Source organism: Xyrauchen texanus, chromosome 4 (genome assembly GCF_025860055.1).
Source record: "Xyrauchen texanus isolate HMW12.3.18 chromosome 4, RBS_HiC_50CHRs, whole genome shotgun sequence".
In the NCBI taxonomy this organism is placed as follows: Eukaryota; Metazoa; Chordata; class Actinopteri; order Cypriniformes; family Catostomidae; genus Xyrauchen; species Xyrauchen texanus.
The window spans coordinates 25,973,261-26,045,349 of NC_068279.1; the positions used below are offsets into that span (position 1 = coordinate 25,973,261).

Sequence of the window (72,089 nt, forward strand, 5' to 3'; positions counted from 1 at the left end):
CAATAATGTTCTCAGAAATTTGCCCCCTTACTCGTTGCTCATTGTACAGCCCGTCAAATGTTTATATCCCCCAGGATAAAATAGATGTTTTTGGTCAACCATACTATATACATCAGAAATATGGTTAAACATATTTTGACACAGCATAATGCTGGCCACAACAAAATAGCAGAAAAAGAAGACACATATCTTTATAGAGATGAGACAGAAGTATGGATTTTTCTTCTCCACAGTCCAGCTACCATCTGACTGCAGACTCTTTAAAACTTTAATGTGCAGAGTGTTTGTGTGCAAGTGTTGAGTGGCCAGGGACAAATACACTGCGGCATTATGAAATATTTGTGACGAGAACGTCACTCCATGAGACAGCTTGTTGTGTTTAAAATAACAGCACAGTTTGGGTTTGTGTGTGCTGTGTATTTGTGTGTATTCAGGATAGAAAATATGTCATGTAGCACAAGTACATTGGACAGAAACGAACTTCTGCAATTGTCTGTCTATACACACACACACACACACACACACACACACACACACACACCTTAAGTTCACATTCTCTTGCACAGACAGAAGGCAGGAAAGAAAGAGAACAGCAGCTTCCATAGGAAAAAAAACTTTATTTATCCTTTTAAAATGCTTTCTGAGGGCTGAGACTCGGCTTTAGTGTCATATATCGAGGAACTCTGAGGACACAGTGTGTATTCTACAAAAAAACGCTGTTGCCAGGGGCGGCATCAGCACTGCCAACACATACATCAAAAATGAACTCGATAATACTGAAATCTTAGTAAAAGAAAATTATAACAATAATAATGTAGTTCACTGAATAATTTTAATTTATAAAAACAAACAAACAAACAAAAAAACAGCAACAGCAGGAGGAAACATTACACTGCAAAAGCTTTTTCTGTGAACATTTTTCACAGCACTGCACTGACTTGACCCCTTTTAAGAACAAGTACATTTTGCGAAAGACTGGATGAACTGTGTGAGATGTGGATGGATCTAGGCCAGGGAAAGGTTTTCTCATTAGATTTGTCTCTCTCATAATATTGTGATAATCCTTAAAGGGTCAAAAGTCGCCACCAATCTGCCTCTATGCCTGAGGGGGAGTGTGTGTGTGTGAATGCTTGGGTTTTAAATACATTCTCCTCAAATAATTCAACCTCAGTGAGATGTCAAAAAGCTACTTTCCTCAGTTCTGCTGTCGAATGGCTGCGAGAACTTTGCACACAACATCACAGGTGTCTGACTGAAGAATTCGACTGGAATAGAGAGGACTTACTATCTTACAGCTGTTAAGTGTGCTACAAAGCACTGCTGTCTTCAACACAGAGTTAGTTACTGCATAAGATCAAAGTACTGCAGCACTGTGCTGTAAAACCGTAGGAACAGCAATTCACAGCTGATGCTGTGTTAATTAAATTGTGAGGAAAAACTGCTGTTATTGTCAAAACTGGGGTAAACATTGTACCTATATTGTATTTTGGTTACATAACATTCCAAATGGAACATTAACACATGAGAGCCGATTTGTGAGGCCATTCCTGCTTTGCATTTCTATGGGTAAAACAAAGGCATGAATTTTTTGAAAAGTGCTCTTCTTTTTTAATAAAACAGAGAGCCGATCTACTGTAAAAACCTGCTTAGGTGAACACACAATGTGAAATATTCAGTTTAGATGCACTGGCTGTTGCTGGTTTAGTTATGTTCATGAAGGCTGGTGCTTGTATTGCATATGACTGTGTTAATTGTATATGTATGTTGTGTGTCTCTGCCGCTCAGTGTGTGTGTGTGTGTGTGTGTGTGTGTGTGTGTGTGTGTGTGTGTATCTCTTGAGTAATAACACTTCTCATGAACCATGGCATGAAATATTTGACCTGGTTCTATCACAGCATTCTTAAAAATAAAACAAAACAAAACTAAACAAAAATACCAGCATCCCCTTGTGCAATAGGGAGGATAAAGTGTGTGTCTCTGTACGTGTGTGTATGTGAAAGAAGTTAATTGTTCTTTTTGCTGCTTTAGGCTGACCTTTTAAAACCCGTTCAACAGGGACTTAAAAGTCTCCTTAATCAAAAACCAACGAAAGGGGGGATAAGGGGGATAAGGGAGAAAAGCATGAAACAGGAAACATTTTACATACAAAATGTCTTTTCTCCCCAAAAAAGACTCTATTTACAAAAGTTTTTGCATTTTCAAAAATCCTAATTGTATTTTTCTATAACAGGGTCTATAATAAAAAAAAAAAATCCCCAACATACATTATATTTACATAATCTCGGGCCTTAGAAACTAAAATAAGATAGGAAACAAAAACAAACAACAGCAACAAGCCTAAATGGAATAATTATTTTTAAAACATCTACAGTATTACACGAGAAAGCTACAAAGAAACATTGGCTTTCTCTGATTGGCTGTTGTGGAGGCCAGATGCAAATGCTGCTAATTTAAAATTAGCAAAGGCGTAAACACACCTGCCACCACTGTTTCCTGTTTACCGTTTAACGTGCAGTCTGTATAAAAATAGATCTAGCACTAGATTTTCTATGACGATATGGTGGACTTTTTCCGCTCGCTGATTCATGTTTTTTTTTTAATAGTTGTGTTTATATGCTAATATGGAATATGTATGTGCATTTCTGAGAGCAAAAGGAACAGAGGTGAAGGCATAATATCACATTTTGTATGTTTATGGATTTTTGGCTTCTGTGTGGGACTCTACATACACGCAATCATACTGTTAGAGTCCACGTCTTCATCCAGACCATGAGTCATGAATTATATGCAAAAAAAAAAAAAAAACACAAGTTAGTTGACTAAATTATGTAAAGACATGCATCAACATGTTTTGTGGCTGAAAAAGAGGTCATAGGCTTGTGGTGTAGAGGCAAATTCCTAACAATGTTTTTTCTTTTGATTTACAAAACACTTTTGGAAAATGTAAAATAAAAAAGGAATTATAAATGACAGAATGCAAATATTATTTCGCATTTCACATGCATCACTGACAAAAGACTAATATCTACTTGTATTCTGCTGCTAGAATTTCAACGGAAATTAATCAAATCCATCTAGTAAAGCAGAACCTATGTCGGAAGGACTATAGATATGTCCCTGTTTTTGGGTTTTAAATTCACCATTTCACTCACTCATTTTTTCCACTGAGAGACTGCTGGTACTGACCCGTGAACAGCACTGTGTGTGCAAGTGTGTGTTTTGTTCAATTGCCTCTGCAATTATGTAAAATGGATGGGTATCTGGAGAGACTTAAGGAAACGAGATGAGAGAATATATTGAGTGTGTGAAGAGGAGAGTGGAGTTTATAACAGTGTTTAAGACATTTTTACTCTGAAAGAGAAACTGTGTAAAAGCTGCAAGGATTGGATTGATACAGAAAAAGCACTGTGATAGATGAATAAGAGACTAAAAATAAGAGTTGTAAAACAACACACAAATAGACAAATGAGTGCGTCCTGCTTTGTGACATCAATCTAGCATCCCTCTGTGATTGGTTAAAGGCTGTTCTTCTGCAGTGAAGTCCATGTCTGAATGCCACACATACTGTGGAGGGTTTTCTCTGCCATTTCATACAATCTGAGAGAGACCAGCACACACCAATACACACAGTGTAGTCTTCGGGAAGGAAATTTGAGAGGCATATCATCCACATAGTCTTTTTCCATTCCTCTTTACCACTTGTCCTTCTCCATCATCTCTCAAACACGGGGTTAGGTAGTGAAATAAAAGACTTAGGATACTTTACAAAATCATGTTCTTATTGCGGTTGCTTCTCTCTCTTTCTTAGACTTTGTAGTAGATATTGGCGGGGCTCTGGGGGGGCATTTCCTGTACTATGTAGACGGGGTGTCCATAGTCTCCGCTCACTTTTTCATAGTGTGGACAGTAGTTATTCTCTGTTGTCCGCAGGGGGATGATGATGTCACTCGGTTCGGAGCCGGCCTCGGTGGCTCCCTTAGGCGTAGCCAGAGTGCTAAGTGACAGGGAAGGCCCGCCCCTGGGCTGCGAGTGCTTGCGGGTTCTTTTGCGAAGCTTGAGGAGTAAGACGATGAGGATGATGATGATGAGGAGGAAGATGATGCAGCCCGCTCCAATGGCAGCGAAGAGAGCAGGTTTAGAGCCGAAAATCCCTTCCACTGAACCAGCACTGTTCTCCGAGTTCCTCGTGTCTGAGAGAGAAAGGAAGACAGATATATTGTGAAAATTGAAATTGCTAGATCTCGTTATCGCTCATTTCTCGTCATTACGAATCCCATCCCTTGTCATCATTTACTCTCTTGTGTTGTTCTACAGCTGTATGGCTTTCTTTTTTTTTGTGGAACACAAAAGGAGATGTTAGGCAGGATGACAGCCTCAGTCACCATTCACTTGCATTGTATTTACTTTCATTGTAAATCATTATTTTCTTGTGTTCCACGGAAGAAAGTCAAACAGGATTAGAATGAAATGAGGGTGAATAAATGATGACAAAATGTACTACTAAACTAGTTGTTTAAGTCACTCTGTTGTTTGAGGCACAGTTAACTGACAATCAGCGACTGGATAGAAACAAACCTCTGTATTTGTAAACATTGGCACTGAGCTACTATTGAAGAAAATAAAACTGTTGCTATTGGTAATATAAGTTTATTGTTGAGCTGCCAGCTGAAATGGCTACTGAAGATTCTGTTTTAGTCCTGCAGCTAAATTCACAATACAAAATGGACAGGAACATTTTTCCTTGACAATAAAATCCATGTTGTCAAAGTATATTTAACAGTGGTACGGTGATAAACAACATACACCCACATTGGAATTATTCTGCCAAACTTAAGACCGCTTTATGGAGAACTTTATCATGCTTAGCGCTGCTAGCATTGCACACTAGCCAAATGTTTAGCCAGTGGCGGGCCGTGCATTTGAAGTCTAGGCCTTCAGTGTGATTCATGCCATTAAAAAAAACACAGTTTCACAATGAATAAGACACCTTATGCCTTTGGGCATCATACATTGCGTCGCAGCTAACTAGTAATACCAATTGATATTTTAAAAACATGTCAATGCATGAAAGCCAGAACTTGAAATAACACTTAATGATCAAGCAAGCCTAATTTTAACTGCAGCATGACTGTTTTGTGAAATGAACGTCTCCCAAACAGACATTCAATAATCATAATTTTTCATATGAATCTACCAAGGAGGTCTATAAAACCTGGAAAAATTGATCTAATAATATTTGAGATTTAAATGTTGCTTGCAATAAATGTAATTTCGTCAGGGTGTCCGGTAATGCTGCGTTCCATTCAAGTTGGATGTTGGATATTCCTACTTGATATCTCCGACCATAAATGCATTCCATTCCCATATTCGTAACTGCAACGCTCCCGTTAGCTTAGCAGGGGTTCCACTCTCATTAGCGATGTCTCCTAGCAACCCAACTGATAAACAATGCTGCAGCGGTGTATTTGTGCTACAGGTGTACGATTATCAAAAGATTATAATGTTTTATACACCTGTTTCTGCAGACGTTTGTAAACAAGCTTTAATATCATGTAATGTGGAAACGTTTATCAATATTACTTAATAAAGTGAATGTTTATCACTTACTTTGTATATCTCCCTGAGTGTCAACATGTTTGTGTGACATCATGCCCCAGCATCTCAGTGAAATCGGAGTTGAAAATTTCTGCACGTGCCAACAAGTTGTAATTCTGACTTCAAGATGCATTCCATTGCACTTTTCCTAGTAAGAAATGTAAAATCCGACTTTCTGAGTTGAATGGAATGCAGCACTACTTTTCAAAACTTGATCCGACACTGAATGCTCAAGCAGCCTAATTTACACTTAAAACTCCTGAACAATGCAAAAAGCACTTATCAATTTACTTGAAGTGAAAATCAGCCCTCCTTTCATGATTAATAAATTAAGCAAGCACATGATCATACAGAACATGTCGTGTTTTTAAATCCATAAGGATCACTTTCTCTGAAGTGATAACAGCAGTTATGACAATTTTGCACATTTTGCTTTCAGATTACGTACATCACTTAAAGCATGATTGTGTCGCTCAAGGCTGGCTAGAACATAGACATAATAAATACATAGATGCCCTATTGGCCGCTGGAGCGTACGTCAACGGGCCGCCATATTGCGGAGGGCAACATTCCCATTTCTTTCATAACGGGAGTTGAGGAAAAATGCCTGCCTCATGTGCTGCTTGGGGCTGTACAAATCGCCGCACTATTGAAAACAGGTCTCGGGGAATTACTTTTCACAAGTAAGACTGAACATTTGTTTTTGGTTGTATTTGGTCATTATATAATTAGTAATAGTAACGTTAGTTGGCCACCGGAGTTAGTCAGACTAAAATAGCTTGCTTGTGAGCTGTGAAAGTTGAGACATGAGTTGACAAGATTTATAGTATAGTTTTATCTTATATTTTATATTATAAAGTAAATTTCCTGAAAATCTAAATATTTTCTTAAAACCGACTTTTATGACAAGTACTCGTTACACCATGTACGAACCACTGAAATCGGTTGATAAATGTAAACGTTATTTTTGTTTTTATCCAGAAAAACCGCAACTCATCCGTTTACTTGCATTTGATTACAGCGCAGTCTTGCCCTCCGCAAAATGGCGGACGCGTTGACGTATCGCAGCAACGTTCCAAAGCGGCCAATAGGGCGTCTATGTATTTATTATGTCTATGGGCTAGAAGGCCTTGACCAGGACATTTCCTAAAGATCACACCCACCAAGAACAAATAAATCAATCTGATTGGCTGATGAATCTGACAATCTGACTTTAGTTGCTTATTCATTTGCACTGTCGAAGGATTCTGTGGAAATTCTGAAGGTCTGACGGGGTGGAGCTCAAACTCATGCGCTGCTTCGGGCATGCGATTTGTGAAACAGTTGTCACGCTTTGCTTGTAAGCATCAAGGAATAAATTCTGACTGGATAAACTTTTCGTTTTCTCTATTTGTTTGTAGATCAATTAAGAGTGGAAAGCGATTAAAAATACATAGGCAAAAAGGTGATTGAGAATGAAAGGATGAAAAATATTAATTTATTTGGCATGTTAAGCCAGCAGATAAGGCTTTGCTGGCCCTGAGAATTTGCCACTGCATTTAGCCATTGATATTCAAGGAATATTTAAGTTTAAAGGAGTAGTTTACTCTAAAATTAAAGGTATTTACTCACCCGTATATCATTTTAAACCCATATGATATGATTATTTTCTGAGGAACACAACAGTTTATAGAGAGCTCTAAAAGACCAAACAAACAAAAAAGTATGAGTCCATGTGACTCATACTATATTTCAAGTCTTCTGAAGCCAAACAATAATTCTGAAGTCAAAATTCACTAAGAATCTTTACCTTCAATGAGCTTTTTACTCAAGAACCAGATCATTGAATCAGTGAGATGTATTTTAATTTTACAATAGTTTTTTTTTTAAGACTGTTCACAAATCGGACTGAACACTTAGCTCACAACACCAACTGATCCTATTTTTTATTCTTTTCTTTTTTGGATCTTGAGAGATGTGGTCACTATAGACTTTCATTGTATGGAAAAGAGCTGCGTTAGGCTTCTTCAAAATACCTCCTTTTGTGTTCTATGTAAAAACAGTGCACGGTTTGGAACGACATAAGGGTGAGTAAACAATGACAAAATGTAAATTTTTGGAGAACTATTCCTTCAATAGTAGTCAATGGCTGAGTCTAATGTTTTTTCTCAGAGCAGAACATTCTGACCTCCAGTACTAGAGTGATCATTGCTGGGACGCAGCGTGTGTGTGTCTCTCTGTTTTCCCTAATGACTGGCAAAAGCATCTGTCTCTTGGTTTCACTCTCTTGCTCTCTTCCCTAATGAAGTTTAGACCTCCCGTAGGTTAATGGCTACTAGGACGTGATAAAGACATGCTACATTAACTCCTGTCTCTCTTTCTCTCTCTTGCACATGCAGGTGCCTGAGGGAGGCAGTAGCTCTGCATTGCTGCGTTTTGTCTGATGAGTTTCTTGGTGAAATGCAGTTGTTTCATAGTGTGGTAAATCTTCTGTGATCAACTGCTGAACTCAGATGATCAGTTTCTCCTCAGCCCTCAATATAGACACAGTTGGCAATGCATCATATACTGGGGACAAGTTTTAGCATAGGGGGAAAGCAAACCATGGTTGCCATAGTTGTCTATTAATTTGACTTGGGAAAATAAGACACATCATTTAGATTAAAATAAAGACTAAAAGAATTTTTTTTTACCACTTAAAAAAAAAAATCTAAAGTTATTTTGTTTTTCAACTGCCAATTCAATAAAAGAAGCTAAAAGAAGACAACTTAACAAGATGATATTAGACACATGTTTAATCACACAACGAACATGTACACATCTACCGCAAACTTTATTTGGCATATTTTTATTTTCCTTTTCCTTCCAACATTTACTGAATTGAAGGAAAAAAATGTTTTTGTTTCCTCACCTCTGCCAGGCATTATGGATCCGTTCCCCTCTATGTCTCTTTCTCGCTCTCTGTCTCTGTCTCTTTTGCGGGAGGGGCTTGTCGTGGGGTCATTGATCTCATTGTCCTGGTCCCGCTCAGGGAGGTCAGTTAAATCTGGATCTGGTGCATTTGGATCTGCAACATTTAAATCACATGCATTCACAAATAAAGAACAAAAAAAGTCTAGAAAATCAATTACAGTGATTTCTTAATACATGAAGAGAAACAGCAAATGTTTTTAATGTATTAATTTGGGTTTTGGGACCCCAAATTGAGACAAGAATGTGTCTTGTGTGAACGGCACCTTAAAGACAAATAAGGTGTGTATTTCTGTGTGAATATGCGTTGTGTGTATATGTTTAAATGAATGATAATGTATATCCAAGTGTGTGGGTGAGATGAGGTCACATAACTTGGAAAATGTTTAACTGCAGTGTAATTGTCTGTTAATGAGTCAGCTGACTTAATCATCTACCAAATGGGGCTTAAATGACTTTACCTTTGGACATGCATAAAATTGTAAGAGAAAAAGAATGGTGTGTGTTTGGATGTGTGTGTGTGTAACTCACCTTGCCCCACTTTCATGATGATCTTCATGGATCTCGTGCTACAAACCCCACCTTCTCTGTTTTCCAAGCCTTCCTGCGTTCCATTAGAAGTCGCTATGAAGAGAGAGAAAAAAAAGAGAGTGGGGTTTTGTGATTGTCAGGGTGAATTAGGTTTAGATTTATAGGACTTTTGATTGGAGTTCTTGCTGCACAACCAAAGCAGGAAAAGGAAACCCTAATTTACCTCTATAAATCACATACAAACAACACACACACACACACACACACACACACACACACACACACACACAAACACAAGCATAGAAGCACATACAAACACACATATTACCATGGCAACATCCAAAAACAAACCCCCTTGCATTAGCGTGTGTGTGTGTGTCTCAGGATATGGACAAGATGAAAAAAGCACCAGTGTATTCTCCTGTTACTAGTCCCTATGATAGTAATCTGATCCCATGGGAATGCACAAATACACACACACACACACACACACACACACACACACACAGACACACACACACAAATCTATGTGGTAAGACAAGCCATGTGTATGAATTTTCTCTTCTACTTCTGTAGGCCCTGAAGCCTTGACATTTTTGACAGAATGATTCCCTGTGTAAGTTAGTGATCTCAGGCCCAGGACGGGCCTAAAATATAGCACACTACACTAATGGGGATTTTCCACTGCACGGTACAACTAGACTCTGCTCAGTTTTTTGGGGTTTTCCACTGTGGATAGTACCTGGTACTGATTTTTTAGTACTACCTCGGTGGAGGTTCCAAGCGAGCCAAGCCGATACTAAATGTGACGTAAAAATCCTGCAGATCACTGATTGGTTAGAGAGAATCGTCACCACCGGCGTCACTGGATTTCCGACGTGACTCGTTTGCAACGAGCGAAACGAAAAAGTCTCACAGGAAGTGTATCAGCTGTTGGTCGCACACGGCTACCACCGTACCTACCAACAATGTAGGAAAAGTTAAAAATAAATAAATTAGTAAATGAAAAGTGATTACAGAACCATCAAGAAAAAGTGGAAGGGGTTCGACCAAATGGACTCTATCTAAACTGGTGAGCAATGGGAGGGAGAGTGCTCCAGGCTGGCGTTGATCCACGATGGAGGATGGTATGTTTTGTTATGTTAACTCTATACTCTGCTTGAAAGCTTCACTTTATAAATTTTTTCAGTTGACCAGCTACTGGAAGCTTGCTTCTAAAACAACCAGGCCAATTTAACTGTTACACTTGTGTAAAATCAGCATGCAACAACTGCTTTATGCAGCACAATGAGCTAGTAGCTAACAGCTAGCAGTCGTGTTATTGTTTTGGTCAGTTTTTGTCATGTTTAAGATGATGTCATGGCAGTAGATGCGGCGCAACTATAACGATCAGCTTATAATCCCACCCACGCTGAGGTGGCACTAAACAGCAGTGGAAATGCACGCTCAGAAAAGTAAAGCGAGTAGAGTTGAGGTGAGTCGAACCGTAACGTGCATTGGAAAAGTGCCATAAGAGCCAGGTAGTTTCTTTGCTGTGTGTCTAAGAAAAAGATAAGTGTGAGAAAGTAAACTTGCTCCGAATAGGACACACACTCACACTACACACCACTCCCATTATCTAGTTAAATAAACCGATACTGTCACAGCGGGTGATCCACCTTCATTCAATTTAACCCCCAATTACACTCACACAAGTTCCCTCTTTCTCACACACTCACATTATTAGCTCCATTCAGTTTTTTGCTCATTAAGAGGTGTGAGTGAGAAGTGCTGAGTGTACACGTGTGTGTGCAATACACAACTAATGAGGACTTCTTTATGAGTACAGAAAAAGGTATGAAAGAAAATGTGCGTATTCAAAACCATCACACATATCCTCTGAGTTTGACATTTCAGAGCACTGAAGCAGGTTTTTTTCTCTTAAAAAAAAGAAAGAAAAAAAAAGAATAATTAATTGGAAACGTTAACTGATGTCCTGAATTAAAAAACAAACATGTCTGTATATCTTTAACAGTATTCATAATATTCATTAATGTCTTATTGAACGTTTATTCCATTTTATTTTAGCGTGTTTGATTTAATTGTATTTCATTATTTAGTTTTTTACATTACTGGCACCGTATTCTATTTAGTTTTTTCTGTTCATAAACAAATATTTGCGTAAAAAAGACAAATGCACTGGGTTAAATAACTAAAGCTATGCAGAGGCCAACTGTGGCCTGATCAAAGTGTATACATACAGGACGAAGCCAAACTACAAGCCATTTCTCTAGGCCTGTTGTCCGAATTAGCAAAAATGGTACAAACGTATAAAGCGTGACATTATGTGAAACTTTTACAGTGCATGTAAACATACTGACCTCTTTAATTAATAGTAAAGTACTTGAAATTGTCTAGAAATTTATGAAATTGAAAAAACAAAGAAGAGTTTCTTTCTGAATGCAGAACTTCCTGAATTCCTATGAAGTCTTTTGATTTGAACTTTACCATCACTTAAAGATTAGAGTCTTTCTTTTCTCCCTTCTTGGTAATCATTACTTTCCCTTTCAGCAGTATTGGTTTTATAGAAGTTTAGAGGAAGCATGGATCTGTGGACTGTGGATCTCTCTCTCCAGTGAGAAAGGCCGAGACAGAGTGCTTGTGAATGGCCCTTTATGGGCGTGTATGGGGGAGGGGTGATGTGTGTGGTTGCTAGGAGCTGCTATTATGTCATGCAGATTGAGATGTATGGCAGTAGGCAGGGTGCCAGTCTCCTTACGGCAGAGCCATGCCAACCTGTCACCGTGCCAACCATGGAATAGCATCACACAGTGAACCTCTAAAGAGACAGACTCCCACCCTCCAGACTCCTGTACACAGGACAACCTAAACTACGGCACACACACATTCCAGATAGGCTGGGTAATCCGCCCTGTGTACTGTAAGCAATGGGACGAATTTGTTTTAAAGCATTTTTGTGGCTACATTCTGTAGACTCTACATCATTGCTGGATTTTAACTGGTCAGAACGTTTCAGTCTTAATAGTTTCCTGGCTCAGTACACAAACACACACACACACAAAAAAATCAATGCTCTAAACTTTATGGAAATCCCACTGCTGCACAGATGGAATCAGACTCTTAATTTCTAGTCATACTCTTGTTGAACACAAATTCCAAGAAGAGCAAATATCATTACTGTGAACAAACCAAGTATTCCTAAAAATAATATCCAGTAAACACAAATCCACATTAGTCATGCAGGGAGATTTAAGTGATTTAGATATTTAAAAAAAAGTGCAAACACATATTATGAAAAAAGGGGATTTACCATCTGTGAGTGTGTGTGTGTGTGTGTGTGTGTGTGTGTGTGTGTGTGCGAGCGCCTCGCGTACACGCCAGTATTTGTACTATACAATCATACCTCAACCACCATAGATCCATTTCATACTTCTCGGCTGGCACATCTTTTATCAAACACACGTACACAATCACTGTTGTAGAAAAGCATGAAAGCATTGCAACTTTAAGACTTGATAAAGCCTGCATAAACCATATTTGGCCCAAATTGTTTTGGTTCGTAAATATTTTTAAAGTAAACTTTTAAAAATCAATCAATTTTGTACTATGAATCAATTACAAATGTTCACATTTTTTATTCATTAATTGCAATGAATTTCATAAATCAATATTTGCTAAAACAGGCCCCTAAATAAAGATAATTCAATATATACTGTATTAATTCTAATAATAATATTATATATTAGGGCTGCTGTATCTGTGCCAAAACGAATGAATACAGGGCACATGAATGATTACATATCTTTACATAAATAAAACAAATATTAAAACAACATATAACAAACAACACAAACCACATAGAACTAAAATGAAAAAAGATTGTGGAGCAACACGGGACAGCACGGAACCAAAACAAAACAGAATGCCACACTAGAGACTGCGGATCAGATAAATGCATGTGAAGTTTACCCAACTGTGATGGAACTAAACAATATATAAATATGTCAGACTTAAATAAGCAGCCTCTCGCTGCAAGCTCAGACTTTTCTTAAGAAACATACTGTACATTTTTTGGTTTCCCAGAATCTTCTGCACATTTGAATTCTGTCCAACAGTGGCTAAATGATATAGACATCCAGATTTTGACACTTAGGACAATTGATGGACACATACACAACTATTACAAAAGGTGCAAACATTCATTGATGCTCAAGAAGGCAACAAAAGAACCAAAAACCAAGGGGATGCAAAATTTTGAACAGGATGATTTGAGTAAATTACAGTACATTTTGTGTAATGTAGCTTTTGAAGGGAAGTGCTACATAAAATCTATAATCTTGTATCTCTTATATTTGCATACATTCTGAAAGGGGTGTGAAAACGTATAGGCCTAAAACAAAAGGGGTATGCAAACTTCCACAATATATAGTTTGTGAAAATGTATATTTTAGATTTAGTTTTTTACTATTTAACCACATTTTAGCTTTTTTTATTTACAAATTCCACGTAGCCTATTCTATCCATATAATTTCATATTGCATGTGTAATTATGATTAAACGTGTCATGTCAGTTGACAACATTGGAACATCAAATTCAAAATACAATCCCCACATCTCAAAATCGAGGTTAGAGTGACACACAATGAAAGTGAATGTGGTCAATGTTTGGAGGGTTTAAAGGCAGAAATGTGAAGCTTATGATTTTATAAAAGCACTTGCATTAATTCTTCTGTTAAAACGAATGTATTATTTGAGCTGTAATGTTGTTTAAATAGTAATTTGTACAGTCATTTTAATGTATGTTGACATTACATCATCGTGACAAAGAAGTTGTGAAATTGGCTAGAACTTTACACAGATGCGGTTAGTTAGAGATTTTATCACACTAAAATCATTTTTACATGTATATTGTTTATGTCTTCTGTCAGTCAGTATTTTAACATTTACAAATTGACCCCATTGACTTCCATTGTAAGTCAATTCCCTTTTTAAAAGAAAAGTAGGGCGAGTGAAAATCAATTATTATGCCACAAATGCTGTCAATTAAGTATGTATTGAATTAACTGGTATTGAACCCGCAATATTCTTTTAAGTGCTTGTACCATGTAAAAAGTGCAGTTTAGCTGTCTGAATGTGACACTTTCTGATTTGCCTCCTTGCTCAAGGGGAATATGAACATTTTCATGTGTTGCGTGAATAAATAGATCGGCTTCTTTGAGCTTGCTGTCGAAAATGCTTTTTTTTTTTATTATTATTTTGGATCAGCTAACCTATAATTAAATAATAAACAAAACATTTCACTGCCCAAAATAACTTCATATTTCATTGTGCATTTTACTGAGGAAAAAACAGTAAAAGAACATATTTTAAGCAGCTCATCAAGGCTTTTAAAATAGAAATCATTAATAAATAGGTGCTGTTTATCTGTTTATCAGAGTTGCAATCTGCTTTTGCAATAACAATTTTTTTCCTGACTATTTAAAATGTTACAGTTAATTCATCAAGGACCAGTTTATGTTGACAACACTCTGTGGACCGCAAGAGATTACAGATAGCTCCATTCCAATATGTAAGCATTCACCAAAGTAACAAATATTACTAATAAATAATAAAAAGCTAAATTTGTATAGCCTATATATTAACCAGTTGAAGGTCACAGTTTTGGCCACAGTTGATTTTTGCTGATAACTGATAGTTCCAAAAAGCAACTATTGGCACAGATTAATTCATAAAACCGATATATCAGTTGACCTCTAGTATGTACGCATGCGCCAGACAGACACTTTTGGTCTCACTAAGGTTGTCACATTTCACCCTCTTTTTACCGTTTCTTGCCATAAAGGTCAAATTTTTATGACAGTGTATCAAATTAAATGTTGTTTGACACTTTAAAAAATAAGACCCCTGCACTCCGTTCTGCCCAGCTGTATTTAAAAAGATGTACGCTACACATTGCCTGTACAGCTGGAGTTGCGCTGACTGCCCCCTGCTGACTGCGAGTTGTACTTCAAGCTTGAATTTCTCCACTGGTATATACATTTCCATACTACAGAATTAACATATGCTCAGACAGCATTACTGATAGCATTAATTATTTAATCTGCAATGTTTTTTTTTAATAATTAATCGCATTGAATTACCATACAAAATCAACAGCCTTAAATAAATATTGTGTAAAATTGCATTAATTTCAGCAGTTTTGAGTATGTTTTGGCATCAGTCATTTAAAAACACACGCTGGTCAAACAACAGTTGCAACCACTGAAAATCATAGTCCTAATACTCCTTATTTAAAAAATAATAAACATGTTTAAGACTGAAAAATAGTTACGTTTTGAAGAAAGTAACGCTTAATACCTATCTCCAAAATTTAAACAAGTAAATTGTCTGAATTTTGTACCATATTTGCAAATATGTTAAATCAACAAAACACACTCTGATGGGGCTAAAGTTCTCCCTACGCGAAAATCCAAACATCAATGAAACAGACTTGGGACTCTTCATGAGCACAGTTGAGCCAGCCTTTCAAAATGCAAATAATTTTCTACTGTATGTAACAATTTATTTTACAGTCAGCAGACCCCAGTGCTGTTTCCTCTCAGGCTCTGACTGATGAGCTACTGAAACAAAGAAAAGCAGCTTCTCTGAGCATGTTAGCCACAGCAGCCAACAGCCCAGGTCTCAACCTCAGGGATAAGAACAGAGAGATGTGAAAAACAGCTTTGAGGATGTATAATGTGCTTCCTCTAGCTGCTAAAGGTTTTCAATCTCTTGGTGGATGTGCATGCGTTTGTCTGTGAGATTTGGGTCAGTGTACGTTCTAAATGCACTCGACATAAGACAGAGCCACTGACAGGTCACTCCAACACACACACACACACACACACACACACACACATGTTGTGTTTCCATGTTTTATGGGGACTTTCCATAGACATAATGGTTTTTATACTGTACAAACTTTATATTCTATCCCCTAAACCTAACCCTACCCCTAAACCTAACCCTCACAGAAAACTTTCTGCATTTTTACATTTTCAAAAAACATAATTTAGTATGATTTATAAGCTGTTTTCCTCATGGGGACCGACAAAATGTCCCCACAAGGTCCAAAATGTCGGGTTTTACTATCCTTATGGGGACATTTGGTACCCACAAAGTGATAAATACACGCTCACACACACACACACACACACACACACACACACACACACACACACACACACACACACACACACACACACACACACACACACACACACACACACAGACTCATCAGATCAGACACAGCTAGATCAGATCTTCTTTTGCTTCCAAAAGCTCATCCAATCAGATTACTGTACTGGTCCAGCAGTCACACAACGGCCGACCTTTAAATCCACAGGACTAGCAGCTCAATGGGTGTCAGTGTTGTGGAAAAAAATGAATATGCAATAACCATCCAACCACACAAGCTTCCCATCTCTTTGACATCCAAGTAGAAACAGAAGAGCTCAACGTGAATACAGTATATTAGATTTGTCATCTCTGCATCTCTGCCAACAGGTTCAGAGCAATGAACAGTGGCTGTATAATAATGGTGTGTGTGTTTGTGTTTTAGGGGCCATTGTTTGTTATCTTAAACAAAGGTTATTTTGTTCCAGTAGAAAATCCTTCAAAATGAACCAACACACTCATGAGGTTTCACGAAGGGAGGAATGAAACAAGAGACTTGGCTTGCTATTTCACTCTCTAGCTCTCTCACTCGCTCTCTCTCTCTTTGCATGGATCACTGGACTGATGGAATTCCACACTTTTATCATGTAGCCACCTCTTTCTTTCTTTCTTTCTCTCTGCAGCATATACACTACCACCCATTCAGTCAAATTACCTGTACGTGCACAAAATGACCAGCACATACCGTTAGTGATCGCAGATGTCTATCTGTATTCTAGCATATTGGAACATTTTAAAAACAACAGCGCAAACCATTATGCTTATTATATGTGGAGCATATTAAAAGCATTTTCTGGATAAAGTGTTCTGCTATTAATGATGCATGGGTTAGAGTTCAGATGGATTTGATGAATGGATGGAGTCGTCAGCAGTGTGTGTTCTCAATGGCAGTAATCCAGATCGCCCAGAATTCAACGTGTCCAGAAGCCCATTTCATTCCCATTCAACAGATACTGACTTTGAAGACCATGTTCACGTAGTCGTATACAGTATTTAAAGGTAAAGCGTGGAGCTAGACAATTACGAATTTGGCATTTGTAGGTGTGAAACTGTGACTCGGTGGTGCTATCAAAACTGCTTCGTTTGTTTGAGCATCCCAACCAGCCTGACATAAAAAGATTGGCTCAACCTATAACGTAAGTTTGGGGGCAGGAATATTCCTTTGTCCAACCAATAGCAGACGGAGGAGGTTTTGAGGAAACCAGTTTGAAAACAGTCATTATTTTTGCAATTCCATTTGTTGGCAATAATGGCCCAGAAATTACACACTTCACCTTTAACCTATGCGTGTTAGCAAGGGAAGCATACAAAAAGATTGTACATAATGGGAAGTAATTAAACATCAATTAGTCTGTGTTCTGATGTAGCTCCCACATTTACTATATGTCTTTGACACACATAGATAAACACTCATAATGTGCATTAGCTCCATGGGTAGTGTGCATCACTGATCTTCATCACCCACTGGGACATCCACATGGGCATCACTCCAGCAACAGTGACCATTACTAAAGCAACCGCATTCATACATACACTGATTGTGAGACAGAGTGACATTCACACACACACACTGCAGAAATATTGCTCTGTTTGGTGCACCTGGTGCTCCATGCCTTATTTTGTTTTCTTTCTCTGTCTCTTTCCTTTTCTCTCTCACAAACATGCTTTAAAATTTGTTTAGCTGACTCTGTCTTTTTTTATTTTTTTTTAGTACACTTGCCAAAAGTTCAAATATGCCACAAACACAAACTACAGCCAATGTTTGACTGCAAAGCTCAACAGAATTAGAGTACGTGTTTGTGTGTTACAATCGGGTGCAGAATCCATGATTGTTTATAACAATTTACAACATGTGTGTTCACTATAATCAATTTAAAAAACAATTTATTATGCATTTAACTTGTTCTGTTATCAGTATCAACCATAAAACTTCAAATGTATATCCTTCATTCTATGTATTATGAAAGCCATATTTAAAAAACCCGTTTGACATCAACATCACCCACATTTAGACATCAACAATGTAAGTAAGGAGGAAGTAGTAGGAAATAATATGGCAACACTTCATAATGAAATTGTAGTTGTTAACATTAATAAATGCATGGGTTAAAGGGATAGTTCACCCAAAAATGAAAATTCTCTCATGAATTACTTACCCCCTTGGCATCCCATATGTGTATGACTTTCTTTATTCCGCAGTACACAAATCACGATTTTTAAAAGAATGTTTCAGGTCCTCACGTGCAAGTGAATGGGTGCCAAGATTTTGAAGCTCAAAAATCCACATATAGGGAGTATAAAAGTAATCTATATGAGTCCAGTGGTTAAATCCATGTGTTCAGACACAATACGATAGGTGTGGGTGAGAAACAGATCAATATTTAAGTCATTCTTGGTCATAAATTCTCCTCCCTTTCCAGTAGGGGTCGATATGCACAAATGTGAAACACCAAAAACAGAAGGAGAAAGTGAAAGTGAAGGAAAAAGGACTTAAATATTGATCTGTTCCCACCCACATATCTTTTATGTTGCTCTTATGTGAATTGTGGTTACACTTACATTGTGTGGGCCTACAGATTTGAAATATTCTTCTAAAAATCCTCATTTGTGTTCTGCTGAAGAAAGAAATTCCATTTGATTAATTTCATTCAACATGGTATAATAAATGATCCATGGGGTATTTTGAGCTGAAACTTCACAGACGCGTTCTGGAGACACCTGAGACTTATATTACATCTTGTAAAAAGGGGCATAATAGGTCTCCTTTAAAAAACAACAGTACAAAAAATACTTTACTAACATTGTAAGTGGATCTCAGGAAGAATCATTACAAACAATTATAAAAAATATATAATATGAAAAATTTGTACTGTACATTAGAGTGGTTATACAGTTAAAACCAGTTAAAAAAATGAAACCTCAAAGAACAATGCTAATAAACAGTTTTATTACACTAAACATTGTTGTAAATTATTTTATATTGACTGCCACATGACAAAATCTAATAAGACTGGGCTCAGTAACTTTTTACTTAAAATATACATTATTTTATACCAATTATTGCAAGTATAACATACATTCCAAATTCCTCTCATGTTACAAAGTGTCTAAAATCAACCATATGCTCTTAGTTTTTTTTTTAATGTTGAAGGTAATGTTTAAATCAGGCATCTAACACACACACACAGCTTATGTGATATTTGACCTCTCTCACCCCAGAGCGACCACAGCGAAATGAAGCCACTCATTTTCATACTTAAGCTGTGGGCTAAGAGACAGTTATAGTGAGAGGTTACACAAAGACACACACACACACACACATCATTCTGGTGCAGTGGTTTGGTCAGAATTACTTCAAAGCTTGGACTGTCTGAAATCAGAATCATATGTTGCTGACAAAGCCTCACACAAAAATACACACAGAACCGAACACATACTCAGAAATGCACACTCAACACTGTCACACGGACTAGCTGACCCTAAACAACCTTTAATTTAGTCCTTTTTAACTCCCTTAATCTTGAAAACATCTCATAAACCATTAAAGCCTTTCAAGCAGTCACACACTCCTCCTCATCTGGTCATTAGGTGCATTTCATACAGCGATAATCACAAAATCTTCTGACTGCTCGCTATTTTTTCACTTTTCATCCCTCGATTTTAGCACTCCCTTGACTGTATGACGGTACTCTTTCCACTTTCATGCTTTTCAAATCAACTCCTCTCACTCACGTACATACGTACACAACTTTTTTGACAATTTGATATCTTTCAGCAAAATTCTATTGCAGAGGTTAAACCTTGATGAATGAGCAACTGGATGTCAAACATTATTCATCATTTTCATCCATGGTTTCTAAATCAGTAAAAAACAAAGAAAAATGTGCAGGGTTAGATTGATTTAAAAAACAGATAGTTCCGACTCTAAATTCATATTGAATGAGTCCTGTTGTAATAAGACTATAAACCAGGGTTTTTAATCTAGGGAACCCCTTTATAGTGCTTTCCCCCCACGACACCCAAACCACTGAAAAAATAAATAAATAAACAAATATGCAATTGAAAATACTAAAACCATTAAGATTAATATAGCCTAATAGTAGCATTAACAAATTAAATAAAAACAGTCTTTAAGTGTTAAATAAGAACAGCTTAAAATAGAGAGAAAACAGTCCATTAGTCTTTTCGGTGAACGGGAGCAATTTCATATATATTAAAAAATTTAATATAAAAACATGAAAAATAAAAAAGCAAAATAAAACTACTTAAATTATTAACATAATCTTAACTGTGATTATTAGACATACATTAATACTGATTCTATGCAAGCCCTGTCATGGAAGTTTACTAAAGTTGTCCAGCCAAGGGCAGTGCTTTTTCTTGTCAATGTTTGATTATTATTAAGGACAAATCAGATATTTTGAGATGTAAGATTTTTGTTCTGTCTGCTTACACTTGCTTAATACATTAACAGCTCTGTTAACACTAATATTGTGTTAAGTGTGACATTTTGACAGAGAAGACAGACATTTGACTGTTCACACGCATAGCTGCGTTCACCACGAGACCCCTATCGAATACAAGCAGAGATACGCTTGTGAGGGATTGAAAGCGGCTGGCAGAAGTCAAACCGTGGGTAGTAGCGAATTGAGTCATTCCTCAGTACTGCTGTATGTTTAACATTAGTGGGTATTAAAATATTGAACTGAGCAGAGATTCCGCGTAAACCCCTAGCCAGTCGTGCAGGCACCCAGTTTGGGAACCACTGCTATAAGTCCAGACCAGTTCTCTAATATTCAGAACGCTTCTAACAACGTATTGTTCATTTTGAAGCTCTAAACATCATGAGAGCTCAAATCCATCCCTGGTCTACATTCTCTCTGCCAACAAACAACAAACCAGGATCCATTTCAGACCAGTACTGCTTAATTAATTCACACAAAATTGAAACAGATGATCAGACAAGGCCAGTGTCTTTCTGGAACACACACTGGAATCAAATCAGGCCATAAAAAGAGAGGGAATTCTCAGAATATCTCTTCACAATTACAAACAGAGACAGAATCTGACTAAGCACAGACTTAGTGACCCCAGTCCAGCAAAAGAGAAATACCCGGACAATAAAAACAGCTCATACAGAGCTAAATGCATGAATGGCAGCGATGTAAATGTGACAATAGAGGAGAAAAAGAGGGGGAAATGATTCAGGACTCGAATCCTGAATAGACCAGACTTGCATCAACATCAGCATAAACACCATAACTCTGTGTCTGGAGCACTTGCACTAACATCTTAGCAATGGTTTGACAGGAGAATGTTAAAACGTATGGTTTGGAAGCTGAAACTTAGGGACGTTAGCAAGGACCCGGTAGTTCAAAGAACCTCTGCAGACAGACTGGAGGCGATTTGACAAATAGTTAAACAGATAAAGGATAAGAAAGAAGGGTTGGCCTCTCGAGCCAGTGCTCTGAACCGCTGTAGGAAACTTCTACATATTGATGTATGCAGCCTTCTGGATAAACTGATAATTTGTATGAATTTAGAGTTTAGATTTAAATTATAACCTGTCTCGAAAGGTAGTGCAATTTTGATATGTATATTGAAATTACAGATGAAGCGAAGGGTACAGCTGAATCTGCTGAACTATAAGGAGAGTAATCAAAGTGCATGACAGTTCTTCCTAAAATGGAATGAGGAGTGGTGTTTGGGAAAATCTGGCGGCATGATGATACGATGAGTGGTCAGCTCTCCAGGAAAACGAAACATAATCTCTGTTCCAAAGCTTAAGACAGCTACCACATTGCAAACTGCCCACATGGGCAGCTGCCTTCTAAGACTGCATACTATTTGATGTGGAACCTCATAAGTGACTTGAAACACGCTACATAGGCAGCAACTATGTGCACCACAAAATAGTGTGCCTCACAGGCGACTCAACTCACAAATGTATTTAAAATAGGTGTGATGTTGCTGTGATGTAGTATGTTGCTGAACTAACATCACAATTCTCTGATAATCATGAAAATATGTAGCAAATGCAATTATTGTGTAAAAGAATGAACTTGTAAAAGAATGCTCCAGGTTCAATAGAACTTAAGCTCAATCGACAGCATTTGAGGCAGACAATCTCATCCCTAATTTATTAAAAAAAAAAAAAAAAGTAAAAATTGTGGTAACAGTAAAGTTCTTACAATGTAAATGAATAGGGCCAGTCCATAAACAAAATATATTTTACAAAAATATTGCCACAATAAGTAAATATTACGTAATATAAGTAAGTAAATAAGATTAAAATGTTAATAATGTTAACATGATTTTAGAGTAATAAAATCACTGATTTACCAACATTATGAGGTCGTAGGAACCTTGGGCACGTAGCCTGTCACGGCCTCAGTATAATGTGAAAATGTGCCAGACCGAACTCCAGGCAGGTGTCACTGACAGAGAACGCTTGCAGGTCCCCAACCCTCTTGATGGAGGCTAACATGTTCAGGAGGGCAGTCTTCAGCGAGAGGGCCTGTAGCTCAACTGAATCAAGCGGTTTGAAGGGGGTCTCTGAAGGCCCGAGAGGACCACTGAGTAGGTTAGGCCGGGGGGGGTTCAGTCTCTGGGCGCCTTTCAGGAACCTGATAATCAAGTCGTGCTTACCTAGGGACTTGCCATCAGCTGCGACTGCAGCTACATACACCTTCAAGGTGGAGGGGGACAGCCTCTCCTGCAGGAATGAAAGCACTGACCGAACTGCGCACCTCTGCGGGTCTTCGGCTTGGGAAGAACCCCAATTTGAGAACAAGCGCAACTTTATGGTGTAAAGTTGGCTGGTGGAGGGAGCTCTGGCTTGGTTGATCGTGTCTACGACTGCAGGTGGTAGATCCACTAGATCTTCTGCATCCCGTCCAGGGGCCAGACATGCAGGTTATAGAGGTCTGGGCACGGATGCCAGAGGGTCCCCGTCCCTGAAAAAGAAGGACCGAGCGGGGCTTTGCGGCGAGGGGGAGCAGGTAATAGTGCGTCAGGAGGCAAAAGAGCGTCCCGAGGCTTGGGTGCTGAGAAAAGACTCAAAGCACTTACCTTGCTCCACGCACCGGGCAGGGGGCGGGTTAGAGACTGAGGAAGAGGTCCAAGAGAGGTGTCTTCGGAACTCGTCAGCGCTGGCCTGCGTCCGGGGAGCCGGGACTAGTGTTGTCAAAAATACCGATACTCCGGTACCAAGTCGGTAATGAAACAAAAAATGTTTTACGATAGCACAATTTCTGAAGGTACCGGAGTACCGAGTACCGGGTCTACCCATACAGAGTCGGGAATTTTTTAACTCTCACAACAAGCTAAAGATGACGACAAGCAAAGCTGATGTGGAGTCTCAACTGAATCTTGTCGAAAAGAAAAGTGGAAAAAGCCAGGTTTGGAAATTATTTGTATTTGAGGCTGATAAAAAGGGAAACATCATAGATCAGCAAAAACCTATTTGTAAACGCTGCTTTCGCAATTATCTGACGAAAGGAGGAAACACATCAAACTTAATAAAGCACCTGAAAGACAAGACACCCAGATTAATTCAAGCAACCAAAGCAGGTTAGTTTAAAAGCATATTATCATTTGCATTAGGGCTGAAACGATTAGTCGACATTATCGACAACGTCAACAAAAAAAAAAAAATGATGAAAAAATGTAAAACGTAAAATGAAATCATATTAAACTAATGACGTGCGAGAGCAGCACTGCAGTTCACGCCTGACGGAGGAGAGGAATAATTACACAGATCACAGTCCAGATGCACTCTAAACTTTCACAGATTCTTCTTATGTAGATCACAAAGTATTAGGGAATTATATATAAAAAAATTATTATAAAATAAAAGTTAATTCAGAAGCAGTCTCGTTTTGGAATAAGCGGAGCCGGAGCTCTTTAAAGGAAACATCCCGGCGTTACAAATGCAGTTATATTTAATGTGTTACAGCTTTATTAAAGTTCAAATAATACAGAAGCAGGTCATGTTAATAACTTTAAACTCAGAAACTGGCATTTCTCTATGTGGTAAGCGCCTCTTCAGTGAGTTGTGTGAATGTCCCGATCTAAGGGGAGAGATTGAAACTGCACCCGGCTGAGAGAGACTCTGCCTCGGGCACGCTCATCCCTCGAGCACGCACACTTAATGCAGCTAGATTAGAACGCGATTGCTCGCAAATTATGAAATTGTGACTTGTCGGGGCGTGGCTTTGTGCAGCGCCCGGAGCCGAGGTACCAGTCGTCAAGCCGCGAAGGCTGTGGGGAGGACGGAGGGTTCTAGTCTAAGCCCACGCTCACGGCAGCCCGGGCAAGCATGTCGGCCATCTGCGCATCCGCCTCAGACTGGGCGGGCTGGCCCGAAGGCGGCAGCCCAGTCGAGTCTTCCACGTCAGATGCCTGGACGCTCTCCGTTGCAGCGGTGATGTCATCATCAAAGTCCAGGGGCTCAAGGGAGAATGCCGGCTGGCTGTTCTCAGACAGAAGCAAGTGAGCGTGTCGGGTCGTTTGTGGGGATTTACCCGGTGAAACCGAGCCCGTCGTTATCCCCATAACACCTTCATCACCAGCCGGGTCATCCTCAATCCAGTGGGAAGAAGGAGCGACGCGGGCGGCTGAAGTGGCATTCACCTTGAGGAAAGAGAGCCGCGACGAGTCGCAATGAGTACATGAGCCATCCACGAATGCCACCTCAGTGTGATCACTGCCCAGACACACGAGGCAGCGTCTGTGGCTGTCGGTCTTGGAGAGAAATCGACCGCATCCAGGAACAACACAGGGGTGGAAAGGCATCTTGAAAAAGACACGTCCTGAAAAGGACGTTCAACGGCGCTGTGTATGCTCTTTTGTGAGTGGAAAACTCAAACTCTTTTAGAGAAATCAAAACTCTTTTAGGAGGAGAACACTCTTTTAACAGTGAAAAGCGCTGTCGAAGCGCCCAAGGGCGTAGACTGCACAGCGTGCAGAGAGAGAGAGAGAACGCCAGCTGGAAATGTACTGTAGATCCAACAGCAATGCTTCTCGCTGACAGAGGTGAGTGAAACAGTGGTGAACTTCAGCTTGCTTGTTGCACAACCATTCGGCTCCAAAGAAAAAATCTGACTGGCACTCGCTGCCCCGCTGTTTTTAGACATTTTGCCATGCAAAATCTGTCTGCCAACTTGACATTGGCCTTTTCTCAGGTTCAGAGGTAATTCAGCGTCCCAAGATAATAATAATTCTATTATACTGAACTATTTGTATGGATACTTTGTAGTATTGAATGACATGTAACTTTTTAAAACTAAAAATATGTATTTATATAAATAAACTTTTTTATAATTAAATTTTTTCTTGCATAATCTGCATCTTGAATTGTTTTGTTTTTTAACTGAGTTCTATGCAAAGGACACACGCCATTCTGCCTAAGGAGCAAAATCAAGTTGCCAGCCTTTAGGAACAGCCTTCGTGTCGGGAGCATGCCTATGATACCTTAAAATGCTGTCTTTGCAGGCAGCTCATAGGTTTTATAACAGAGCAATAGTCAGAGTGACAGAAAGCAACACAGCCACATAATAGAGGATACAGGAAAGGCAGAGAGGTAGAGAGACACTCGACACCACACAGAAAGAGGCAAATATAGTGACAGGAGGAAAAGCAGATACTCGTGAATGGATCAAAAGCACCTGGAGTGTGTAGCAACTGAAAAAGCATTGTCAAGCCTGAAAGGCAGGCAAGCAGGCTCAAGGGGGTGGGTAGGTGACACATAATTCATTTTTATTATTAGTGATGTCAGCAGCTGCATGTAACTGCTCCGAAATGAACAGAAATAATCAGAACAAGTGCTAAATGATCAGAAACAAATTCATCTTCCATATGAAAGTGGTTTACCACACAATGACTCTAAATCAAATGTAATGCTAACAAAAATTTAATAGATAATTAAAACATCATAAACTTATCCCACATGCAATGCAAGCGCAACAAGAGAGAAATGTTGTTTTGCTTGTTTTTCTGACTTTTGAATTTTGAAAGGGTAATTAGTTCAATATGCTTTTGTTGAAACCTCTGTGTATTTGTGTAAGTGTTTGTGTGCATTTTAAAAGGATCCTAGTTAGTGATCAGTTTAGATGACTGCAGACATTTTGCTTACATTTAACAAACACACACACACACACACACACACACACACACACACACACACACACACACACACACACACACACACACACACACACACACACAAACAATGGGAGGTTTACATTAAATTGCATCTAAACTGATGCCAAACTAAAATCAGTTCAGGAACTCACTGTAGGTAAACAATTTAAGTGAGCAACAATGCAACATACCAAACAGCACACAAGCAAACAGCATTATAAAAACAATATTTGAAAGACTTTTGATGAGGAATGTACGTCTGTTTGTGAAACTGTCATGCTTAAAAGTTATTAACACAGCAGGTGACTGGTTGAAACAAGATGACAAGACAGCAAAAATCAGTAAACCCACACACACACACACACACACACACGCACATTTCAGCAAAAAAGGGACTGGTTGCTACTGAGTCTGTGTGTAGTTGTGGTGATGGGTCACAAGAGGTGAAGTGGATTATGGGACATGTCTGGGCATCATGGCCAAGAGACCAAGAACTCAGTGAGGCAAGACAACCAATGAGACATGCCTGACTGGAAGTGTCCTCTTTCTCTCTCCCCCTCAATCATTGGAGAAAGAGTTAAAATAAGAGCGAGGGGTAAAAGTGTGCGCACACTGAACAGACGAAGTTAAAAAGTGTTACATTTCTCCTGCTCTCCCCTGCTGTCTTCTCATATTCTGAAAGTTTAGTCCACATTTATGCTGCATTAGAGCGTTGTGGCAAGCTGGGCGTGGCCGAGCGGCGTCTGGGTAGAGTGAGGTCGGGGAGATAAATAGTGAACGATTTCCACCTGTGTGCCACGCCGGTCTTGCGTTCCAGTGAGGAGCACTGGGAGTATTTATGGAGAGGAGACAGCGGGAGATGGGGAGAGAGAGAGACGCAGAGCAGTGTGTGTATGTGTGTTGATGTTACAGTGAAAAGCAAGGCTGACAGGCTGTGGTTTTTAGTTGTTGTGATGAAAAGCACGTTTATGTTTGTGACACTGAAAAGAGTATAGTTTGTATTATTAAAGTCTTACGTTGGAGTGTTCACCTGGTCCCCGCTTCCAGAGGTCTGCCACAAACGTGTTGAGAAATGTGTAAGATTCTGGATTAATGATTAATGAGTGGCTTCAGTAAAACTTTATTATTTTTTCCGATGTAGTTAGGGTTACTTACGTTTCACTGGCAAGACAAGCAATAATGAAGAGGATATCAAAGACACTTTGCAAAAGAGAATTTGTCGGTAAAGTACATGTTTGTGTGCAAGTCTTCAGGTGTAAAATGTTGTAGTGAAGAGAGAAGAAATCCTTTGACAAATGTGTGTATAATCTAGTAGGGAATCCAACCGTTTCCATGGCTGGAATATCATTCACACTCACTGATATCAGTGCCATTTACAGACATTCACAGACTACAGTATTTAAAACAGAAACATGTTTCACACACATTTTCTAAATGAGGACATAACATTTCTATTCTTTTATATAAAGTTAATTTCATTAAATTAACTCAAAAAGGTTTAATTTTGAAAAAATACTGGAACAGTATGATTTTCATGACTTTGGTTGGTTAACGGTTCTTGAGTACTATTCTAAAATAGACTTTCTGTAGCGCAATTCAGCAGGAACGCTGCCCTTCTCCCGAATCTACAGCGTAAAACCCACAGTGCAAATAATATAGTCTGATTTCAGAAAGAATTACACTTATGAGCCATTTCTTTTAAATATACACAACAAAACATACAGCGCGACCACAGTATAGTTTGATTCCAGAACAAATGGCTCTGATGAGCCAGTTCTTTTGAATCTACAGCTTAAAACATACAGTGCGACCAGTGTAGTGCAGTTACCAAACTAATTACTCCTTAGTTAAAGATAGGCCAACACATTATGAGTTTTGTTGTAATCAGGGGAATTGTATTTAAAAAATGGTCCAAACTATTTATTTAATATATATAGGACCAATTATGATTGCCTCTATTAAGTCTTTTAAAATTTATTAAAAGACTTAATTACATTTAATTACATGTATTAAAAGACTGAATTACATTTATTTCTGATTTCCAAATATTTCTTCCTCAAAATTACTAAAAGAATCAATTCGAGGAATTGGAACTGGAATTGTTATATTCCCTATGATTCACATTCCTACAGTACCTACTACTAAAAGAAAACTTTGTATTTAATATATATATATATATATATATATATATATATATATATATATATATATATATATATATATATATATATATATGTCCCTAAATGTCTCAATTTATGTTAGATTTAGTTCTCTCTTTATCCCTAATGGCACTTTTCCACCGCACATTACGGTTCGCCTCTACTCGCTTAATTTTCTGAGCTTGCATTTCCACTGCAGTTTAGTGCCACCTCAGTGTGGGTGGGATTATAAGCTGATCGTCATAGTTGCGCCAACTCTACTGCCATGATATCATCTTAAACATGACAAAAACTGACCAAAACAATAACACGACTGCTAGCTGTTAGCTTCTAGCTCATTGTGCTGCATAAAGCAGTTGTTGCATGCTGATTTTACACAAGTGTAACAGTTAAATTGGCCTGGTTGTTTTAGAAGCAAGCTTCCAGTAGCTGGTCAACTAAAAATATAAATAAAGTGAAGCTTTCAAGCAGAGTATAGAGTTAACATAACAAAACATACCATCCTCCATCGTGGATCAACGCCAGCCTAGGGCACTCTCCCTCCCACCGGTTTAGATTGATAGAGTGTCCATTTGGTCGAACCCCTTCCACTTTTCCTTGATGGTTATGTAGTCACTTTTAAGTTTATTTAACTTTTCCCTACACTGTTAGAAGGTCCGGTGGTAGCCGTGTGTGGCCAACAGCTGATACACTTCCTGAAAGACTTTTTCGTTTTGCTCATTGCTAACGAGTGGACCATCTGTACCTCGTTTATTGACCATGGCGTGTTTTTGCGCAGCCATTTATTTTTTCACAATTCGAAAGTCGCGTGAACAAATGATACTGTTATCGCTGTTGCTAACTTTAAAACTAGCGGGTTGATGTCCCGTGTCGCAAATCCAGTGCCGCTGTTAGTGACGATTCTCTCTAACCAATCAGTGATCTGCAGGATTTTGACGTCACATTTAGTATCGGCTCGGCTCGCTTGGAACCTCGACCGAGGTGGTACTAAAAAATTATCAGGTACCAGGTACTATCCACAGTGGAAAACCCCCAAAAAGTGAGCAGATTTTAGTTGTCTAGTTCTACCGTGCAGTAGAAAAGCCCCATAAGTAAACATACACACACACACATCACACAAACACACACTAAATGGGGACTTCCTACTGAACTCATAAAAGAACAGCCATTACATTTACTATAGACTAACCCTACAACACAAGTTTTAGCATTTTCTGAAGAGAATGAAGACATTATTTCTTCTTATCTATACATGAACGTCCAGCTAAAGCACAGCCAGGTTAGAAAGACACATCCACACACCCATCTAAGCAGTGAAGTTTTAGTTACTTACAAGTGATGTAATAGTTTGTGAAGCGTTTGAACTCAAGCCCCATGTAGTTTGGACTGAACTCCTGGAACTTTATGGTGAATTTGATGTCTTTCTCTGGTTTGTTACAAGTGACCAGTACATTGGGGTCCAGTATGGTGCTGCAGGACTCCGCCTGCTCTTTCTTCACCAAGTAGAGTTTATAAAACTCATACGGCCGCCCCATGTCCCCTTTGGGGCAGATAATATCCAGTTTGTCCCCAATCTCCGGGTGAATCACCAATCCTTTCCCCGACACAAACCTGCAACAGAAAGAACACACACACTGTCAAACACAATTCTGAGACAGACTCTCAGCAGAATCTGCATCCTTCTGTATCCCATGACCATGAGCGAGTTCAAATACCCTCCAAGACTGCCAAAATCCTCCACAAACCAGTACATAGGGAGCATCACTGTTCCTTTTTCTCTTAATAACACATTTTCTCTTTCAAAACAGGAGGGAGGTGGATGTAGTGATCTGTTGACTATGATTTATTGGACAGGGAAGGAAAAGCATCTCACTTCATTTACTACAGTTTACAATTTATTGTCCATGTGACAATCAGCACTGCTCTGACAATTAGGGAATATTTAATCCATACTCAGTGTGTGCACCAGTGTTTGTATGTAAGTAGAGATGATTGTATTTGTAACACAGTTCTTTACTGCTAACTGAATGCACTTAGGTACAAATGCAAACACACACACACACACACACACACACACACACACACACACACATGTTGTGTTTCCATGTTTTATGGGGACTTTCCATAGACATAATGGTTTTTATACTGTACAAACTTTATATTCTATCCCATAAACCTAACCCTACCCCTAAACCTAACCCTCACAGAAAACTTTCTGCATTTTTACATTTTCAAAAACATAATTTAGTATGATTTATAAGCTGTTTTCCTAATGGGGACCGACAAAATGTCCCCACAAGGTCAAACATTTCGGGTTTTACTATCCTTATGGGGACATTTGGTCCCCACAAAGTGATAAATACACGCTCACACACACACACACACACACACACACACACACACACACACACACACACACACACACACACACACACACACACACACACACACAGCCATGGCCTAAAACTATAAACATTAAAACAGAGACGAAAAAACAAACACTGTCCTAAAATTACAAATAACATATGCACAGACATAACACACACCCTGTTATTAAAGACATGCGCACACACCAAATAATGGTAAGCAAACAGATACTTAAATCCCTTAAATATAAAAACAACACATTAATGGAAATCATTAAAGATTACATTTTTCTGATATATTTTTGTGATGAAACCCATATATTCTTCAGAGATGAATTAGCAACAAAAACCATTTACAGCAGCAAGGAATTCCATCTGTATGTGTCATCATACTTTGTGTGAGGTGTATACACTATTGAGAGCTCCAATAATGACTCAATGATTATGGCCATTGAGAAGCACAATTATGTTCTCAAAAAGACAAACAAGAAAAACAATGAGAACGGATACACACTTTAACAAGAACACACAGACTGCAATTACAAAAACATACACCTACACACTGTCATTTATAATAAGAGTTTATAAGTAACAAAATTTTTTTTTAAAAAATCAATAAAAAAAAACCCAGAACAAATTGTAACTTGATTGTTAAAAATATAGTGTATCATTTCTGCACCACTAGCATGACCAAACACAACCGCAATGTTAGTGACTGTGTGACGAGGAGGAGGGCAAGGCTCTCACGGCCCGGCCCTGGATCGAGCTAATCAGCCAGGTGGGGATAAAGACGATCTGTAGGTGCCAGTTCGAGAGAGAGACGTATGTGGCCATGTTACGTTTATGTTTATGTTTGTTTATTCTCTAAACTTTACGTTCACTGTTTAGCCGTTTCACGCCTCCTCCTAGCCCAACCCATTGGTGCCGAAACCTGGGAGGGAGGAAGGATGCGCTGTCACGGATTGCAGAGCGTTGCAGAGTGTTTACATTATTCAGGGAGACCAACCTACACATGGCTTACTTATAGTTGTCTCTGCTTATTAAAGTGAAATGAGACACATTTTCTGAGACAATCGTACTGCCTAACATCTTCTTTTGTTTTCTATGGGGAACAAATAGGGTCCTATGATACACCAGAAGCTGAAAACTCAGACGGAATCGTGAAATCCAGTCATTAAACTGGAATTAACAATAAAATGCGGAATGTCACAGAATTTGACATATTTAGGGTAAATATGAATGTATAAATGCACAAATAATATAGAGTATGCATGTGCTGTACACTTCAAAATGAATCTGTAAAGCTGACTGCTCATACACTGATAACACTGCATCATACACACGATGCCCTTTCTGTGTGTGTGTGTGTGTGTGTGTGTGTGTGTGTGTGTGTGTGTGTGTGTAGATGACAAAGAGCAGTACATGTAGACTATATATTTATATAGTTAATCCACAACCTTTTGTGGTCAAAGAAGTACATTAGGCCATACAGTGAACTGCTTTTACGGAGATGAGAAGCTGTCGTCAAAACCATCAAAGCTCCAAGAAAAAGCTCAATTTAACTAGATGTGTGGAATAAAAAAAAATGCGACAAATATATTACTTCTGTAAAGTGTAATATTAAATGCAGTAGTATTTGTAGTAATAGTAGTAGTAATAATATAATAAATATTCCTTTATTACTGTGATGCTGTGATGTGAAGCACTATGTCTGACCAAAATAATACTTTTTTGTTTTTCTATTTTACATATATAAAATGCAATTACAACACATAATAAAAAAATGGAAAACACAGATTTTGGGGAAATTATTTAAACTGAATTTGGAGAAAATTCAAACGGATTTCATAGGACCTAAAAAAAGAAAATCATACAGGCTTAGAACAACATAAGGGAATGTAAATAATTTTTGGGGTGAACAATCCCTTTAAGCTGGGATAGGAGAAAGTATTTTAACACCAACAAACACATCACGTTTAAGAATTTATGAATGTCATGAATGGTCATCACTCGTCAGTGTCCCAGACAGAGGGTAAATATTACAGCTTACCGATTTCTGACAAATCTCCCAGAATTTGATGAAAGCAAATTTGGAGCATTCACATGTGGCACTAGGGTATATGAGTTTGTGTGTGTGCACATGAGAGATTTGCATGACTGAAGGTGTTTTGCAGCGGGTTAAACTCTTTTTGTGACATTTGCCTCCTCTGTCTGCAGCCTGCTCCTGTCTATCCCTCTCTTTTATCCCTCTGTTTCTAGATCTCTTTTGATCCCTCTTTTTTCCCCCATCAATGAAGATGTCAAACTTATGCCCTTCCTCTGACGGCTGCCTATGACTGAACAAATCAGAAACAGAGAGAGAAAGCGAGTGAGGAGGAGGAGGAATCTGACCTCCTCAACTCAGAAGAAAAGACTTCATCACTTCCTGTCAAATCAGCAGCTGCTGAAAACTAAGAATTTCAGAAGCAGGACCTGAGATAGATTATTTGCCAATGTGTGTGAGTGTGTTTGGGGGCAGCCCAAAAGAGGTTACAAATATAGCCCACTACCTAAAACATACAGACCCACAAACACATAAGTGCTTTTGAAAATATCTCCCCCACCATCAAATTTATAATCAGTTTATATAAGCTTCTTGTTCCTAGAGGAAGTTTGTGTGTGTGTGTGTGTGTGTGTGTGTGTGTCAGACAGGTCTGAGAATCAGTAGTTAACTCTACAAAAGCTTTTAAATAGCTTTGAGAGGTAATTTGTGTATATTAACTTGAATAACACTTTTTAATAACTTTTAAATAATTCACTTTATAATAACTCAGTAATAAGTAATTAACAACCATAATATAATCAAAAGGGTAGGCACAATCAGATATGAATATATATGAAAATATATTAATCAAGTTTAAATATTTTCTTTACCATTTAAATAATTTGTATTATCTAAGCATCATTCAATGTAAAATGTTATTAATTAAACTTACTATAGTGTGTCATGTATACTTTGTGTAATTAGACATAATAAATTAACAAACAAAATGTAAATATCAGAATTTAAAAAAAAATAAAATAATAATGATCTGAGCTAATAAACAATTCTGAAAATATTCCTGCTCAAAAAAAAAAATTAATTTAGTAGCATATTAGAGAGTGGGGAAGAGATCTTAATTCAAAGTGTAAAAGTAATTATTCATCCACAGATACCCAGTCTTCAGTTTCTGTTCACTGTGTGGCATGCACACACACACTCAATAAGGGGCCTCCTCGCTTTTTTAAACAAGTGAACATGGGATTAGACCAGGACTGAATGGCACCAATTAAATACTGAATACAGCAGCCATGCAAATCAGCCTCATTCAAGAGGGAGAGAGAAAGAGAGAGGGGGGGGGTGGGATAGAGAGAGAGAGAGAGAGAGAGAGAGAGAGCTAGACACAGACACCTCTTAACACATAAGCAGCTACATTCTGAGAAGGGTCTGCAATCACATGTCTTGGCATTACGTCTACATCCACAATGGCCCAACAATGGTAACTCTTATATACAATGCACACAGACCTTATTTTAAAATGTAAAAACTTGAAACTTCTGTTTTCGAGACCAAGTGGAAAATGCAGTCACCTATCTCTCTTTAAACACACACACACACACACACACACACACACACACACACACACACACACACACACATTTTTAACGTGGAGATGCGTATGTATAGAGTGTGTTGGTCATGTGATTGTCCACACTCAAAGCAGAGCTCCGACAAGTGGCTCTTTGTCTGAGAGAGAGAGAGAGAGAGAGAGAGAGAGAGAGCAACAGCTTACACATATCCCACTCACAATAACAACTGCACACAAACTCACACACTCAAATAACAGACAGAGCCTTGGGCATCTTGTTGAGAATGAGAGAAATGAGTGAATGGACTCTGAGAGAAGGAATCTCCGTACCAGAACCCCCACCACCACCACCACCACAAATTCTCTCTCTCACATATAAACATTTAATTGCTTATATATAAAAAAAAGCTAAATCTAATTATTTTTAATTACATTTAAACGTTTGTCCCCTAAGTACAGATTTAGAAACACACAAACTAATTTACACTAGCAGTCAAAAGTTTGTACAGTTGACTGAATCGATGTTTCTCATTACCTTAAAAATCTAAGGGCTGATTAAATGCTTGAAATTAGCTTAGTGGAAAAATATAAAGTAGGACCAGATAGTGAGGGAAAGCTGTCCACAAGTGCCCATATTGAAATTTCTTTAGTTTTAGCCTCGTAAATTTGGTAAAGAGAATGTCCACAGTGTGCAAAGCTGTATTCTAGGTAATTGATATTCTAGGAGCTCCAATATAAGTTAATTTAGTTTCATAGTCTGATTCTAAATTATGTAAAATAGTAAAACTAAAACATTTGTGGGTGTGTACAATCTTTTGACATGTAGTGTTTTAGTTTTATCAGTCGGCTTGGTAAGATGTGAGAGCGCTCTCTCACACACAAGCATACAAAAGTATTCTTTCACTTGAGATGTCTCCTGATATCCTCCTCGATCTCTTCAGCTGGTCTTCGTCAATGATATTACTTTCACCAGTTCAAAGAAAGGCTGAAGGTCAACTAGCCAGATCTGCAACTACAGCATGTGGACAGACGGAATCTGAAATAGAACTTTGGCGCTTCTCTGTTTACTGGTGTCATAACAGTTTAATTTGCCCTGATCTAGGATTGGAGCTTGAAGCACAAGGGGGAAACATCAGTGATCCCACAGCACAATAACATGTATGATTCAAAATAAAATACATTCTGCAAATATATTTTTTGTTTTGCAAAAGTTTTTTCTTTTTTAATTGTAAAACAATTCGACTTTGACAGTTTTACATAAAACTTAATAGTGTGGACAGACATCTCACATCTGTTTGGGTCTGACATATTAACTTTAGCCATCAGGATATTTTTTATCCATAAATGTACGTGGGGGAAGAAATCATTATTAATATTATTATTATTTAATTTTTTACAATTTAACCAACTTTAGAAGATGTACTATTTGTTATAAATGCCAAAGAAATCAAATAATTATAATAATAATTTATCAATAATAAAAATATTGATACTCGGTAGCAATTTATCAAATCAATATTGTGCCAAACTAGTATTAAAATACAAATATTTTATATAGTGTTGGGCACTAACTAAAAGTTTATCACTATATTATTGATCTACTTATCTAAATTTGTTTTCACATTTTATATTGTCACTGTTTTTGCAAATAAATCATACAATATAATCGAATGATATATTATAATCAAATTATATTGTTAAAACGTCCTTACCCTCTTAAATTGTTTGAAACTTGTATGCTATTTTGGTTAGTAACTTGTAGTTAGCTTAAAATAAAAATACAAAAATCAGAAGGGTAGCAGTAGTTTAGCTCCATGTTAAATCACATGTCGCAGCTACAGTTTCAAAGTAGCTTCCACAACCCTGGAATTGCTTTTTTTCTATAAATTCTAAGGAATTTTTTAAATGTTATATATTTTTAAGTGCAGGAGCAAATGCCTCAAACCAATTAATGTATTTCACAATATTATCTGAATACATACAGTATAGCATCATAATTTCATTTTTATAGTTATAAATAGTACTATTGACTAACATCAGTCAACCCATGTGCTCTGAAATTGAATGACTTGGGGTAGGGAAAAATATGGATTTTCCGATGCATCGCAATTTGAATTTGAAGGGTATCCATACTTAAATCCCGAGTCTTTTACACTCTACGCAACCATCCACTACAATGAGAGAACTTTTCACACAATGTGACAAAAAAAATTATATTTGGCAACTTGCTGGTAAATATTTCGATTTCACTTACCAGTGATGTAATTCTAATCATGTAAAGCATGGACGACTTTCTCTCACTAACATGCACTCATTTACAGATATATGGGTTTTGATGCAGTACCAGTTTTAGTACGTGTTTTACAAATCAATGCAAATACTTGTAAATTGTGTAAATTAAGCAATTAAACTATAAATATGTAACAAAAACTTTCAACATGGCCTTAACATTGCTTATCAGTAAAACTCAAGTAAAAAATACTCAAGACATGTTTTCCTCATATATATCACATTAAAATTGGCTTATGTACCATTATATAAATAAATACAAATTAGAGGTCGACCGATATTGCTGATATGATAATGTGTTGAAAGAAAGGCAATTAATCTGCCAATATTTTTTACAATTGGTAGACTATATTAAATGTTCTTTGTCTTTCCTTCCTGTGTTTTGGAGGGCCAGAAAATGGCTACAAGAGTACAAATTGAATTAAATTCCAGATGCACTTTATGGTGCAATCAAAATACTAATAACCAGGGGGAGAATGAAAAAAGATTTGATACATAGCATGGAAATTTTAACTTTAAAGGCTGAAATACACAAAGTGACTCTTATTTTAATATGTTTGCACTTCATTGCTTCCAGCTGCTCATTCAAACAGATAAGGGAAATAAAATGTGCACTCCTACAATAATCTACAATGTATTACAATATAAACAATTAAAAGTAAACATAATCATGTCATATATTATCAACACTACTACATCATCATCATCAACAGTTGATCATTAGTGATCGCTTGTCATAAATTTCCGATACGGCTTAATGATTGTGAACTGCTCTGCAACAGCTGGAAACACTCACGAGCCCCTGTGTGCTTGGAGAAATACAACAGTGCCGCGTTTTCACTCTGAAGGGCACAGCGCAAGCATTTATTTAATTAAATCATATTCTTTTGAAGTTTGATTATCACATTAGGTCATATCACGATTCCTGTTTTTCCGCCCCAAAATTTAAGACCTCTATATATGATAATTAAGACTTTGTTGTATCATTTGAGATAGTTAAAACTTTTTATGACCTTTTGGAAAGTTGAATTTAAGACATTTTAAGACTTTTTAAGGATCCGTCTGAACCCTGATTTTTAAAAAGCCAAAATGTGACCAAAATTATGAAAAACTAATTAAATACAATTAGTCAAATTAATATATTTTGTGATGTTCATAGAAAGAAGGTCCCCTGTATGATTAAAAGCATAAACTGAAAAAAAAAAAAAATTCATTTGTAAAAGGAACATTATAACTGAAATATACTCATATGAATCAATACGAATCTAATCGAAATCGTATCGAGAGCTTGTGATTCGGAATCGAATCGGGAAATCTGTATCAATACCCAGCCCTAATAATGACACTGTGCTAACTGTTGCTATGGAGGGCAGAATACATTTATGGTGCAAGGAAAGACAAGACATCTAGAAATGCTATTTACTCATATTTACTCTCCTTTTTCATCTCTTTCTCTGTCATGTCTGTCTTTTTCTCGTCTACACACACATATTTGCTCTCCCACTCCCTGTCAGGAGTATTGTGTTTGTATGAGTGTGAGATGAAAGGTATGAATTCCACCAGAGCTCCTCCAGGATACCACCGTTAAACACACACACACACACACACACACACACACACACACACACACACACACACACACACACACACACACACACACACACACACAGAGCACAATATCGTTGTTTTTAATTCATGTGCATGTATATAATTCATGGGTCAGTAATGCAGAAACAGTTTCTGTGTATATGCATGTGTGTGTTTTCTTTCTCACAGAATCTCATATTACAGAGCAATTAAAGTAACTGCAAACACACACACACACACACACACACACACACACACACACGAACACACAAACAGGTTATACTTGGCTAACAGCTCAGTCTGAAATGCCTGGGAAAAAAAGGCAGAAGAAATCAAACACACACAGAGAGAGAAAGACAGACAGGGAAGAAAAAGTAATGCCACTAATACCAAGGTCAAGGCATATCTAGTTATCTATCACTGCAACAATGATTGATGATTATACCTATGAGAAATATAATAGGAGACAAAGAGATGGGGAAATAAAGTCAAAAAGAGTAAAGAGAGACTCTTGGGAATCAAAACAAACATGAGAACAATGACAAGTTGTCATTATACTAGACAACTTATCACACTTGAGTGACGGTGTATGTTTCAGTATGTCTGTCATGGTAATGTGAACTTACATGAGTGTACATACATCTTACAGACATTTTTGGAGACTTTCCATAAACTTTTATTGTTTTTATACTGAACTAATTATATTTCTATCCCCTAAACCTAACACTCTCAGAAATCTTTTTGCACTTTTACATTTTCATTATTTAGAATATTTATTAAGCCATTGTCTTCATGAGAACCATCGGTTAAACCCCACAATGTAAGTGTTGTCAAGTATTACTCTTCTTGACACTTGTAGACCCGAGTATACTTAGTATTTCTGCATACCAGATCAGATCGCGCCTGTTCGACCGTGTTGCCTTTCAAAGTATACTCTTTTGGCCGAGAGCGAATACTAACGTGTTCCATGCACGCACACTTCGACTGCTTTCCATTACTCTGTTAGTACGGTCAACGGTAGGCTGACAATGCTCACAGACAAGGACTGTCTGTGTGTCAAGAAAATCTGGGCCACATGCAGACAGTCCGCAAAGACTGTGCTGATGATGAAATTTGGGTCACAAACACTGTGCACATAGTGATCAGCAATGTGGAACACCAAAGTATATTTTGGCCTTTAGTCCCCACAATGTAGGCAACCCCCCCAACACACATACATACACACATAGTCTCTCTGTGTAGACATACAGTAAAAATCAGCAACACAACAAAACACCCACACAATCTCCCTCTCAAACTCTCACTCTCTCATGTTTTGTGAATCGTGTATGTGTGTGTTTAAGTGGGCGTTTTCAGCATTGTTTTATAATTAGATTTTCCATTTGTTCTGTCCAGCTGCAGGCACAGATCGCTGTCTCGCCAATAATGGCTCTAAACTCTTTCTCCCCTCCATTTTAAATAATAATGAGAGTTTAAAATGGCTGATTCAGGCCTCAGTATCCTCACCAGCAGCTTTCTACAGCTCTCAGATCAGTAAACCACTTTCTTCTCATCTATCTGTGGGCATCCTCAGCCTAATATTGGGGTGTTTTCAAGCAAACCTTAGATCAGTGAAGAGCGCTTGATCCCCCAGTGTGTGTTCGGGAGTAAGTTTTCTAATGGCAGGTACCCTAAGCAGCTTAAAACCGCTACACGATAGATCAGTTCACAGGCCAGCTGGAGTGAATAAAGGTTATTGTGATTTGATACTACATACAGAGAGGACTGGGCTGAGATCAGCTACAGATGAAAGTAGACTGGACCCTTCAGCTTCTCTGATGCTTTATGGCAGCATTTAGCTGACTGAAAGCGTGACCATTTCTCCGGACACACATGCATACACATACGCAGGCAAGGAATGATGGGTTTAGTGAGTGTGATGGTCTGAGCTGTCGACTGGAAAGTGGATAAAAAGGATAGAGCAGCTTTGAACTCTTAAAAGCGTGTGACTGATGGCCTGCTGTGTGTATGTGTTCAGGTTTGGCTATACTTTTGAGGGCCAATATTTTTTAAAAGTCCTCACAAATATAGTGAAACGTGTACATTTTAAGTGGTCCTCACCATTTAAAAGGCTCATTAATCATGTGTTGTTTTAAATTTGACTGATATCAACAAATTTCTGTGAGGGTTGGGTTTTAGCAAATCTTATTGCCTCCGTATAAACTGCATTTAAGAGGAGCCCTCACTGTTACAGTGAAACCAACTTGTATGTGTATACAGAGCGGAATCTGAACAGGTTTTCAGTTGCTAGACTTCCGATGTCTCTCTTTGTTTACATGCGAGTGTAAATGTGTTACGCATAGCTACATACCCATAATCCCTTTGTGTGTACTGTTTCACACAGTCAAAGGAGCAAACGTGTGTGTGAGTGTGTTCACCGGTGAAGAAAAGAACAGATCACAAACCGCTGCTTACAGCAAACACTAACAGCTTCCCGCCTCACCCCCCCCGTGTTTCTTTGTGACAGGCCCCAATATCCAAAGTCACTTTGCAGGGAAGGTTGCAGCTGTTGTACAAAGGGAATTGTGTATTTGTGTGTGTTGCTACGCCATTATGTGGAAAAAATCGTTCCCAGAAGGTCATCCTCAATTTGGAAGATTCAAAAATTAGGAAAAGAATGTGTTTAAATTGTAAAAATTAAAAAAGCTTTTTTAGGGATGGGGTGAAGGTTAATTTATAGTCTGTAATTAAATAATAAAATTAGCTTTATATAAAACAATATTAGTGTGCAACTGATATATTCAGTAGAGCGTGCTCCGACTCCATTGAGCAGACAGTGCAGTTAAGCGGTGTCTTCTTGGTAAGTTGCTAACTAGTTTGTGAAATACATACTGGAAAGTTAGTAAACAATGACCCCATCATTTTCCCTTTTCAATATAACTAATAAAACGTTAACCCTGTCCCTGACAACAGTCACTTGTGTTTATCACATCTGTTTTCTGTCAGCCAGCTATAGTTTTTCAGGGCAGTAAGTAATGTAGCAGATTGAAATGTAAACATCAGAGCATATTATTGCAGCTCAGCAGACAACGGTCCAGTGGTGGATTGTGTCTGTTGAGTGTTGATTTCACACTACGTTGTTACCTAGTTGGTGAGAAGCAATGCTGGTCTCGCCATGACAACGAGCTTATAGCAAACTAGCTAACCACGCAGCTACTTTCGTAGCTTGTCAGCTGAGTGGAAGCTAATGTGTAAACATGCATTCATCAAACTTGTTTAGGATTCACAGTTTGGTACCCACTTCAACCGAACAATTCCAGTCATTGCATTTATAAAATTTATTATTTAAAAGTCTGGTTTTCCACCATTGAAAGTTTCCCCTGAACTTGTATAGCAGAATACGGTGTGACACCGCTGCTGATGTTTTTCTCTGGACATGGCAGGTGTAAATTCTTCTTGTGTTAGATCCTGCCTCTATTTGACTGGCAGTATTAAAATAGTTAGCATTGAATGACACTAAACAGTACTACTGAGGTTTATTTATCTATTTATTTTATTTGTATTTATTCTTTATTTTAATGGTCAGCATTTGACTGACACTAAACATACAGTAATGATGTTTATTTAGCGATTTATTGTATTTTTATTTATTCTTTATTTAACTGGTTAGCATTTGACTGATCCTAAACATACAGTACTGATGTTTATTTAGCTATATATTTTATTCTTTATTTTCTCAGTGTTCATTTCTAGAATTTGTTGACAATGTATAATAATAATGTCAAATATTCTTTGATAAAATATTTAAGAAAGCAGCCTCCTGAGTACATTTGCATAGTCATAACAGTGCAAAATCAGTGCACAATCCACATAGAAAATGTCCGTTTTCATTCCAGTTCAAAAATTAACTAAATTGGCCACTATATCGGTAATCAGTGAATTTTCCCCCTCTAAAATCGCTATTTGTCTCAAAAATCCCATATCGGTCGGGCTCTAAACAATACTTGTTTATTGTATATCCCCATTTTGATAGAGAAGAAACCATGTGTGTAAATAGTTAGGGAGAGACAGATTATGGTCAGCTCTTTCATGAGATTGTTTAATTGTGATGATGCAGATACCCTTTCCCACTTTACAAGGACAGAGGAAGAGACTCACATTTAAGGTTTCTGGTTGAGGGTATTTGCATATTAATGTGATCAGAAGAAGGACAGAGGAAACAGTCTGCTACACAGAAGCAATGAGAAGGGGCCCAGCCCAAGATATACCAGCACCCACCTCTGACATAAATAACTGAGGAAAGGTGGGGAATAGGACAGAGGACAGATAGATATAAAAGTCAAAGTGGGACTTAGTTAGATGCCTGTTTACAAAAACATACAGAGATGTTATCAGAGGTTAAAATCATCTTACTTTGAGATATACCATGGTATTTGACACTACACTCCAAGGTACTTCAAAGTAGGGTTGGGAACTTTGAGAACATATTTCAGATGCGGTTCTTATTCAGATGCGGTTCCATAAAAAAAAACGAATGATGTTCATGAACTTTTGGTTCCTTTAAAACAGAGGTTCTCAACGGGGGAGGTACCACCCCCCGGTGGGTGTTCAAAGTATTCTAGGGGGGCGCTGGGAGCAAATTATTAGAGAGGGGGGCATTAGGTTACAAATGCAGCATTTATCAGTCTTGTTAATCAAAACTATTGTCAAGTTCCTGTTTGCATAAAAATTTGTATCTAGACTCCATTATACAGGTTGGTATGCATTTGCACCACGGTTAATCTGATTCTGAAATCAAGCGACGCATCTGGTATCTGGTACACCAATATCTGGTTTAGCAGTGTCAAATAGACAACCTCCACTAATGCACCTGTATGGCTCTGTGGGTGGATACGGCTCAATGGACAGAGCAGTGCGCGCGCAAAGCAGGTGCATTTTTACTCAAAGACAGGTCTTGAGCTCTTAAATGTGCACCTCTGTTCAATGCAATGCTGCGAGAAACAGTGATAAGCACAGCGAGAGATTCAGAAACCATTTGAATTCGGCGCGGAATTCTACATCACCACCCTTCAATTTCCGATAGTAACACTAACGTACTTTAGGCAGAAATAGATTCATAATACATATTATCATATCACTACTTCAGCTCTATTAAATTTGTAATTGGCTACATTAGGGGAGTGAGGGAATATAAAAAAAAATTATTACAACTTATAAATGGCTGGAGCTTGAGTATGGGAATGAAGTAGGGCGGTTTTCAACAAAAAAGGTTGAGAACCACTGCTTTAAAAGTTCTGGAACGTACAGTACATTCTTCCACCGCTGAAAATGCAACACCCTGCTAAAATACTTTCAATGGTACTGTAACATCAGTGCAAAATCAGCAGTGCGAAACATATAGCATAACTAGTGTTGTCTGATTCCAGAACAAATTACTCTAATGAATGGGTTCTTTTGAATCTACACAGCAAAGCGTACCGTGTTAACTCCTGGACAAATTACTGTTATTAGACAGTTACTGAACTGCAAGTATTTTTCATCCTGAACTAGGAACTGTTACCGTGTTATGTGTACTTATGACTCAGAACTTAATGAATGGTTGCTGATATAACAATGAGTTCTTAAATATACACATTATGAGTTTTGTTATTATTTAAAAATGAATAAAATCATAATTAGTCAGAGTAAATATGTTTTGCAAGAATCTGTTCTGTTAAAATGTCAAATTAACTACTTATTTTGTAACGGGCTGCAAAGGGCAGTAAATCCATTAAGAATTGCATTTATTATTTTCAGATACTTCCTCAAAAGTACCAAAAGAAACATTTATATCGGTAACGAAACGGTCTTCTTAAGAATGCCAATACGTATTCATGTTACATGCCCAAAAAACAATGGTAATACCAAAAAAACATAATACCATGACATTTTGCCTGTAGCCGGTTGTGACTTCTATGAAAATAAGAACATGCAAACTCTGTTATGACCTTTAATAATTATCATATACTGATATTCCCAAACCATTTTTATCTAAATAGGGACACGACATAGACTTCTATCGTTTTTTTTTTTCTTTTTATAAATTATAATGACTCCAGACTAAAAACCCAAATCCTACCACTAAAAGACAACTTTACTTTTAGAATCACTTTGACCTTTGAGGACTTCCCCAGATGTTTTGTCAGATTTGTCCCCAAAGTACAGCTAAGTAAACCTACACACACACAGCAGCTGCCACTGCTCCTCTTCCGTGTGCTCCAACAGACCCTATAACTACAAACATTACAGTCCTTAAAACAACACAAGTGCTGGCCTCTGAGCGCGTCTGTGTGTGTGAGAGTCGTTTAAGGAGGCTGTGAGAGTCCAGCGGTCATGCTTGGTCAGGGACAGACAATGTCCGTTTGTTGCTTAAGCACTGTTGTTAATGAAGCACTCCCCATGCGCACACACACAGATGTACAATAAAATTAGGTTTCATCCCAACCCTTCTCGCTTTCTCTGTTATATTGTGTGATTCGCAAGCATGTGCATGTCTCTTGTTTAACGTCTGTGGAAATAAGGTTTTAAGTTGCAAACTAAAATCCATATTAAAGTTTACATACTTTCTAGCAGTCTAAACACACACGATGCAGTTGGACATATAACAGCATATAACATTAACAGAGCAGAACCAACACACACACACACACACTGACAAACACCCACAACACCGTGAAATGCTATCAATGACAGAACTAAAAAGACTTCACACACACTTCAGAAAGGAAGACAGAGGGTGATGTGTGTGTGTGTGTGTGTGTGTGTGTGTGTGTGTGTGTGTGCGCGCGAGAGTCCTCTCTTGCTGTTCAACATATTGAAACTCTGACAGAGTTAATCTTCTCACTGTCAACTCCTATTATAACACCACTGATCATGGCATACACACACTAACTCATGCATTCAGAAAACACACACACACACCCACAGTCATACAAATGAAAATAACTCAAAGAATAATTATTATTGCTGTGGATGACTTGACATGCAAGAAGCACATACTAAATGCCCCCAAACGCAGTAACAGTCACACACAAATCTCTTAAATGCTATGGAAATGTGTAACTTTGATCACCAGTTGAGACCGACATGATCTCTTAAAAGGTCAAAGGTCATTTACGTCTTTTTATTTCAGTGTAATCGGAACAGTTGCGCGTTTATTTTTTATTTTTTTTTAAGACCAAACAACTGCTAGACAACTACGAGTGTGGCAACAACTAAAACACTTTTAAACATTTCTACATTTGTTGGAGTCATGCAGCAGGGGTTTGTGCATGCTGTAGTTGTCATGCCCAAGGGACATTAGTTCAATTATGACTTATATCCCAATCCCATTCCCCCTCGCTCCACTTTCCTGTAATTCTCTACAATCCTGTCTAATAAACAAACAAAAAAAAAAATACATTAAAAAAATACAAATAAAAAATATATATAAATAATAATACAAAATTAAAAAATCTGCTAAATTCTCCCCTTTCAACCAAAGTGTTAAAACGTTTTACATTGTTCTTACACCCCGTAAAGAACAAGTCTCAAGTCCTATTCCCCACCATTTAGACTATTTAGAAACTAGAAAATTACATTGTATTTATGAGGGTTTTAAACAAGAATTTTTTACATTCTCAGAGCGTTCATGAGCTGCCCAGGATGTTTAAATGCTGCTCGCAGATGGTTAAATGTGCGTAGAAGTTGCTGATTAAGACTAAATTTGCACAACAGAGTCTTGGGTAAATGAAGGAACATGTACCATTGAATACGCAAGCACACACACATAAGCAAGGTACTTCAGTAGCATTTTTGAGCTAATGAGAGACAGATTTCCAATTAGCTCCTCATCTCTTCCCTAAGCACTGGAATATGGCCAAAGCACACATCCATACACACATGCATACATATATCATGGATTCCTTCTCACTTTGTTCTTTAAAAATCAGAAAGCCAAGAGAAATGTACAGAATTTGCACTCATTCATCACAAAATAGTTTCTAAATAACTAGGGTGAATGCTTAATAAGCAACCATCTGCCAAGAACTTAAATATAAATTTAATAAATTTAATTATCCCTTAGAAAATAATATGAAAATTCTAATTTGATGACATAATTGGAAAGTGAAGTGAGTCCTATTTTGTGTGTGTGTGTTGGTGTTTGATTGTGTGTACAGTCTGTGACACATGAAGGGAGTGAGATATAACCTGAAATCTGTTTGAATGTGATAATTGCCACTGTGATTAGCTACTTTATTCTTCTCTGTCTGTCTCTTGTTGTCTCTCTCTCTCTCTCTCTCTGTTCCCAGCAGACTACACTTCTCTTTTCTTCCCTTAAGGCAGAGGAAGGGAGAAGAGGGGAGGGGTGTCGCTTTTAAATTTTTCTCAGTCTAAATTATAGCTGTGAACCATGCAGATAGGAGCAGAATTATACATCTGAAACCAGCGGTGAGTCTGTGTGAGCGCGTATGTATAGTTGTGTCTAGAAGTAATTAAATTTACATAATTATGTCAACAGAATAAATCAGTGAAGCACTTGTTCCACCAAATGTTTTTTTCCAGAGAAACGCAGCAGAAGCTTCAACGTTCTGTAAACTTTGCCTTTCGCTGATATAAATATCAGAGTGCTGAGGGGTGGAGAACACAGCCAGAGTTTTTCTAATTTTACATTCCTTCAATTATACTTTGCATTCAGTCTGAGAAAAGTCTGTCCTTAAACACAAATGGCACATTATTATGGGTAGGAGAGCTGTGTGTTTAGTGAGTGTGTTTGTGATGGCCTTACTGCTGTGAGTCTGGTAAGAGGTTTAATGGTTGACTAAGTGGCGGACGCTCCCATATGTCTGTTGCAGAGACAGAGTACAAAGTGTGTGTTTGCCTGAGGCCCATATGTCTTCATGAGAGTACTTAAAATACGCTTTGCGTTCACGTTCAACGACCAATTGAGCCTCACAACTAAGTATTCAGTTAGTGCGTTGTGTGTGTTTTAACGAGATGATGTGCAATGAGATCAAGTGTGAGAGATATGAGTCTTTGTCTCTTTAAAACACACTCAAACAATTGAACTGACACATTTTGTCTCTACTTAACACACTTTTTCAAACTCTCATCCTCACAGTGTACTGTGAGGGTCTCTGAGTAGTGAGTGCCACAGACACATGCTCATGCACAGGTGCATACACACACACACTCTGTAACAGAAGTAAATAAACATTAAGTACTTAAAAAAATGTAAAAAATGCAGCAACTGTGGCAAAGCAGACCAGGCCAGTTTGAGCACTCGCTGCACCGTGAAGCACAGATCTACTTGAATGAGTACAATGATCCAAACATAACTTGAAAATTCAGAGGGGCACCAGTGAGAGATCTAACATTTTTGTAATAAGTAAAAAAGCCAGAGTTCTTCAACATGTCTCGCAGGACACTAAGCTCAAATGCTGCTGATTTTTTTTTTAAAGTTCTCTGAATTGGGTTCAGCTTCTATGAACAATAATAATAAAATAATAATAATACAATTCTGCATAACTCAGTGATGTCTTTAATGTGTCGCTTGAAAGACAAATGACTTAGTATTTATCAATGTGTCTGTTTGTTCGCAGTTAAAAAACAGTATTGTACGCGTTTAAAAAAAAATATTTTAAAAATAAGTATAAAAGACTTAAACGGGTTGATTAAAAACAAAAGCTACATTAAATCGTTTTATAATGCTTTATATTTACTTTAAAAACTAATTAAAACATTATTTATTAATATAATATTAATAGAATTGTAAACAGTATGATATATGAAAATAAATCAATTTAAGTTTCATGACATTTTATATGCACATGCATGTATCTGTTACGCATTTGTATAATATTAGCTCGTTTTACAAATAAAAGTTATTACTAATATTTAATTCTAATTTACGGTGAGGTTATAATTTCTAAATGTCCCATTTATGATTTCAGGTCGCCTCCAAGTTTTTTTACTCTTCTTTAAAGGGCCCAACTGAGAGAGACTCCTTAATTAAAATATTCCCCCAGACTTTAACCGAGATGAAAAACACATGTGCACTACTCCTGTCCCCCCGCAGTGGCTGTATCTCACAACCTTTTGAGCTGCCTAGACAAAGTTGTTGCTGCACGCACATATGATGCCCAAAAGGAAGTCTAGCTGTCCAAAAATCTGTCAAGGTAAGTAGTTCACAAGGATTTGAGAAACCAGTATTCCGCACTAAACACAAAAATGAGCCCAAAACGAGACAAAACTATTTTGTGTTAACTTACTTACTAAAATAAAACTATAATATGATGCAAAATATGTTAATTAATTATCTATTCAAGTTAAAGATCTGCATCACAACTTTTTTACATGCAAAACTCAAACAACAAACTTTCCTTATTGTTCTGTTGAGTCAAGCTCCAGTGGCGTCTCGAGCCATTATTCAGGTTAAGTAAACATGTTGGACGCTCCCTTGAACGTTTTATGAGCAGCAATCAGGGAGATTTTATGGCCATCTAGGAAACCCCTGCTTAAAAACCTATTAACTCTCTCTCTCTCTCCACTGAAGTGCTACGACATAACTCTGATTTGATCAATATGACAGGCTCAAAGAGCCACCGGGCCGCCGGGATGTGTGCAGGCCGGTAGCAAAGAGTGAGCTCGCCTCTCCTGGGAGTAAGAAAATGAAAGGATGTGCACGCCGCGAGGGCCGGAGGGAGAGTTGCGTGCTAACATTTAGAAAACCATGAGGACGGAACAGTAGCATATCTGTGGCTATTTCTAATTTTTGAAAGTCTGTTCGGAGGAATAAAGCCCACTGTGCACTATTCAACAGAACTAGTTAAAAGTACACTGTATTATGTATGGACATTTAACGAGGTTGTCGTACTCGCGTGGAATTGTCGACTAACAGCTCGGCGATGGATATTGTGAGACGACGTAAAACATTTGACTTGTAGTAAAACAGTTAACATTTGTAGTACGACAGCTCACATCCCCAGGAGAGCGCGCTAGCACGGTCACTACAGGCTCGAGTTCAAGCCCAGCCTCGACACGAGCAGCTTTCGGTAGCCCGAGCTTCATGCCATCAAACCCCAGAGCCGTGACACAAGTAACGGATATTTTCAGCCCTGTCACACTGAGCTGGTGTTCTCAAACTGTGTGTTTGTTGTTTTATGAACAACATAATCCGAACTAGTAATCCTAACAGTCTGTGACTGTCCAATTCACGCGCTCTCTCTCTCTAACGGATTCTTAGGAATTTTCCGCACGCGCACTTACTTTGGATTTTGCGAATTCCAGACGACAGACTCCAGTGATTTTGCTGCTGGTAACGCGTATCTGCACATGAATGTCAGAATCCAGAGGTAATATTTCCACGAGCCGTCGCTCCCTGCCATCTTCCACGGTACTCGGGGAGACCCAAACCTGCTAACCCACGAGAAGATAAGATCCTTTCGGTCGATTGTACTCCGGGTTCCCGTTCCACATTCAACAGAGTAGCATGTGGGTCAGGCGTCCTCGCGGAGGGGCTCCATGGCTCAGCGTAAACTTCTAAATCCAATATTTTTGCGTTGCCTTGAGAAAAAAGTGTGTCACGCAATGTTGCACAGATGGCTTCTGGGCCAACGCGTGTTACCAAAATCGCTGCTACCTTGCACTTTGGTAGACGGCAGCGCGTGTCAGTTTTATTGCATTCATCTATTGGTCGAGTTTCTTATGCTGACATTACAAAAGGTCAAATCACGCCTGATAAAGGGTAGATGACACGCACACAGGTATAACGAGGGTCTGTCCGAGATTAGGGCCGTCAATCCAGTGTTGGATTTCGGGCTGGTGCACAAATCCGGTCGTGATCATGTGTCAAATTTAAAATTTGACCCACACGCTTTTTGTTATTCCAGTTCACAGAGTGTGCTTAAATCCTGAGATTATTTGTGATACCCTAACAGTTGTGTCCGAAGTTTACCGACCTATATCCATGTTCACAAGTGTCCAGGAACAAAGCTGAACTATCAGTCATGGGACAGCCAAAAATATATGTCCAGTGCCAGGTGCATGTCTCATCAAAAAGAGAAGTAAAAAGTGAACAGCTTCTTAGATTGTTTGATTTGGCAGGAGTGATCAGTCGTTTCAGTGCACGCTTCGTTTTGATAGACGGCTAATCAGCTACTGTCCGCTCCTGGTTCTCGTGCCAAACGGTGCACACACTTTCATCCCAAGTATATCAACAGATTGGAAACTCCAGCAGTTCGGAGCTTATTCAGGGAGTTAATGAAGCGTCTTCCTACCCTCGATCTTGTCTGGAGTTGTTCGGCGCACGACCGTGAATCCGATGCGTCTACAGTCAGTCCCTCACACCGTAGACGGCGCAGTGGCTCGCGATCCATCACCTCCCCTCCCACCGTGCTGTGAAACCCCGCCCATTTCCGAAACTGGCCAATCACGGCACGCTTTTGGGGTGACGTCTCAACATGGTGTCCCTGAGACACAGCGAGTTTCGGAGAAGTCCTGGCAGTAATGAATTTACACATTGTACAGCGAGTCTGGCCATTCTTTTGAAAATAATACGTTTTGATCTTGTTTGCAACTTTGCAGACTAATTATGAATATTTTTTTGGGGACAACGTGTGGCGAACCTGACTACTTCGTGATTGTTACGTACGTGTAAGTTTGTTTTCCCCTATTAACTTATAATAATAATAATAATAATTTTACCTAAAAATGTATTTCTTATGACAGAAAGCCTAATCTGAAAACCATCATTTTAAAAGTATGTTTTAAATTGGTTTGAATTCATAACGCGTCACAGCTTACAACAGAATACACGGGTCCTCGCACTGTATAAACGTTTAATAACAGATTTAGGATCATTATCCCAAAGACATCCAAGAGAGTGACACTAATTATATTTGATGGTCAAACAAAGATAACATTAATCCTTTCAGTGGTCAATACCGCCCCCTATTGGTTATTCAGTTCAGTCCACACCGCCTCCATCTCAAATGAATACATCTTTTTGGCTTTTTATTTCAGTAGAACGCAACAGTATAGTTAAAATAAAATGTAGGGCAAACGGTGACACAAGTTAGAATATAGGCTACTCACAAAAATACTATTTTGAGCCAATGTGACGCTTGGCTTGTTTCTTGATAATTGAAGTGTCCTGCATGTCTTTTGGCAAATCAATCTGTAAATAGGGTCAATCATGTTTCATTTTTATGAACTACTCCTCCCTGACTTATGTGATTCTGAGTGACATATAGTGCCCTGTCATTCAATACCACCTGTGTGTGTGTGTGTGTGTGTGTAAGTTTAAGTGCTTTACGAGGAAATTTTTTTAGGTTACAAACTGGTAATTACAAAGGTATTATGCTATAAATGTGGTTTATGAGGACATTTCTAGTGTCCCCATAATTTCAATTCAAAAGTTTAAAAATGTAGAAAGTTTTATTTTTTTTGAGAGGGTTAGGTTTAGGGATGTGTGTGTGTGTGTGTGTGGTTCTTCAGAGGGCCATATGTCTTGCGTGTGTTTAGATAGCATGAGTGTGGTTCAGCTTTTGCTCTTTGAGTTCTTGTGTGTGAAATGTCAGTTTATTCATTCCCCACATTTAAATCAGGGCCAACCACACATTTAGAAATGATATATATGGAGCCATGTGATCTGTTTAAGCTGAATATTGTTGGCTCTAGCAAAAAGAGAAGTGTCTGTTGTGAGACAGTTGACTTTATGTTAGTCGGGGTCAGAATGTAAAGTGTGCTATGAGAGGCACGTTTTTGCATCTGTCTCCGGTTTTGTGCTTAACGTTTGAATGTCCTCTTGCACGTGCACAAATGTCTGACCTTTTCTTTAAAAAATATCCCTATACCTCAACCAGAGTGGTACTATGACCTTTCAGCCAGTACAAACACCCACTATCTCCTTTCTTTTTAGTAGGCTCCAATGAAAGGATTTGTTGCAACAAGCGCTGAGAGACCAAAACCACACGCACACATCCCATAGTTGTAATTACAGGAGGGCATTTGTCAGCAGCTATTCACTAATATGTCCACACTGAGGCTTGCACATGGCTACTAATGAACCCCCAAAGCACACTCTGACACACGCACATGCACACACACACACCAACACATATGCACTTCTCTGTCTGCACTTTGAACTTTTGTAGAGAGCAGAGTGGTAATATGTTTTAATACTTGTTTATATTTCAATGTATTGTATATTTCATGGTTTTGAGATCTGGGTAAAAAAAACACGTTTTTTATTTTCAAATAACTTTTATCTTTGGAAACATTCATTATCATTTACTGTTGTTATCCTAATTTATTTTCATTACCTGTATAACAATGTTTGCTCAAACAATGTTTACTTCTATGTTCAGTTTTCAAACTAAATATAAGAGTTACACCAGGTTACACACGGCACAGTGTGTGTAGTGTATATGTAAATATTGTTTTTACAAGGAAGCAGGAATGTAAGTGTTGATGAAGATCTGAATTAGATAAGGTGATAAGGATGTGTTAACATAACTCTGTTTTGGTGACTTCTTCGTCTTGCTTCTTAATTGTTAGTTAAATTTTGTTGGCATGCATGTATTTGCCTGTGTCTGCATGAAAGTACATTTGTTAGTGCATGTATACGTGGGCGAGGGCCTTACATTGTGTAATGTTGAATTTGGTTTTGGTCCAAAATAGAGTAGATAAACTAAACAATGTTCTGGAATAGTTTCACTGGAGTAGGTGAATGAGTATGTGTCATGGGGAGATGGAATGAAAGTAATGGAGGAACTCGGGAGGGTGTTGATGGAATATTCACGCAGATAATAGACCAATTTCACACACACCCCCACCCCAATACACTCACTTCTCTCTCTTATTCTCTCTCTCACACACTCAGTCAGTAGGGAATCATGAATGACAATCCAACACTGCCCTGCCCAGAAAGCCCCCGAATGGCCCAACTCAACACACACTCAGCAGAGTTACAAAATTAGAATCGGAATCACTTTTTTGCAACTGCAGGGGTGCAGCAGAATTTACTTTGGTTATCAGCACAGAGCAAAACAACAACAATATGTGCAGATAAAAAAATTGCAAACAAAAGGAACCATATAGTCCAACAAAAAACTGGAAATATAAATAAACGTGGAGAAGTAAAAAAAGGAAACTATATTTTATTTATACAGTATAATGTACTGTTTTAACAAATGTATAATATATGTTTTAACTATATATATATATATATATATATTAGTAAATATTGTAGAAATTATATATACTGTATTGTAAATATATAAAATATAGTTTTCTTGTTTTTAAAAAAATTGAAAAAAAAAGTAACTATACTAGGACAAATAAAAAAAAGTTTATATAATTTCTACAATATTTATTATATCCCATATATATATATATATATATATATATATATATATATATATATATATATATATATATATATATATATATATATATATATATATTATGATATAACTATAGATTAGATGGTACTGTACACATCATAGTTATACTGTGTGTGTGTGTATATATATATATATATGGGATATAATAAATATTGTAGAAATGATATATACTTTTTTTATTTGTCCTAGTATAGTTTTTTTTTTCCAATTTTTAAAAAACAAGAAAACTATATTTTATATATTTACAATACAGTATATATAATTTCTACAATATTTAATAATATATATATATATATATATATATATATATATATATATATATATATATATATATATATATATATATGTAAAAGTGAGTACACACTTGCCATAAAGTGAAACAAACCTACGCTCTTGCATACACACAGTAGAGTTTAAAAAGCATTTGTAAACAGTGTACAAGCAAAAACGACACATCTACACAGACATCCACCAGTCCCTTTATGAGTTTGCACATCTGGGAACACCGCCATATGCAGATGATCTGGTTGTCACAGTGAGCAATGGGCTTGGAAATCTTGTGCATGTCTCAGTATGTGTGTCTGGTTGTGCGTGTGTGTGTGTGTGTGTGCGTACGTGAAATTGTGGTGGCGACTGTGACAGATCTTCATTTCCACTCTGACAGTGGTGCTCACACTCGCATTACTGCCTTTGTTCTTATATATAAGGTTGGAGAGAGAGTGTGTGTGTGTGTGTGAGAGAGAGAGAGAGAGAGAGAGAGACAGAGTCTGCTTTCATGTATATCAAATACTGAATAAAAGCTGCGTTAAGTGTCCTTAACGATTGTTTAAGCAAACCATTATGTTAGGCAAATGGATGCAGTATTGATTTAATGTCATTGTACAAGTGCCCATGTCTCAGGTTTGATTGTCTTTCCTGTCTCTTAAATAATATATTTCGAATGGACTCCACTTACATACTCCACTTAACATGACAGGATTACAATCAATCACTGATCAGTAACCTTCAACCTCTTGCGTGCAGGTTGCTCTTAACCACAGATCTGTATGCAGTTCAGAAGCAGAGCCAGCTGCTGGTTAAAAGTTTTTCATCAGAACAGGAAGATTTTTGGTGAATTGTGTCATAAATAAACTCACACACAGGCCTTCCAGTCATTTTCTTCACTGTTTTATCTTAATTCGCTTTATTTATAGTTTAATTTTAAATGCTGTCTGTTGGTAAAAAAAATCTTTCAAGTTTAAACATCATGTATGAGAAGATGTTTAACGTTATATTAATACAATAAAAAAGGGTATTTCTCAGAGAGAGAAAATTAAAATAATTAAAATAAGAGAAAGGATTTCATTGATGAAACTAGAAGGTTCAAACATTTGTTACATTTAACATTTAACATTCACTGTGTAATTACAGTAGCAGTGGTATTAAAATGAGTCAATTTAGTATGATAAAGTAAAAACAAATGTACATCAAACATTCTCATGGGCATGTCTTAATTCCATACATGTTTTCTAGACAAACTCTAATTCACATAAAGTTAACAGAGTTATTCGCACGTAAGTTAAACAGATGGCAAAATCCTTAGATAAAAGGATATATATATAAAATGTACAACTTTAATTCCCATTAAAACAAAACAATAGAGGTATCTAATTTTATGTAGCTTCCTATACAAGATTTTATTTTAAGAATGGCAACATCAGTAAACAAATTGGTTAATAATTTGATATTTAATACATATAAGTCATTAGCCTGGAAGTAATACATTTCCCTCATGTCTTTACAAACCTGTATGTTTTTTTCTTTCTTCCATTTAATTTATGTTGCTATTATTTTCATATAAGTGAATGAGAACTGGGACTGTTGAGCCCAAAAAAAGACCACCAAAAAAGTACCATGCTTGCTGTGCCCATGCTCTATATTTCAAGTGCACTGTCTGAAGCAACATGCCATATCTTTAAAAAAATCTGTTCGTGGTTATTTGATCTAACAGCAGTTATTTGAGACAACCGCAATCATTGGCCATTCAAATTCCAGTCACATTTTAATGCTCAAATACGGGAATTGTAAGCGAATATACTGTATGTATGCCATGAACGGCGCCTTTGTGTGTCATTCAGTTGAACTCCGAGTCTGAGCGTCACTGAACGTACCATGGAGGTCAACAAGCTCCTGTACAGAAGTGTGCACGCTGTCAGAAGAGGCTTACGCCAAACTCCCACAAAAATATAAACAAGCATGAATACACTTTAATAGGGAACGCAAAGTGATCTAGTTTCACTTTAAACGATCGTGTAACAGCAGGTGTTCCTGGTTTAATCACACAAGCTGTGTTAATGACACGCAGTGACAAAGAGGAGGAGACGCACCTTAATCTATTTCTGTGGAGTGATGAAATGATGAAACGATATCTCGAAAGTTTTGCTTCATGACAAATAAGGGCTTGTGGGTTTATTAACCAAAGAGCATTAAAATAAAGTGTGAAAATGAAGAAATTAGTAGGGATGTTCCGATACCAATTTTTGAGAACGAGTACGAGTATGTTTTTTTTTTAGTACTTACCGATACCGAGTTCGATACCATTTTTTTTCTATATAATAATAATATATACATAAAATTATTTTTATTTTAAAATATAAAATATATGAGAAAAGCATGTAAAAAATTTAAAATAAAAAAAGAGACATATTTTAAATATTTAGAATTTTTTTTATATTTAAATCTTTATTTTTCATGTCATGCACATTAAAGCCTTAAATGTAGGGATGTTCCGATACCATTTTTTAATGAGTATGAGTACCAATATTGTTTCTTAGTACTCAGCGATACGGAGTCCGATACCTAATTTTTTCAACTCGATATCAGCAGTTTATTTCAATTTTATAATCAAAATCGTGTTTAAATAAATTAATTAACTAAAACTTTAATCATGTTAGTTAATTTTAACAATTCATTTTAACATGAAATTTTATCATTTTCATCAAATTAAGTGATTTTATACAGAGCCTCACAGCACTATCTTAAATACAACATTGGAGTTATTTTTGTCAAATAAAGTGCTGCCTAACAGAGCATCACAGATGTTAGATACTGCTTAAGTATAATACAGTTAATACTGATGTATTAGTAGTAGTAGTTCTAGTAGTATAACAGTGAACATTACATAACCCATAACTTTTCATTTAAATTGAGCTTTTATTTTAACAGAGCTTTTATTTTAAAATCTTTCTGTGTTGTTAGACCAAGGAGCACTGACATAATGACGGCAGATACCCAATCCAGAAAAGTAGCTCATTATGTGTATCACAGTGATTATTAAACCGCAAAAGGCTACTATATACACTGGCGGCCAAAAGTTTGCAATAATGTACAGATTTTGCTCTTATGGAAAGATAAGTGTCATTCAACTGATCACAATGTATAGTCAGGACATGAATAATGTGAAAAATTACAGACCTTCTTAAACTACTTAAAAGCATTCTCATCAAAACAATACTCCATGTGCACCAAAGACAGCTTTGCAGATCCTTTGCATTCTAACTGTCAGTTTATCCAGATACTTAGGTGAAATTTCACCCCACACTTCCTGTAGCACTTGCCATAAATGTGGCTGTCTTGTCGGGCACTTCTCACACACCTTACAGTTTAGCTGATCCCACAAAAGCTCAATGGGGTTAAGATCCATAACACTCTTTTCCAATTATCTGTTGTCCAATGTCTGTATTTCTTTGCCCACTCTAACCTTTTCTTTTAGTTTCTCTGTTTCAGAAGTGCTTTTTTTTTTTGCATTGCTTCCCATAAGGCCTGCATCCCTGAGTCTTCTCTTTACTGTTGTACATGAAACTGGTGTTGAGCGGGTAGAATTCAATGAAGCTGTCAGCTGAGGACATGTGAGGCATCTATTTCTCAAACTAGAGACTCTGGTGTACTTATCCTCTTGTTTATTTGTACATCTGGGCCTTCCACATCTCTTTCAACCTTGAGCCAGTTGTCCTTTGTCTTTGAAGACTGTAGTGTTCACCTTTGTATGAAATCAAGCATTGTATAGCCTTCATTCCTCAAAACAATTATTGACTCATGTGTTTCTAGAGAAAGCAGATTTTTTATTTGTGCCATTTTTGACCTAATATTGACCTGAAGACATGCCAGTCCATTGTATACTGTGGCAACTCAAAAACAAACACAAAGACAATGTTAATCTTCATTTAACAAACCAAATATATTTCACCGGTGTTTGATATAATGGCAAGTGATTTTCTAGTTGCAAATTAGCAATTTAGCATGATTACCGACTCGGTTACTAACGTAACCTCGGTTCCCTGAGAGGAGGGAACGAGTATTGCGTAAGTAGCTTACGCTATGGGAAAACTCAGTTTCTCGAGAAATATTGAAGTCTTTATGTAAAACGCATTGCAGCTGCACAGCAGACAGCGATGAGTGAGGCAGCTTGGTCATTGGCTGTGCCGCGGCAACTGCTCGAACCAATGATGGGGCGACTCTGAACGCGCGACCAATGGGCGCGCGCCTCACGTTCGCGCGCTCAGAGTCTGCCGAAATTAGCATAGGCAAGCTATATAATGGGCACCCCGTCATGCGAGTTCCTTTAGGTTCAATCGACTGAAGCGAACTGACCAAGCACAAGCACGGCAGCTTACGCAATACTCGTTCCCTCCTCTCAGGGAACCAAGGTTACGTTAGTAACTGAGTCGTTCCCTATAGAGAGGTCTCTCCTATTGCGTAAGTAGCTTACGCTATGGGAACACCATGTAAAACGCTGTGCTTGCTGACTTCGCTCTATAAAACCAGAGGCAGGTGCCTGAGCTTTAAAGCAAAGTGATTATTCCCCGAGCCGGCCAACGGCGAGCTATATACAGGGATATTACAGAGCGTCCTTGCCAAGGCGGGCTCTTTGTACAAACACAAGCACACATCTTATGTACTGAGCTTTTTATGTACTGGTACGCATAATAAATCCTCTAAGTCGGTCAGAGACGGACCTTATAATGGAGGAGGTGATGTCCAGCATACACACACTCTATTCCATTCTATAGTCAGGCTGATAGAATGTTGGAATGCAATGAGGGACCTGTAGGTTATAAAACCTGATAAATGTCGAAGGTGAGGCCCAGCCTGCCGCCGACAAATATCTTCAATGGGTATCCCACTCGACCACGCCCACGAGGAGGCCATGCTCCTCGTAGAGTGAGCTCTGATGCCTAAGGGGCATTGAAGGCCCTTGGCTTCATAAGCCAGCTTATAGCATCCACTATCCAGCACGATATTCTTTGCTTTGAGACAGCGAGACCCTTAGTTCGGCCGCCAAAGCATACGAATAATTGTTCCGTCTGTCTGAACAGGGCAGAACGTTCCAAATATACTCTGAGCGCCCTGACCGGGCAGAGTAAATTTGCGTCGCTTTCGTCTGCTGGGGACGATAGCGCTGCCAGAGATATCACCTGTGCTCTGAAGGGTGTAGAGAGCACTTTAGGAATATACCCGTGCTTTGGCCTAAGGACAACTCTGCAGTCGTTAGGTCCAAATTCCAGGCAAGCAGCACTTGATGACAGCGCGTGCAGTTCGCCCACTCTTTTAACTGAAGCGAGCGCCCGCAAGAGCGCGGTTTTGAGCGAGAGCTGCTTAAGGTGCACGGTTCAGAGAGGTTCGAACGGGGCACCCTTGAGTGCGTCCAGGACCGTGGCCAGGTCCCAGATCGGCACCAAAGGTGGGCGAGGAGGGTTCATCCTCCTAGCGCCTCTTAGGAAACGAACGATCAGATTGTTTTTCCCTAATGAATGTCCTTTATCAGGATTGTGTGATGCCGCTATGGCAGCCACATAGACTTTGAGCGTCGAGGGTGTGCGGCCCGCCTCCAGCAGCTCCTGCAAAAAGGCGAGTACACTTGGTATCTCGCACGTTTTGGGGTTCAAACTCTTGGTATCACACCAGTCACTGAACACTTTCCACTTTCGGGCATACAAGCGCCTTGTAGAGGGCGTCGCGCCTCAGTAATGGTTCTCAAAACTCCACTGGGGAGGTTCTCGGGAACCCGTTGAGGGGCCATGCATGGAGGGCCCACAGATCGGGCGGGGATGAAGAATAATCCCGCTGGCCTGTCCGAGGAGGTCTTGCCTCAGCGGAATCGGCCATGGGGCAGATTGCATCATCTGTATCAGTTCTGGAAACCACGTCTGGTTTTTCCAGAGTGGGGCTACCAGGAGCACTGCACATTTCACCTCCCTGATCCGACTGATGACCTGAGGTAGCATCGCGATCGGGGAAAAGCATACAAGGGGCGGCTCGGCCAAACTTGGGCGAACGCGTCCGTGCTTTTTGAGAAGAAGAGAGGGCAGTGCACGTTTTCCTTGGAGACGAAGAGGTCGACCTCTGCCTCGCCAAAGGTTTGCCATAACCACTGAACTGTCAGAGGGTGGAGAGACCATTCTCCTGGGAGAACCTTGTCTCTGGATAGCATGTCCGCTCCTTGGTTCAGGACACCTGGCACGTGCGCTGCCCTTAGCGAGCGCAGGTGGTGTTGTGACCATAGAATGAGCTCCCTGGCCATAGAGTGCAGGGAGCTCGACCTGAGTCCACCTTGGCGATTTATATACGAAACTACCGTCATGTTGTCCGTTCGGACCAGGACGTGTTCGTTTTTTAGGTACGGAAGCAGGGCTCTGAGAGCCAAGGCGACCGCTTTCATTTCCAGACAGTTTATGTGTAGGCGCTTTTCCGGGTTTGACCAAAACCCGGAGACAGGCCTGCCCTCGTAAAGGGCCCCCCATCCTATTTTGGAGGCATCTTTCATGATAATTTTTCTCCACGTACTCACGCCCAGACTCACGCCGGTTTGATACCAGTTGATGGCTTTCCAGGGCGTCAGGGCTTTTATACAGCCGTGATTCGCTCTGATCAAAAAGTGGCCCGAGCGCCACGCGTGAGTGGGGACACAGCTCTTGAGCCAGCGCTGGAGAGGACGCATGCGCAACAATCCTAGCTGGAGTACAGCTGATGCCGAGGCCATGAGACCGAGCATTCTTTGAAATCGTTTGACGGGGGCGTGCGCGCCCGTTCTGAACGATGTTGCAAGGCGTCGAATAGAGGAAGGCTTTTCTCACTTTCGTCTCGACCACCGCTGAAAAGCGGGGTGATCTGCGAGCGAACTGAAGTGAGTATCCGTGTTTTATTATGTTCAAAACCCATTTCGCCATCCCAGGCTTCTGCTGGGGTGGTTCTGCAGGGGTGAGAAGCTCTGGCCTTCCATCCAGCGGTGGAGGGTGGGCATAGATGGTTGGCCATGGTCTCCTCGAGGGGCGGAGTTGCCTCGTAGCCTCTTTCTCTCGCGCCGTCCACTGAGGAGAGCGAGGAAGAAAAAGAAGTCTTTAGGCGAGCAGAGTGCGGGGCTTTCCACGACTTTGTGAGCTCGTCGTGGACCTCAGGGAAGAAAGGAGAGGGTCTCTGTCGGGGGGCCTTCTTCCGGGGAAGACCAGTCGAGCCCAAGGTCTTCCACGGCTTTTGACAGGATACGGACGATTTCCGAGTCCATGCTGGTGCCCGCGCTTGTGTCCGCTGATGTCGATGGCACGGGGTCGAACAAGCCCAGCCAGTCGTCGGATGCAGCATCAAGAGAGAGGCTGTCATCCTTTCCATCGTCGTCTCCTGATGTGCCGAACGAGACGAGACCCACCGCTTTGTTGGAGGGGTTCAGGTCCGCTCTCGTGAAGTGGTGATGTACACGGGAACTGAGCCGGCGTGACGTCACCGAAGTCGGCGTGCTCTGGCAGCCTCTGTGAGCGGCGCTTTTTCTTGCGCGGCTCGAACGGAGGTGGCAGCACGATGGAAGCCGGCTCGTTTGCGGTGAAAACGGCAAAGCGAGCGCGCAGCTCGGCGAGGCCCAAGGAGTCGCATTCGGGGCATCCGCCCTGAATGAGTGCAGCTTCTGCGTGGTCCAGACCCAGGCAGCGAGTGCAGATGATGTGCCGATCTCCGTTGAAGAGGGCCTCTGCACGAGGCACAGGCTGAAGGCATTTGAAACAACGCCTTGGAAAATCACTCTTTTACTTTTAAAAGCGTCGTGGGGGCGAGCGCTTGCAGTAAAGGATATGCGATGCGCGCCGGATGGCGTAGCAGAAGGCTTCGAAGGCGGCTGAAGGCGCCGGCGTCCTCTTAGCAGTCCCGCTGTAAGATTATCAACGGCGGCGAAAGACTCCAACAATCCGGAGGATCCAGCGAAGAGAAGGTCTTCGCTGAAGGAGATTAAATCTAAAGGAACTCGCATGACGGGGTGCCCATTATATAGCCTGCCTATGCTAATTTCGGCAGGCTCTGAGCGCGCGAACGCGAGGCGCGCGCCCATTGGTTGCGCATTCAGAGTCGCCCCGTCATTGGTTCGAGCAGTTGCCGCGGCACAGCCAATGACCGAGCTGCCTCGCTCATCGCTGTCTGCTGTGCAGCTGCAATGCGTTTTACATAAAGACTTCAATATTTCTCGAGAAACTGAGTTTTCCCATAGCGTAAGCTACTTACGCAATAGGAGAGACCTCTCGATAGGGAATCAAGGATAAGGTGCTGGAAATGGGTCCTGTCTAGATTTGATAAAAAATGACAAAGAGTGATGGTGCTGTTTTTTACATCATTAATGTCCTGACTATACTTTGTGATAAGTTGAATGACACTTTGGTGAATTAAATTACCAATTTCCTTCCAAAACAGAAAAATCTGTACATTATTCCAAACCTTTGGCTGCCTGTGTAAATAAGTAAATATGTAGTCTGTATATGACTTACAGTATAAAAAGTGAATTAGTGCTCTTCCTGCTATATCTTTTAAAAACAAATTATGCAATGCTCATAATAGTGTTTTCTGTGTATGAACCAAGGATCTCTTTTGTGTCTCTTTCAGTTTGTGTCTCTATGTCAGCACAACACCTGCTCCACACATTCACAATCACTCACATTTAAAATGCGGCACATGCAAACAATCTATTTTTCTCATTAAATCACAGCTTTTGCTGTTAAATTATCTCACTAGGACATGACGTGATTTTAATCTGTTTGCTGAATGTTTACGTAATAACGTTCTTAAGTCAGATGGTATCAGTTTTTGGTATTGGACCATTTTTGTTATACTAATAATAATAATAATAATAAATCAGTAGTAACTATTATATTCAAGCAGTATCTAACATCTGTGATGCTCTGTTATGTAGCACTTTATTTGACAAAAATAACTCTGTATTCTTTTGTATTCTCAAAAAAATGGTTTCGGAACATCCCTAATGAATATACACACAAATCCACACAAGCAAACATATACATATATGAACACACACAGGACAGAGAGGGGAAAACTACTCTCAACACACAATTATCCAGAATTCCTTTGTAATTTGATATGTTGCTCTCTGTCTCTCTCTCTACCCGTTTTCTCCCTTTGTAAGGAGAAAATAGTCGAACAATATATGAAGTAAAATGCAAATATATTCTGTACATAGATCTTTGTGTTTTGTTTTTTTTGTTAATTTGTCCCTGTGTTTAAGATGGTTACACTCCAGCCAGCAGATATTAGATTAGACATCTGATGTAATTATTTTGTAATTGTGTGTGTTTATGTGTATCTGTTTGTATATGTCCCAATACATTCGCACCAAGATGTCTGGTCAAATAAATTAGTTTGAATTGTCTCCCTGTTTCTCTCTCTCTCTCTCTCTCTCTCTCTCTCTCTCTCTCTCTGGCTGATTCTGTGGTGTTGCCTGCAGCTATAGTCTGTGATAGAAGATATTATCATGAAAGAATTTTATGTGATTGCGAATGGGTGTGTGTATCTGAGGAGTTCTGCAAGAGCCATGTGAATTACATCACCCTCTCTTTTCACACAATGGGATTTAACAGCGAATATATTTCACAGTGTGTAAGTGTGTGTTTGTGTATAAGTTTTAAAAAGTATTTATTTAAGTATTTAATAAGTATTTTTGTGCTTGAGTGTGGGTGTCTCTGCAAATGAGTGCGTGTGTCTTTGCGGTAACCTGAGCAGTAAAGACTGTCCTGTTTCTTTAGCACCTGTCATTCACTGCTGACCTCACCATACCGGCCGTGTAAACTCTTCAAAAGGTTTCTTTTGTGTGTGTGTGTGTGTGTGTGTGTGCATGCGTGCGTGTGTGTGTGCGTGTGTGTGTGTGCATATTCTGGTGAAACACGATGACAGTGAACAGAATTCCCATATCCATAAAATCAGACTAACACAACTCAACACACAGTCATGTTTTGAAATTCCACCACTCCACCACTTTTCTAAAGTCTGTAATAATATTGAGAATGTCAGCATTTAAGTACAAAAATATTTAATATAATATTTAGAAATGTCATAGAGACATTGATTACATAGGTCATGTAAACATACTAGAACTCAACTGAACCCTGGTAAATGTAATTCCTCTACATTAAAACTCTAGAATCCCCATTTTTTTCTTTCTAAAATGGTATTGTGTCTGAGATTTCTTTAACGAGACTGAAATACAATACAAGCCAATTATGTACACAAGCTTAAAGGTGCCAAGCAACCAAAGGACCCTGTCATTCATTAACCCCACTGTTCGTGGTGTGTGCGTGTGTGTGTGTGTGTGTGTGTTTGTGTGTTCATTAGTGTGTGCAGTTAAGCATGTCTAAGTGGCACAGTGTGTAAGTAAATGGAGCTGAACAGACTCTCAGCTGTGGATTTAGACGTGTGTGTGTGTGTGTGTGTGTGTGTGTGTGTGTGTGTGTGTGTGTGTGAGAGAGAGAGAGAGAGAGAGAGCCTAAATGTTTTGAGGGTGGAAAAAGAAGTTCGCCTTTATCTCCTGTTTTCAGAGTGAGTTGCTTTGACGTTGTAATTTTGCCAATGAGATGTGCTTGTACTCGGCAAAGAAGTTCCAATGTAGCTGTGCTACAATACACATTTTTAATACAAGCTACGACAGATGTAAAAACTGAAAAATAAAGAGGCCATTTGCATATTTCAGTGCATGTGTGCATTTTTCTTGTTTTTCAGAACTGAGGGGACAGATGTCACTAATTGAGGTTGCCACCCCTCCCACTGTCCCACCTCTTCCCCTCCCTATCAAAGGCCTGGGAGTGCCAGAGTACACATCAATCATTCTGAGTGACAGGTAGGAGTGTGTGTGACATTGTGGGAACATGTATAGTGTGTTAGTGTGTGTTCAAACACAAGAATTCCTCTGTCCAGATAAAGACATTTTATCTACTGCTGTCTGCCTGTTCAGACATTATTTACTACTGCCCATCCCCGCACACACTCCCTCTTTTTGAAGAGGACAAAATTGTCCCTCTTGCTCTCTTTTTTGAAAGTACGATCCGTTCCTGTTTCCTTCTTACTTGTGTCTTGCTTTTTTCTCTGAAGTTTCTAGAGTCTACATTCACATTTACTTTTATTTGCTTGTCAAATGCTTTCTTGTCAAAGCACCATTAAAGGAATGTTCCAGGTTCTGTACAAGTTACGCTCAATCAACAGCATTTGTGGCATAATCTTGATTACCACAAAAATTCATTTAGACTCGATCCTCCTCTTTAAAAAAAAAAGAAAATCGAGGTCACAGTGAGGCACTTACAACGAAAGTGAATGAGAACAATATTTGGACAGAAATGTGAAGCTTATAATTTTATAAAGGCACAATAGATGCTATTTGCCCTCTAGTGCAAATAGTGTCAGATACTCTTACACCCCTGTTTAAATATTAACAGACAGTAGTGGCATCACTGCAACATTTTGATTGTGTTTATTTGGAGTCCCACAGACACCCTATACCAACCCCTACCCCTAACTATACCTTACAAAATTGAATGATGCTTTTACTACAGTAACCATAGTATCACCATGGTATTTTTCTAGTAAAATCATAACAACCACAAATTGACTGCTATTAACAACATGTTACTGTAGTAACACCATGGTTAGTACATCAGAACTTTATAGTTTCCATCAAAGCACATATTTGCTACAATATTACTACAGTAAAACCATGGTTAATTTTATCTGGATCAAATCCTTCTCTCAACTCCCCAACTTTCACTGTGACCAAATCACTGCAAGGAATCTCTTATTTATTACAATAAGTAGTATTATAGGAAGTATTAAAAGTAGAGACTATGTCAAGGTGAGGGATTCGAACCCAGATCTTCAGCATGAACACATACACATACTGTTGTTACACCCAGAGATACTTCAGTTGCATATGGGGGGTGCAGTTTGTCATAAAATCCTGTGTTTCCATCAGTCTATTGGAGCGCAAATAATCACTTAGTTATCTAATCTCTTAATCCACTAAATGTCTAAACCATTAACCAGTTTAATCCTCTGCCCCAGCACGAATTCTAATATGCCTGCCTTCATTTGATCAGCAGTTGACCCCAAATAAATCTGTTGTGGCTTTCTTGAGTTTGGTCTGAACTGTGTTGGGTGGAGTTAGAGTAAATAGCCTCTCCCAACAAGATGGGCTATTTGCACTCCATTTTCCACTTTCATGAATTCTTCTGTTAAAGGTTGTGTATTATTTGAGTTGACTGTATTTTTACAGTCATAGTTTAAGTTTTAGGGTTTGCAGACATTACGTAAGTTGTGAAATTGGTTATAACTTTACATAGAAAAGGTTAGTTAGTGATTTTATAACACTGAAATCATGCTTACATTCATATTGTCTTGTGACTTTACTTTTGAAATAGTGAGTATTTTAATGTTCAAAAATTGGCCGCCATTTAGTTCCATAGTAATGCCTCACTGGAATCAAGATTTTTGCTTTTTTTAAAGAAAAGGAGGGATGAGTAAAAATAAATTCTTGTGGTACTCAACATTATGCCACAAATGCTGTCGATTGAGCTTAACTTGCATTGAACCCGGAACATTCCTTTAATTGTCATAAAGTAGTGCAATACATAGTAAAGCTAATCACACATGGACTTATATTTCTATGAACACACTGTAAAAAAGTGGTAACTCACAATTGTAAAGTTAAAGGTCAATATCTATGTAACAGGTAAAGGATGGGCAAGGAGTAGGCGGTAACTGGCTGAACAGTCAACATAAACTTTAATGATATAAATGAACTTAAAACAACATAAAACATAAGGACACAGGCACACATGTAGTGCGGCCACATGCATCTCTCTCTCAGGCGTCTCGGCTCCCCTTTATAGTCCTTTTCACACTCCTGCCCTGCCCAATTCACACCGGTGCGCCATCGGATCTCTGGAGGGGAGACACTGCCCTTCCGGCCATTCTGTCAGTCAGTGCTCCACCCCGCATCCTGGGAACATGTAGGAGAGACGAGGGGAGGCGTGGGGAGAGAGAGAAAACTTGCCCGCCGGTTTCCGAACACAGTCGCCCAGTCCTCAACTGCTCCTCCCCTCTAGCGGACGACAGCTCGTTCCTCCCCCAGTGGATTGCAGCGAACCCTCCGACCCCTGGCAGACAGAACTGCTCCTCCCCTTCTCAACGGACGGCAGTGGTTCCTCTGGCTCTCAGCTGCTGTCAGTGACACCTCCATCCCCAGGCAGACTGCCGCGGCTGCTCCTTTGGGCGGATGGCAGCTGCGAGGACACCGCCACAGTGCATTCCTTCTCTCTCCCAGGTTTCTGCTCCACTGTAACAGGTAAAGGTTTGGCAAGGAGGATGCGGGAACAGGCTGAACAGTCAACATAAAGATTTTATGTTATAAATGAACTTAAAAGAACATAAAACATAAACGAAAACAGACATGCAGCACAGCCGCGTGTGTCTCTCTCTCTCGCTAACTGGCGCCTCCGGCTCCCCTTTATCTCGCTCTCCCACTGATCAGCTGATTCGGCACCGGCCAAGCCCTCCACCACGTCACTCTCCTCCCCCACCCGATTCAGGCCATGGTGCCACCAGACTGACTTACACCCCCCCGGAGGGGAGATGCTGCCTCTCCGACCATTCCGTCAGTCAGTGGTCCACCCACCTCCTGTGAACCTGGGGGAGAGATGAGGGGAGGCGTAGGGAGAGAGAGAGAGGAGAGCGAGAGAGAGAGAGAGAAGAACTTGCCTGCCGGCTCACAGACAATCTGTTGCCCTGTCCTCAACTGCTCCTCTGCCCTCTAGCAGATGCAGGTCGCTTCTCCCCCGGTGGATGGCAGCAAGTCCTCCAGCCCCAGGTGGACGGAACAGTTCCTACCCTTCATCGGCGGAAGGCAGTGGTTCCTCTGGCTCTCGGTGGCCAGCAGCAACCCCTCCACCCCTAGGCAGATGGCCACGGCTGCTTCCCTGGTGGATGGCAGCGGCGAGGACTCCACGACAGCACATCCTTCCTCCCTCCTGGGTTTCAGCACCACTGTAACAGGTAAAGGATGGGAAAGGAGGAGGTGGGAACCGGCTGAACAGTCAACATAAACTTTAATGATATAAATTAACTTAAAACAACATAAAACATAAAGACACAGACACACATGCAGTATGGCCGAGTGTGTCTCTCTCTTGAACTGGCATCTCCGGCTCCCCTTTATCTCACTCTCCTGCTGATCAGCTGATTCAGCACCGGCTATGCAGGCGTGGCCACGCCCTCCTCCTCTTCACAATCTACTTGACTTAAGCCTTAAAAATCCCTTTTGATGCTGTTGCTATAACCTACAGTATTCAGGTAGATTTACTCAAGTTAAATAATATTTTAGATTGGAATAATTCAAATGTATTAGATATTTTAGATGTTGCAATATTAAGTACATTTTGTTGGATAACTGACAGTTTTTTTTTTTACAATGCAGTACAAAGATCTGCACTGGGGTAAAATGTGTGGTTCATGTGGTAAATTAACTGGCTTGATTCAAGTAATAGAATAAATTATATATAATACATATTATTATATTTTATTATATAGTATGTCTTAATCAACCTGACTACATTAGGTTAAACCAACAAATCTATTTTAGGGTTAAGTCCGGTACAAAAAGCTCCTTAAGGTACAGTAACAATCACAAACCACTTTTACAAATAATTTCATGTGAAAGCTAAAGCTAAAATTGTCATACCCCTTGCTTCACTGATAAAATTATTTAATTTTAAAGATGTTATTTTTTTACACCGGGTTCACACATCCTCCGTGAGTGGTCATTTTCGTTTCAGCACCCATATTAATAGATTACACTGTTCACACTGCAAGCGTGAGTCGCAATGTGATGCATCACAGGCGTGTCAATGATTGAATAGTTTAAGCGTTGAGCCCATTTTTGCCGCTTGGCTCACACTGAGCTCAACGGTTCTGGGTGCAGTACAACACTAAACTAATCAGGAGATTATAGAAAAGACACAAAAGCAAATCAAAATGATTAAAAACTAACCTATAGCTCACTACAATTTACATCTCTACATTAAATTAAACTCAATAAAATAACTTAAAAAAAGGAAAGAAATAAACTGTACAGTACAGTATAGATACAACATTAACCAGTCACAACCAATTCTGCTGATAAAGGTGAAGTGCACGTCACTGCCCACTGTTGTCCTTGAAGCAGCAATAACCTCAGCTTATTATGACCTTATTGAAGAAAAGAATTGGTGCAGGACCCCATACATGACCTTATTTCCTGCGCAGAGGCGCTGCTGTTTCTCGCGAAAGAGAGGCGGCCAATGTGAACATCCAATGCGACCGCTCACACGCTGCTCGTACCTCTCTCACGCCACGTTCATGGAGGATGTGTGAACCCGTCATCAGGGAATTTCATATATAATTATTGAGTCAATTTAAAGTTGCATTACACTTTGAATAAAGTGCCCATGAGTGCTGGGAGACAAACAAACTGCTTCAGGCAAAGTTGAATGTTAACACTCAACTTTTAGAAATGTCAGTTAGTAAAGTGAAAGTATGAAAATGTCATTTCTCATAAATGATTTGTTGTCAATTTCCCGGCTTTGTAGCTTTCATCTTCCCACTTATGATATGCTGTACTCTTTGCTTGACCCGGACAGGGCGAATCTAAGGTCATAAGGTGGGTATTTATATCCATCCAATCAATGGTAGCAGAAGGTTAAAGGATAGCAGCGAACTGATTGGTTTCCTTCCTGAGAAAGAGCATTCATAAGCCAAATTTCTTTCAGAGGAAGTTATTATAATGTTTTCAGCACAGAATGAAGAATTACAAGTGAGATATGCAGGTTCAGACAGAATATTTTTAGCTTATTATTCAGTTTAAATTATGAAGACATTATTTTAGTAAATCAGACATAATTGTCCCATTACAATGAGTTTTTTAATTTGTACATTTATCGTATAATGTCTATAATGTCTTAGTTTATAGAGTCAAATTTATGTTATTGCTTTAATGGTTAAAGTTGACTGAGCATTATAATGTAGAGTGGTCGGCTGTCTGGACAGCTGAGTTTCATTCTCTTCCTCCCTTTAAAGTGCAGGAAGTTTATAATCTTTTTCTCTTTGATTTTGTAACATAATTATTAAATCAGAATAATGAATGTCGGGAGGTGCAGGAGGATGGATTGAAGTTTGAAATCTTAAACTCAGAATATACTTCCATTGAGCTCAAACACACATTGTCATGCTTCACCACTCACCATGAACAGTGACATAGCGAGGGAGGATGATGTGGAAAGGTGGATCGCTGAAATAGAAGGAGGACGCCAGTGAAAAGGGAGTGAAGGGGTTTGGTATGGAACCAGTCATGGCCTGCAATATCTCACTGAACATCACAACTACAGTTTAATTAATCTCTGTCTTTCTCTCTCTGACTGGACAGATAAATTCCTGATGTGGACAGTAATTCATAGTAAAGGCATTTGTTTTTGGCCCTCATACACGGCAAAAAAAGTGGTAACAAGCAGTTGATACCATAAGGATTTATTTCTACTTTATCTCACCCTTAAAAATGACTGTTGTTGGTGTAACCTGATGTAGCAAGGTTAATTCAGTTATCTTCTTCTTATGCAGTCCATCGATTTCGAAGATGATGTCATTTCTAGGATGCATTGTTGGAATGTTGAGGCAACCGCTGCTGACGGCGGTGCCATTGAAGGTGGCTGTGAAGCCCAATCCGGGAGCCACATGTCCTGCCGCAGTAGGGACATGTGAATGCTGAGTCTAGGTATGGATATAGTTGTGGCTGTGCACGTTGGTGTCTGCGCTGATGCAGCTCAGTTCTGTGTTGAGTGCGCTGTAATTCGATCTGTTGGGCCTCCAGATCGCATGCAGAACTCCATGCCTGACAGTTGGCAGCTGTTGTTTCCAGGACACCAGGGTTGATGCCACAGCTTTTCAGGGTCTCCTTGAGGTGATCCTTGTAGCGACGCTTCTGACCCCCAGGTCTCCTGTTGGCTGCGTATATCTGCCCATAGAGGACTTGCCGGGGTAGGCGGTGGGAGGGCATGCGGATAACATGTCCAACCCATCGCAGTTGCCGCCTAGCAAGGATTGCCTCCATGATGCTGGAGTTGGTGCGCTGTAGGATGTCCGTGTGGGGGATTTTGTCTTTCCATGTGACTCCTAGTATGCGCTGGAGGCATCTGATGTGAAAACCCTCAAGACACCGAATATGCCTGCGGTAGGGAGTCCATGCTTTTGCACCAAACAGCAGGGTGGAAACGCAGACTGCCTGGTAGATGCCCGCTTTGGTGAAGGTATGGAGATCTTTATTAACAAAGACTCCAGATCGAAGTCTGCCGAAGGCAGAGGAGGCGAGATTTATGCGTGCCTGGATCTCGTTGTCTATGAGGCAGGTGGGTGTTAGAATGCTTCCAAGGTAGCAGAAGTGCTGAACAACCTTTACCGGTGTGCCATGAATGTAGAATTCAGGGGGTGTGGGGGTTGGGACCGTGGTCTGTGCAATGATCTCTGTCTTTTGGATGGTGACTTGTAGGCCACAAGCTTGATACACTGTGCATACAACATCCAATGTGTGCTGCATTGCGGTAGGGCTGTGGGCTAGGAGGGCACAGTCATCGGCATATTGCAGTTCATGAATTGTGAGGGCGGTGCACTTGGTGATGGTTTGCAGGCGGCGAAGGTTAAAGAGGTTCCTGTCCAGACGAAACTGTAGGTAAACACCCTCGTCGGGGCTGAGGGAGTTGCGGGAGAGGAGGGTGACTGCTACCAGGAAGAGGTTGAAAATCACTGGAGCCAGTACACACCCCTGTTTCACTCCTACCTGCACACGAAAGGAGGGGGATTGAGATGTACCCACTATCACACGAGCCTGTATGCCAACGTGAAACTGTTGTAGGATGTACAGAAATCTTGGAG

General features: G+C 39.2%; 1 protein-coding gene across 1 annotated transcript; it reads right to left on the reverse strand.

Annotated features, from left to right (window-relative positions):
- Positions 1-614: 614 nt before the first annotated feature.
- Positions 615-50,783, reverse strand: LOC127640676 (ephrin-B1-like). Its single transcript, XM_052123374.1, has 5 exons — positions 49,708-50,783; positions 29,926-30,203; positions 9,076-9,168; positions 8,486-8,641; positions 615-4,190 (listed from the first exon to the last, which is right to left on the reverse strand). Exons 1-5 carry the CDS (start codon positions 49,824-49,826, stop codon positions 3,805-3,807), a joined length of 1,032 nt encoding a protein of 343 aa, XP_051979334.1. The 5' UTR covers positions 49,827-50,783; the 3' UTR covers positions 615-3,804.
- Positions 50,784-72,089: the final 21,306 nt, after the last annotated feature.

What these genes read in the sequence shown, in the direction of transcription:
- LOC127640676 (XM_052123374.1), bottom strand. Translation starts at nt 49,826, where the DNA reads ATGGCAGGGAGCGACGGCTCGTGGAAATATTACCTCTGGATTCTGACA. An exon ending in CATCATGAAAGTGGGGCAAG is followed by an intron (nt 8,642 to 9,075) that starts GTGAGTTACACA and finishes TAAATGTTGCAG; the next exon opens with ATCCAAATGCACCAGATCCA. An exon ending in ATCCATAATGCCTGGCAGAG is followed by an intron (nt 4,191 to 8,485) that starts GTGAGGAAACAA and finishes TTTCTCTCTCAG; the next exon opens with ACACGAGGAACTCGGAGAAC.